General features: G+C 43.7%; 1 protein-coding gene across 1 annotated transcript; it reads right to left on the reverse strand.

Annotated features, from left to right (window-relative positions):
- Window positions 1–33,317: 33,317 nt before the first annotated feature.
- Window positions 33,318–44,329, reverse strand: LOC120996332 (protein kinase C delta type-like). Its single transcript, XM_040426219.1, has 7 exons — window positions 43,921–44,329; window positions 37,562–37,842; window positions 36,766–36,857; window positions 36,045–36,246; window positions 34,910–35,038; window positions 33,822–33,947; window positions 33,318–33,464 (listed from the first exon to the last, which is right to left on the reverse strand). The coding sequence occupies exons 1-7, from the start codon at window positions 44,327–44,329 to the stop codon at window positions 33,318–33,320; spliced, it is 1,386 nt and encodes a 461-aa protein (XP_040282153.1).
- Window positions 44,330–72,089: the final 27,760 nt, after the last annotated feature.

Here is a 72,089-nt window from a genome sequence, read left to right on the forward strand (position 1 = left end):
TTCTTCAACAGGAGGGTGATGACATCATCGTGGGGGCGTGTGACGGAATGCTAGAACTGAAACAAAGGACTTCCTGCCCAAGCTGTAAGCCTTTCCCCCATCTGCTACAACATAACATCACACACTCCCACGTCATAAACGAACCAGGCTGATCAATATACACTGCTCAAAAAAATAAAGGGAACACTTAAACAACACAATGTAACTCCAAGTCAATCACACTTCTGTGAAATCAAACTGTCCACTTAGTAAGCAACACTGAGCGACAGTCAATTTCACATGCTGTTGTGCAAATGGGATAGACAACAGGTGGAAATTATAGGCAATTAGCAAGACACCCCCAATAAAGGAGTGGTTCTGCAGGTGGTCACCACAGACCACTTCTCAGTTCCTATGCTTCCTGGCTGATGTTTTGGTCCCTTTTGAATGCTGGCGGTGCTTTCACTCTAGTGGTAGCATGAGACGGAGTCTACAACCCACACAAGTGGCTCAGGTAGTGCAGCTTATCCAGGATGGCACATCAATGCGAGCTGTGGCAAGAAGGTTTGCTATGTCTGTCAGCGTAGTGTCCAGAGCATGGAGGCGCTACCAGGAGACAGGCCAGTACATCAGGAGACGTGGAGGAGGCCGTAGGAGGGCAACAACCCAGCAGCAGGACCGCTACCTCCGCCTTTGTGCAAGGAGGAACAGGAGGAGCACTGCCAGAGCTCTGCAAAATGACCTCCAGCAGGCCACAAATGTGCATGTGTCTGCTCAAACGGTCAGAAACAGACTCCATGAGGGTGATATGAGGGCCCGACGTCCACAGGTGGGGGTTGTGCTTACAGCCCAACACCGTGCAGGACGTTTGGCATTTTCCAGAGAACACCAATATTGGCAAAATCGCCACTGGCGCCCTGTGCTCTTCACAGATAAAAGCAGGTTCTCACTGAGCACATGTGACAGACGTGACAGAGTCTTGAGACGCCGTGGAGAACGTTCTGCTGCCTGCAACATCCTCCAGCATGACCGGTTTGGCATTGGGTCAGTAATGGTGTGGGGTGGCATTTCTTTGGAGGGCCGCACAGCCCTCCATGTGCTCGCCAGAGGTAGCCTGACTGCCATTAGGTACCGAGATGAGATCCTCAGACCCCTTGTGAGACCATATGCTGGTGTGGTTGGCCCTGGGTTCCTCCTAATGCAAGACAATGCTAGACCTCATGTGGCTGGAGTGTGTCAGCAGTTCCTGCAAGACGAAGGCATTGATGCTATGGACTGGCCCGCCCGTTCCCCAGACCTGAATCCAATTGAGCACATCTGGGACATCATGTCTCGCTCTATCCACCAACGTCACGTTGCACCACAGACTGTCCAGGAGTTGGCAGATGCTTTAGCCCAGGTCTGGGAGGAGATCCCTCAGGAGACCGTCCGCCACCTCATCAGGAGCATGCACAGGCGTTGTAGGGAGGTCATACAGGCACGTGGAGGCCACACACACTACTGAGCCTCATTTTGACTTGTTTTAAGGACATTACATCAAAGTTGGATCAGCCTGTAGTGTGTTTTTGCACTTTAATTTTGAGGGTGACTCCAAATCCAGACCTCCATGGGTTTAAAAATTTGATTTCCATTTTTTTATTTTTGTGTGATTTTGTTGTCAGCACATTCAACTATGTAAAGAACAAAGTATTTCAGAAGAATATTTAATTAATTCAGATCTAGGATGTGTTATTTTTGTGTTCCCTTTATTTTTTTGAGCAGTGTATATATATGTACACATATACACACTACACAACCTGGGGATCATATATATCCACCCAACCTGGTGGCACTTAGGTATATACATCCATATAGATGTTTGGGGCACATCTACATGCATGTACATATACACAATATCATAAATGGGCAGTAATAAGCCCACCTGCATATGGATATATTATACATAGAGATGTATGCCGACAAGGGGGCATACATACATCTCCATGTATACACCCATACCACCTGGACCGGCCCATGCAAAAGGGCCAATATACATGCATATATACATATATATTTAAATCCAACACGTCCCTCAACAGATGGCGTGCTCCGATTTAAGGAAAGACCCCAGCCAGAGCCGGAGCTCCTCATACCAGGCTTACCAGCGACCCCAACACTTCTCCCACAGCAAGCGTGTGTGGCAATAGCGTCGGTAACCATCAATAGAACGGTCATCAATTGCCAGATGCCGAGGAGGAGGGAGACCGCAGCCTGTGGAATCGTGCAAGAATCACCCCCCAGAGAGGAAGACTACTTGCCGAGCCCTTTACAGCCAGAGGTACTGGATCCCTTCGGGATGGCCAGAACATCCGCCGTAAGGAAGTAGAGCCAGTCCGCCCTGGTGCGACATAAATATATGTACATTGGACGTTGGGGTATATAGATATATGTACAGTGTATGTGTGAGTATATATATATATATACAGTGTATGTGTGAGTATATAGATATATGTACAGTGTATGTGTAAGTATATAGATATATGTACAGTGGACCTGTGAGTATATAGATATATGTACAGTGTGTGTGTGTGTATATATAGATATATATACAGTATATGTGTGAGTATCAGGGGCGTTGCTAGGTTAAAACATTCGGGGCCTGGGCCCCTAGATGTTTTGTCCCAGGCCCCGAATGTACTGCCTGCCTGCTAGATACAACTGTATTGCCATCTTCAGGACAGCAATACAATTCTAATGCCCTGCAAGAGCTGAAGGACCTGTGATGACATCACAGGTCATGTGATCAGTGCTAAATGCAGTAGCTGAAAAGGACCTGCGATAATGTCACCGTCATGTGACCAGTGCAGGAGAGGACGACTCAGCAGTGAAGAGAAGTCCTGGGAAGAAGCTGTGGTGAGGTCAGCTACATGAGGAGAGGTAAGTAAAGGGGTAGATTACTCAGTGTGAGAGGCAGAGCAATGTTGGGAGTTGTAGTTATTTAACTGGGACTGTATGTTAGGGCTGAAGGGAGGGAAGTTATTTACATGAGACAGTGGGGTGGAGTGATGTTATTTTCATGGGACTGAAAGTTGAGGGAGTGATGCTATTTACATGGCAATGCATGTTGGAGGTGGCTGGGGCAGGGTGATGTTATTTACATGGGACTATATGTTGAATACGGCTGTGGGAGGAAGTGATATTATTTACATGGGACTGAATGTTGAAGGGTGTTGTGATTTACATGGGACTTCATGTTGGAGGTGGCTGGGGAGGGGGTGATTTTATTTACATGGGACTGTATGTTGAAAGTGACTGGGGGAAAAAGTGATGTTATTTACATGGGACTGAATATTGAGGGGTGGTTATTTACATGGGACTGTATGTTGAAAGCGGCTGGGGAGGGGGTTATGTTCTTTAAATGAGACTGTATGTTGAAGACGGCTGAGGCGGGGGTAATGGTATTTACGTGGGACTGTATATTGAGGGGGCAGGAGAGATGGTGTGATGTTATTTACATGGGACTGTATTTTAGAGGGGGCTGTAGATAGAAAGGGATGTTATTGACATGGGACTGTATATTAGAGGGGGCTGGAGAGATGGTGTGATGGTATTTACATGGCACTCTATGGCGGAGAAGGGAAATAATGTTATTTACATGGGACTGTATGGTGGAGGGGCTGAGGAATTATAATTTTTGAGGACAGTAAACAGAGGCATATAACTACAGGGGGCACTGCAGGGGGCATTATAAATACTGGGAGGGCTTCAGGGCGAGCGATATAACAGTAGGGGGTGATATAAATACTGGGGCACTTCAGGGTGAGCATTATAACAGTCAGGCTCGGACTGGCCGACAGGGTTACAGGTGAATCCCCCGGTGGGCCCCTGACCAAGGTGGCCCCTAGTTTCCCATTCCCTGCACAAGTGGCACATAACACAGTAGACTTACTGCACTACATACATATATTCAATGTACAGCACCTCAACCAGCCGATGTACATATAAAACACTTGATTGATTATTAAAGAAACTCCCCAGTTTATTATTATCGACACGATCAGAGATGAGATGACTTCTAGGTATAGGGGAAAGCTGCCAGTGTCCTCTTCTCCCCAGGACCTACCTTCTCAAAGTTGCTGCAGGGACCCCCATATTCAATAATCTGGTAGCATCTTGCTGCTGTACGCTCCTGTGTGAGCAGGTAATATTTGAATGTATCCATACAGTGGGCCCCCAAAATACATTTTATTGGTGGGCCCTAGGCACTCTAGTCCAACACTGTATAGTTCTGTATATTACACTGCCTCCCATGTATAGTCCTGTATATTACACTGCACCCCATGTATAGTACTGTATATTACACTGCACCCCATGTATAGTACTGTATATTACACTGCACCCCATGTATAGTCCTGTATATTACACTGCACCCCATGTATACTCCTGTATATTACACTGCATCCCATGTATAGTCCTGTATATTACACTGCACCCCATGTATAGTACTGTATATTATACTGCACCCCATGTATAGTCCTGTATATTATACTGCACCCCATGTATAGTACTGTATATTACACTGCACCCCATGTATAGTACTGTATATTACACTGCACCCCATGTATAGTCCTGTATATTACACTGCACCCCATGTATAGTCCTGTATATTATACTGCACCCCATGTATAGTCCTGTATATTACACTGCACCCCATGTATAGTCCTGTATATTATACTGCACCCCGTGTATAGTCCTGTATATTACACTGCACCCTATTTATAGTCCTGTATATTATACTGCACCCCGTGTATAGTCCTGTATATTACACTGCACCCTATTTATAGTCCTGTATATTACACTACATACCATGTATAGTCCTGTATATTACACTGCACCCCATGTATAGTCCTGTATATTACACTGCACCCCATGTATAGTCCTGTATATTACACTGCACCCCATGTGTAGTCCTGTATATTACACTGCACCCCATGTATAGTCCTGTATATTACACTGCATCCCATGTATAGTCCTGTATATTATACTGCACCCCATGTATAGTCCTGTATATTACACTACATACCATGAATAGTCCTATATATTACACTATAACCCATGTATGGTCCTGTATATAGCACAATAATCCACTGTAAACTATCGGAAATATCTTTAAAATGTTTTATTGTGAAAATGTAACATTATAGATAACTATCTGTAAGCACTCCAATCATCTCACAGTTTATTACTCCCATCATGTCACACACAATGCATCTCTTCCATCTTATACATAATTTGTCACTCCCACCATCTCCATCTCATACACAATATATTAGAAACCATCATTACACAATGTATTTCTCCTATCATCTCGCACATTGGGTCAGATCAACAGTAAAACTGTCCTTGTTGCCCCTAGCAACCAATCACAGAACTGCTTTCATTTTTCCAAAGCAATTTTAAAAATGAAAACTGAGAGGTTGAGAGATTTAGATACAGTCCTGATCAAAAGTTTAAGACCACTTGAAAAATGGCAAAAAATCATATTTAGCATGGCTGGATCTTAACAAGGTTCCAAGTAGAGCTTCAACATGCAACAAGAAGAAATGGGAGTGAGACAAAAAAAAATTTGAGCATTCAATTTAATGAAAACAACGATTAAACGAAAACAGGCTGTTTTTCAGCTAATCAAAAGTTTAGGACCACACCTCCAAAAAAAAAACTAAACCCCCCCAAAACAGAAATCCAACTTCCAAACATGAACTCAGTAAAGAGTAGCTCCGCCGTTATTGTTTATCACTTCAAAAATTCGTTTCGGCATGCTTGATGCAAGCGTTTCCATGAGGTCAGTGGGAACATTTCTCCAAGTGGTGAAGACGGCCGCACGAAGGCCATCTACTGTCTGGAACTGTTGTCCATTTTTGTAAACTTCCCTTGCCATCCATCCCCAAAGGTTCTCACTTGGATTTAGATCAGGGGAACACACAGGATGGGCCAAAAGAGTGATGTTATTCTCCTGGAAGAAGTCCCTTGTCCTGCGGGCATTGTGTACTGTAGCGTTGTCCTGTTGAAAAACCCAGTCGTTACCACACAGACGAGGGCCCTCAGTCATGAGGAATGCTCTCTGCAACATCTGGACATAGCCAGCGGCCGTTTGACACCCCTGCACTTCCTGAAGCTCCATTGTTCCACTGAAGGAAAAAGCACCCTAGACCATTATGGCGCCCCCTCCACTGTGGCACGTAGAAAACATCTCAGGTGGGATCTGCTTGTCATGCCAGTAACGTTGGAAACGATCAGGACCATCACGGTTAAATTTTTTCTCAGAGAATAAAACTTTCTTCCACCTTTGAATGTCCCATGTTTGGTGCTCTCTTGCAAAGTCCAAACGAGCAGTTCTGTGGCGTTCAAGGAGACGAGGTCTTTGAAGATGTTTTTTGTTTTGAAGCCCTTCAGTCTCAGATGCCGTTTGATGGCTATGGGGCTGCAGTCAGCACCAGTAAGGGCCTTAATTTGGGTCGAGGATCGTCCAGTGTCTTAATGGACAGCCAATTGGATCCTCCAGCTCAGTGCTGATGAAATTTTTTTGGGTCTTCCACTTGACTTTTTTGTTCCATAGCCCTCAGGATCATTTAAGAAATTCCAAATGACTGTCTTACTGCGTCCCACCTCAGTAGCGATGGCGCGCTGTGAGAGACCCTGCTTATGCAGTTCAACAACCCGACCACGTCCAAAAAGGGAGAGTTTTTTTGCCTTTGCCATGACAACGTGTGACTACCTGACAGAAAATGACAATGAATCCACATCTTTGCACAGATTTTGCCTTTTAAAGGCATGTGGTCCTAAAATTTTGATCAGCTGAAAAACAGCCTTCAGTTTAATCGTTATTTTCAATTAATTGAATGCTCAAAAAATGTTTTGTCTCACTCATTTCTTCTTGTTGCATGTTGAAGCTCTACTTGGAACCTTGTTAAGATCCAACAATGTAAAATAAGATTTTTTGCCATTTTTCAAGTGGTCTTAAACTTTTGATCAGGACTGTAGCAATGGGGCAGATGTGGTGAAGTGGGCAAAAATAAAAAAAGTTTTTTGTTGCAACAAATGGCAGCGCAGATTTTATCTTTCAAGAGCAGAATATGAAATGAAACCTGCGCTGTTATTGGCTGCTACAAGGACCAAAGTTCTACTTTTAGACATGTATATAGATGCTGTGTTATTAAAAAATTATCCCAAGAACACCCCTCAGTGCAAAGTGTGACCCCATTACATTCAATAGGGCCACTCTCATGCTAAGGCACTTTTTGTGATGTCATCATTAGAATGGCATGGGCGTGCTTAATCCCAACCCCCACTTGCTATGACCCCTTTACTTGTGATGTCATAATAGGGGCATGACTCACCTACTTATGACATAATAATCAGGGGGTGTGGTCTAATCCTATAAATCGGGGTCACACCCTGACAGCAGTGTCAGTTTCTCTAGCTGTCTGTCACCATGGGGAAATCTAGGAAGAGGAGGAGGTTGGTTCCAAAGACCGTTCCTGTGGTGAATGCTGTAGAGAGCATGGATGTCGGCCCTCGCCAGTATCCAGATGATGAAGAAATGAAATCTGTTCCCAGCGATGACGACAAGATGGATATTGGCCCTCGCCAGTATCCTGATGATGTCGAGATGGAGGATCTTCAGGGGGTCACCACCAACATCAGGGCCTCTTACCCCCGGAAGAGAAAGCGGCCATCTTGTTCCTTATGCCGCCGGCTATAACATCTGCCGATAGGCCCTCCAAATAACATCTGCCCCAGGGCCATCAAAATAACATCTGCTGCTTGGTTCCCATTTACTATCTGCCGCCTAGGGCCATTTACCATCTGCGGCTTGGGGCCATTTACCATCTGCGGCTTGGGGCCATTTACCATCTGCAGCTTGTGGCCCATTTACCATCTACCCCTTGGGGCCCACTTACCATCTACAGATGGTTTTTACCATCCAAACCATCTGAAATTCCCATGAAGATGAGAAGAGCACCACCAGGCCTGGTAAGTTTGGCCCCTTCCCTCCGTCTTCTCCTTGTTTTTTTGCAAACTGTTTTTCTTATTTGGATATTTTCTCTTCTAAGATCTGACTACAAAACAACATGAGGAACCTCTCGTGACACTATTTCGTCCCTGAAAATCTGCCAGAAGTTCGACCCCCAACCTCCTCTCTACAAGTTAGCGGACCTGAATCCAGCCAATCCTGGTGACGGAGCTACTGCCTCCCTTAAAGAGCGCCTCAGAAAATGCGCTAAAAACCTAAACTGTTTTATAATAAACATAGTTTCTTTTAAAAGATAAAAATTTTTTTTATTTATCTTAATTATCAAATTGCACAAATTGTACTCAGCCCTATTTTCTATGGGTATCCTAAGGGCATTGGTTCAGAGCTGGAGCCTGAAGGGATGAGTTAAGAATTTTCAAAAGTGCATTATGTAAGCTCGCAAATTCCCCCCAGGTAATACTTTATGCACTAGTGATATCTCCCTTAACGGTATGTTCACAAAGTGTGAGCCCAGTACATTCAATATGGCCGCTCTCATGCTAAGGCACCATTTGTGATGTCATCATTAGAATCCTAACATGGTTACACTTCTTGTGGTGTCATCATTAGAATTCTGGCACGGTGGCTTTTGTTTCCTTAGAAACACTATTTGTGATGTCATCTGCTAGAGAATATGAGGCTACATGCACATGACAGTGAAAGAAAAAAAAAACCGCCATTAAAACACACTCCATTTTTCATGGCCATTTTTCAACCATTTTTGCATCCTGGTCATCAGTCTTTTTTTAATGGCTGTTTTGCATCCGTTTTTCATAGTCTTTCAAAATGTCCATTAAAAACAGATGAATGTGATTGGCTTTTATTTTATAAAAACATCAACTCCTGCAGTGCCCTGAGTATACATAATTAACCGCCTCCGGACCGCCTAACGCAGGATCGCGTTCCGGAGGCGGCAGCCCTGCGCACAGTCACGCATATATGCGTCATCTCGCGAGGCGCGAGATTTCGCTCAAAGCCGGCCCGCGCATGCGCATCGCGGGCCGGCAAAAGTTAGAAGAGTGTTTCGTCACCAGCCTGCAAGCCAATGATCGTGGCTGGCAGGCTGGCGATTTTCAAAAAATCAAATCACAAGCCAGATGACACATTATATTAGTAAATATGATGTGTTAAATGGCTTGTCTGCTCCTCTGCTGGTCCTTTTCGTCGGTTGGTTCCAGCAGAGGAGCAGAGATCACTGTGAGTACCCACCAACACTACACTTAGCCCCAGATCACCCCCCATCACCCGAATTAACCCCTTGATCGCCCCTGTCAATCACCTAGTGAAAGGAAAAAAGTGATCAGTGTAAACTGTCACTTTTTTTTTCCACTGGTATTGACTGATAGGTTTTAGGATAGTTTAGGCCCCTTGGTTAGGTAGTTTAGCGTCAGTTAGCGCCCAGCCCACCGCACCGCAGTCACTGATTCGCTGATTAGCGTATCGCTAATCAGCATTTGTATTTTTATAGTATCTGTAAGTTATCAAAACTGATCACAGTCAGATCTATAATAGTATTAGTGTCACCTTAGTTCGCCCTCAACCCAAAACGCAGTGTTTGCCCGATCAGGCCTGATCGGTCGCCCACACGTGCGTTCACCCACGCCCGCCCCGCCGCAGTGACAAAAAATATATATTTTTTTGATCACTGCACAATCACTTTCCAAGCGCTGCGGCGATAAAAAAAAAATCAGTTTTGATATTTTTTATCAACCGCAGCGGCCTCCGGTACTTCGCTAGCCTCCCCTTTGTAAGACAGGCTTGCTTTTTTTCTTGGGTAGTCTCAGGGAATACCCCTAAATTTAGTAGTCCAAATGTCAAACAGGGGGTATTCTTCTGAAGAGGCCTACAGGATTCTGACCCAGTCGAATGAGGAATGGGAACCATCATCTGACGAATCTAGTGGGTCAGAATATGAACCTGTAGAAAGCAGTGGCACTCTGACCCAAAGTTCGGACGAGGAGGTTGAGGTCCCTGATAGAACCAGGCGTACCCGGCCCCGTGTCGCTAGACCACAGGTTGCGCAGGATCCGCTTCAAGAGCAGCAGAGTGGGGCTGGCGCTGTCGGATCACGTGGTGAGGCATACACCAGCAGCGCAGCCCTCCCTGGACCTAGTAACAGCACTGCCGTACAACATGGTGACGTGGCGAGCACCAGAAGGGCAGTTGAAGCTGGTACGGTGGCACGTGCAGTAGTTACCCCGTCGCAGCCACCGCACCGACAGGCCCGTAGAGTCCCTGAGGTGCTGGCAAATCCTAATTGGCAGTCCCCAACTTCAGCCGCACCTGTAGTTCCCCCTTTCACCGCCCAGTCTGGAGTTCGGGTTGAGACAGCTCAGATCGGTTCGGCCCTGGGATTTTTTGAGCTGTTCTTGACTGCGGAGCTCTTGGACTTAGTCGTGGCAGAAACAAATCGGTATGCCACTCAATTTATATCCGCCAACCCGGGAAGCTTTTATGCCCAGCCTTTCCGGTGGAAACCAGTCCAAGTTTCCGAAATTAAAATTTTTCTGGGCCTTCTCCTCAACATGGGTCTAACCAAAAAGCATTAATTGCGGTCATATTGGTCCACGAACCCGATTCATCACATGCCCATGTTCTCTGCTGCTATGTCCAGGGCACGATTTGAGGCCATCATGCGTTTCCTGCACTTTAGCGACAACACCACCTCCCGTCCCAGAGGCCACCCAGCTTTTGACCGGCTCCACAAAATTCGGCCCCTCAGACCACTTCAACCAGAAATTTGCAGATTTGTATACCCCAGAGCAAAACATCTGCTTAGACGAGTCCCTAATACATTTTACCAGGCGCCTTGGCTTCAAACAATACATCCCAAGCAAGCGCGCCCGGTATGGGGTCAAATTGTATAAGCTCTGTGAAAGGGCCACAGGCTATACCCACAAATTTCGGATCTATGAGGGAAAAGATCAGACCCTGGAGCCGGTCGGTTGCCCTGACTACCTGGGGAGCAGTGGGAAGACAGTCTGGGACTTGGTGTCACCCTTATTTGGCAAGGGGTACCATCTTTATGTGGACAATTTCTACACAAGTGTGGCCCTCTTCAGGCATTTGTTCCTAGAACAGATTGGCTGCTGTGGCACCGCGCGAACTAGTCGCGTGGGCTTCCCCCAATGGCTCGTTACCACCCGTCTTGCAAGGGGGGAGAGGGCTGCCTTGTGTAACGAAGAACTGCTCGCGGTGAAATGGAGAGACAAGCGTGACGTGTACATGCTCTCCTCCATTCACGCAGACACGACAATACAAATTGAGCGAGCAACCCGTGTCATTGAAAAGCCCCTCTGTGTCCACGACTATAATTTGCTCATGGGAGGGGTGGACTTCAATGACCAGATGTTGTCTCCGTATTTAGTTTCCCGACGCACCAGACGCTGGTATAAGAAGGTGTCTGTATATTTAATTCAATTGGCTGCATATAATAGTTTTGTTCTCTACAGTAAGGCTGGGAGAACACGATCCTTCCTCAAATTTCAGGAAGAGATCATCGAGAACCTCCTGTATCCAGGAGGTTCCGTGGCCCCAACCACCAGTGTAGTTAGCCGTCTACACAAGCGACATTTCCCCAGTGTCATTCCTGGTACCTCAACCCAACCGTCACCCCGAAAAAGATGTCGTGTCTGTAGCAGGAGTGGAATAAGGCGTGACACCCGCTATTTCTGTCCTGACCACCCTGCCCTATGCTTTGGTGAGTGTTTTCGGAAGTACCACACACAGGTACACTTAGCATAGGGATTGCATCTCACAGGACAGGCACACAGGGCTATTAGGGCCCTTTTACTCACAGCTGCTGCAAACCTCTCCTTTCACCTGGGATAAAGTGCATAGTGTACTTCGCCACATCTTTGGGCGATTTGCGCTTTGCACATTGTCCCATGGGGAAGGAGAGGTTTGTCCTATAAAAGGTAAAAAAAAAAAAAAACACCAGTAAGCAAAAAAGTTAACTTTCAGTTAAAAAAGTTAAAAAAAAGTTTAAATGTTCTGTTCAAAAGTTATTATAAAGTTAATAAAATTGATTGCGTTGCGGCCTGGTTTTTTTTTTTTTTTTTTTACCTTCCAGGTGGACCCAACCGATCGACTAGCTGCAGCACTGATGTGCATTCTGACAGAAGCATTGCGCTGCTGTCAGATTACACACAAGTCGGTGTATGCGGCGCTGCAAGACGAGATTTCTCCTCTGCAGTAAAAGATACGTTTGCCGAGGCATATGAGCTGAGGAGGTGGCGGTGTTCATATGCTTTGGCAAACACTTTGTATATATATAAAAAAAAAAAAAAATCCCGGCAATGATTTATTCATCCACATCGATTGATGTGAATGGATAAATCTGGTTTGCCAGGGCATACGGCTAAGTGGGTATGGATGTTGGGCGGAGCTCCTATGTCCTGGCAGACGCCTTTCCCCTCCTTTTTTTTTTTTTGGCAGAGATTTTTTCATCCACATTGATCGATGCGAATGAAGAAATCTGTGCCGTTCATTTTTTCTTTCAGCCCAGAGGCTGAACGGAAAAAAAAAATCTCATTACCCGTATGCTCAATATAAGGAGAATAGCAGAAACTCCTAATGCTGGCCATACATGTAATGATTGCGGAGACCCTCAAATGCCAGGGCAGTACAAACACCCCACAAATAACACCATTTTGGAAAGAAGACACCCCAAGGTATTCGCTGTGGGGCATATTGAGTCCATGAAAGATTGAAATTTTTGTCTCAAGTTAGCGGAAAGGGAGACTTTGTGAGAAAAAACCCCAAAAAATCAATTTCCGCTAACTTGTGGCAAAATTTTTTTTTTCTATGAACTCGCCATGCCCCTCATTGAATACTTTGGGGTGTCTTCTTTCCAAAATGGGGTCACATGTGGGGTATTTATACTGCCCTGGCTTTTTAGGGGCCCTAAAGCGTGAGAAGAAGTCTGGGATCCAAATGTCTAAAAATGCCCTCCTAAAAGGAATTTGGGCACCTTTGCGCATCTAGGCTGCAAAAAAGTGTCACACATGTGGTATCGCCGTACTCAGGAGAAGTTGGGGAATGGGTTTTGGGGTGTCATTTTACATATACCCATGCTGGGTGAGAGAAATATCTTGGTCAAATGCCAACTTTGTATAAAAAAAATGGGAAAAGTTGTCTTTTGCCGAGATATTTCTCTCACCCAGCATGGGTATATGTAAAATGACACCCCAAAACACATTCCCCAACTTCTCCTGAATACGGAGATACCAGATGTGTGACACTTTTTTGCAGCCTAGGTGGGCAAAGGGGCCCATATTCCAAAGAGCACCTTTCGGATTTCACTGGTCATTTTTTACAGAATTTGATTTCAAACTCCTTACCACACATTTGGGCCCCTAGAATGCCAGGGCAGTATAACTACCCCACAAGTGACCCCATTTTGGAAAGAAGACACCCCAAGGTATTCCGTGAGGGGCATGGCGAGTTCCTAGAATTTTTAATTTTTTTGTCACAAGTTAGCGGAAAATGATGATTTTTTTTTTTTTCTTACAAAGTCTCATATTTCACTAACTTGTGACAAAAAATAAAAACTTCCATGAACTCACTATGCCCATAAGCGAATACCTTGGGGTGTCTTCTATACAAAATGGGGTCACTTGTGGGGTAGTTATACTGCCCTGGCATTCTAGGGGCCCAAATGTGTGGTAAGTAGTTTGAAATCAAAATCTGTAAAAAATGGCCGGTGAAATCCGAAAGGTGCTCTTTGGAATGTGGGCCCCTTTGCCCACCTAGGCTGCAAAAAAGTGTCACACATGTGGTATCTCCGTACTCAGGAGAAGTTGGGCAATGTGTTTTGGGGTGTCATTTTACATATACCCATGCTGGGTGAGAGAAATATCTTGGCAAAAGACAACTTTTCCCATTTTTTTATACAAAGTTGGCATTTGACCAAGATATTTATCTCACCTAGCATGGGTATATGTAAAATGACACCCCAAAACACATTGCCCAACTTCTCTTGAGTACGGAGATACCACATGTGTGACACTTTTTTGCAGCCTAGGTGGGCAAAGGGGCCCACATTCCAAAGAGCACCTTTCGGATTTCACCGGCCATTTTTTACAGATTTTGATTTCAAACTACTTACCACACATTTGGGCCCCTAGAATGCCAGGGCAGTATAACTACCCCACAAGTGACCCCATTTTGGAAAGAAGACACCCCAAGGTATTCGCTGATGGGCATAGTGAGTTCATAGAAGTTTTTATTTTTTGTCACAAGTTAGTGGAATATGAGACTTTGTAAGAAAAAAAGAAAAAGAAAAAAAAATCATAATTTTCCGCTAACTTGTGACAAAAAATAAAAAGTTCTATGAACTCACTATGCCCATCAGCGAATACCTTAGGGTGTCTACTTTCCAAAATTGGGTCATTTGTGGGGTGTTTGTACTGTCTGGCCATTGTAGAACCTCAGGAAACATGACAGGTGCTCAGAAAGTCAGAGCTGCTTCAAAAAGCGGAAATTTACATTTTTGTACCATAGTTTGTAAACGCTATAACTTTTACCCAAACCATTTTTTTTTTACCCAAACATTTTTTTTTTATCAAAGACATGTAGAACAATAAATTTAGAGAAAAATTTATATATGGATGTCGTTTTTTTTGCAAAATTTTACAACTGAAAGTGAAAAATGTCATTTTTTTGCAAAAAAATCGTTAAATTTCGATTAATAACAAAAAAAGTAAAAATGTCAGCAGCAATGAAATACCACCAAATGAAAGCTCTATTAGTGAGAAGAAAAGGAGGTACAATTAATTTGGGTGGTAAGGTAATGACCGAGCAATAAATGATGAAAGTAGTGTAGGTCAGAAGTGTAAAAAGTGGCCTGGTCATTAAGGGTGTTTAAGCTAGGGGGGCTGAGGTGGTTAAATTAACTAATGCCACCAAGGCAATGAGACCTATCTTGACCCAGGTGTTACTTAAAACTTCACTTTTATTTTTAGTATACTAAAACCTACATCACAATAGGTAAATGAAAAAGGATGGGGTATCTTTATTAATTTTCTACAATTCAAAGATCCTAAAGTTAAAATTACAGTCTCAACTTCACAGGACTGGACTTTATAATTGAGAGGGACCAGGAGAGTGCACTATCTCCCACCCTCTCACTGATAGGTAACAGTGTCGCCGTCTGCAGGACTGATATAGGCTCAATACTGCTATCCGTGGCAGTGTAAAGCAGAGGGGACTAAAGCGACATCAGCCCTCTATAACGGGAGAAAAGAGTCTCCCATACACACAGCTAATCAGCTAAGAGTTGAACTATTAGCCAAAGCTCCACAGTTCCGGCAAACACTGTAAACGGTGTATCAAACTTGATTGATAGATAACTGTGCTAGTATGCTGGTCCTTTCGGACAGCCACAGTTCAAACACTATGAGGAAGGAGACCGCACATTAAAACAGGAAAAAGTGCCCCCCGACATGTTTCGCCAGTTAAACTGGCTTCTTCAGGGGAAATGGGCAGCAATGGGTGTGGCCAAAAAGACGGCAGGTTAAATGCCCTAGGGGCTGATTGACAGAGCGCTCGTCCACTCATCAATGAAGTAAGCCTAGTTATTGACCTGTCACCTTAAAGCAGGAAGCAGGGTTCAAAGCAGGTCATCCCCCGGTATCAGGCGCCTGCCGATTACGTCATCAGATCGCGCCGTACACTTAAGAGATGCGCCGGCACTTAGACTAAATCCAGATCGCATGTGTGCAGTGCGCATGCGCTGCGCCAGCACAAAGATACGCATACACTCCGTCCAGGTACAAAGGCATTGGAGCTAGATTAGACCCAGACATTGGGCTTGCGCTGCGCAGAAAAGAGGCGCAGACCACTTCACATATATTAGTGAAGACTACTTGAGCAATCTAAATACAGGGGGAAGTGACTACTATAATGCAGATTGCATTTGGTCTAAACTAATATAACAAATGCAATCTAGATGGAAAGATGGCAAAGAGTGCCTATTAAGTTTGTATATCATACTTGCCTATTATTATTAAAGGTGGTACGAGCCTGTTACTAGATAGTGTATATGTCCAGAAAACCATAAGGGCAAAAGGATATATATAAGCCATAAACACCAGAAAGTGTATACAGGTGTGCAAAATTATTTCTTTATAAGTGCTGACAGTGAAATGTCAGAAAACTATGGGTGAATGGGACACAGAAATAAGACAGCAGGGCTCACAACCCTGAGCAGTAGAGCTATATCATGATGAGAATGAGTGCCATATTTGTGAATTTAAAACCTTTATTACAGAACCCTGGATCCTACTAGCAAAAAGGGGGGTGACCACAGTAGATGTAACTATTTGAATAGGTCAAATATCTCCCTAAGAGATCTACAGAAGCCCTCAAAGGTGGTTATAAAAAACCAATACCGTCCTTATGGCAACCCAAAAGTTTCAAAGAAAAGTAGAGTATAATCCGAAAAGTTGAAACATATGTCAAAAAATACAATTACTGCAGTACTAAGCGAAATTAGTAGGACTGCAATAGTTGAGAAAACCAACAAGTGGTAGTACCTCTCCCTATGGCTTTTAAAGAAAGGCTGTGAAGGCAAAACCTTCATTGAGACCATTGGGGCTAAGGCTATCAAGCCTATATATCCACCTGGTCTCTTCCTGTAAAAGGATGGCATCCAGGTCTCTTCTCCTGGCACCTAAAGTTTTCTTGCAAATGCCCCAAAATTTTAAGGCCTTATGGTCACCAGAATGGTGGGACCTAACGTGTCTGGAAATTGAAGTGTCAGCTCCTGTGTTAATGCTACTAAGATGTTGTGAAGTTCTCCTCCTAAACTCCTGGGACGTCTTGCCAACATAGATTTTGGGGCACGAGCATTGAATGGCATAAACAATGCCTCTTGTTTTACAATTAATATATTGTCTTATATTGTATTCTTTCTCATCCACAGGGTTGACAAATGATTGGCATTTCTTCACGAGGGGACAAAAAACACAGTCCCCGCAAGGGTAAGTATCCACCACTTTTGATGTTAGCCAGGTTGTATTAGGCGGTGTGGGCTGATAAAAACTGTGGACCAAGGTGTCCTTGAGGTTTTTTCCTCTACGGTAGGTGACACTTGGTTTCTTGGTAATTACTGTCCTCAAGCCATTATCAGCCCACAAGACATGCCAATGTTTGTTCAGGATTTGATAAATTTGGTTATTTTGGGCGTCAAAAGTGCCAATACATCTGACAACCTGTTCAGTAGGATTTTTGGGCTTAGTTTGTAGTAATTCCGTCCGGTTGGTATTACTTGCCCTAGCATATGCTTGATGTAGGACTTTTTTGGGGTAACCCCTAGCCCTAAAACGTTCATATAGTGTTTTGCACTCCTTGGTAAATCCTGCATCATCAGAGCAATTCCTACGGGCTCTGATATATTGTCCCACAGGTATTCCCTTTTTGAGTGGTTTTGGGTGGTAGCTCTTCCACTGCAAAAGGTTGTTGGTAGCTGTGGGTTTTCGATAGATCTCAGACTGGATGTGGCCACCAGAGTCCATTGTGAGCCTTAAATCAAGAAAAGTGATGGTTTATGCACCTTGGGGATAGCATAAATAGTGGCCGTCGTGGGGTGCTTCTTGAAAAGGAACTTGAACTCATCTTTAGAGATGAGTCCAGAGTCCTTAGCTGCGGACAAAATCAGTTTTAATTCAGCCAGGAACTTTTCGGTTGGATTGTGGTCTAACTGCTGGTAAGTGTCAGTCTGTTTCACTAGATCTTCAACCATTTTTTTATAGTCGGATCTGTCCATAAGGACAACATTTCCACCCTTGTCCGAGGGTTTTATTACTAGCTCGTCATTTTTCCTTAATTCTGTGAGTGCCTGTTGTTCATCGGCCTCCAGATTAAGCTGTGAAGTTGGTACCCTAGTATTAAGGGTTTTTAGATCTCTCGTCACAAGTTGCACGAAAGTGTCTATGTTCCCATATTGGGAAAAAGACGGCGTATATTTTGATTGCGGCTTTAAAGAGCCCCAAACAGTAATAATGCCCCCCCCCATAGTGGCTCCAGAAGTAATAATGTCCCCTATGGAGGCCCATAATGTCCCCCATAGTGGCTCCAGCAGTAATAATGTCCCATATGAAGGCCCAAAATGTCCCCCATAGTGTCCCCATCAGTAATAATGTCCCCCATAGTGGCCTATAATGACCCCCATAGTGTCCCCAGCAGTAATAATGTCCGCCATAGTGTCCCCCAGCTGTAATGTTTCTTTTTAGCAAATAAAAAAAATCACTCACCTCACTCCATTTGCATACGCAGAGGTAGTTGCTCCTCTCTGGATTGTGAAGGACCTGCACTAAGTGTGGTCACATCAATGCACCCTCGCAGAATGATCACGTTGTGACGTCTAGCGCTGAGCACATGATCCTTCGGCAGGTCCTTTTCAATCAAGAGAAGAGCGACTGCCTCTGTGAGTGCAAATGGGTGAGGTGAGTGATTATTATTTTTTTACTCCATAACCATATTGCACTAGAGTACCCATTTCTAACGGCCATTAGACAGGTGCACTCTTGTCTAAGCAACCATTGAAAACGGTCCCATTGAGAAGCGTTAAGTGTAAAATTACAAATTTTCGCATAAAACCTGCTTGCGTCAAAGTTTGTGACTCTTAGTATGCCAGAAAACTAGTACAAAATAAATCCTCCAATTAGGTAGTTATCCATCCACTAGTGATATCTCCCAACCCTATTATCTCCGTCCTGAAAAGGCAAAAAGAATGAACTGAAGACATCCTGATGCATCCTGAACGGATTGCTCTTCATTCAAAATGCATGGGGATAAAACTGATCAGTTCTTTTCCGGTATTGAGCCCCTAGGACGGAACTCTATGCCGGAAAAGAAAAACGCTAGTGTGAAAGTACCCTAAGTCTACTGACAAAAGGGCTTGTTGTACTGAGAGAGATATATTGTAACTCCACATACCTGCGTCAGTAGCTAACCAAAGAGCTTTAATCTCTTTACAATCCCACCATACATGAATCATGTCTGCCTCCAACATTTATTAGACGTACCAGGATATAAGTTATTTAGCCTGGACGGAGAAAGATACCATCTGTATAGAATCTTTCTTGAGTTTTCTAGGTGGTTCATACACTTAGATAAGCTGGGTGCAACTGAGAAAGACGCTTGCCATTGATCTGGAGTGATAGAGCTGTTCATGTCTTTTTCCCATTTACGACGATATGAAGCTAAGGGGTCATCCATGGCTTCTAACATATAGTTATATGATAGGGACAATGTCCTGAGATGATGGGAAGAGCTATATAGTAAATGAGAAAGTTTTGAAGAATCAGGCAGTGGAGACATTTTCTTCGATAACAGGTGTCTTATCTGCAGGTACTTGTAAAATTCCTTATTGGGTATATCATAGTTATCTCGAAGTATACTAAAGGGTAATAAATCAGCATTTTCAAATAAGTCCTCTATATATTTAATGCCGGCGTGAACCCATAGTTTAAGATTTAAATCTGGAATACACCTCTCCAATACTTTTAGGTGGACCTTATAGAAATCCACATCGATGACTTTCAGTTTGGTGGTTAATAAGTTCCATAGTTCTAAATCTGCATCAGTTGTAGGGGAGAGGTGTGTTTTAGGCTTGAGTTCTGTCACTGAATGGAAGTAAAAGAATGATGATGGATTACATGTTCCCATTAGATGTTTCTCAATGAAGATCCACGGTCTGTCCTCCTCACCTTTCCATAGAAATCTAAGCGGTTCAAATATGCAGGCTCTATAATATCTCACAATAGACGGGCACCCTAACCCCCCTCTGGAGAGCGGTAAGTATAGCACTTCAGCTTGGACTTTCGGATTCTTGTCTAGCCATATATATTTAGATATAATAGATTGCAGTTCCTTTAGTATTTTCATAAGAAAGGATATTGGTAAAATACGGAACTGTTGTGGAAAACCACTCAGAAAATGCATTCTTCAGGAAGAATAAGGTTTATTGCGGCTAGCCGGGAGCATTAACAGCTTCAATCGCACAAAGGAAAATGCTCAAAGGGGGAGAGGCCCACACTCACCTTATACACATAACCTAAACTTTACATACTTGTCTTATCCTCATTGGATAGGTTAAACTCTCTCTACAACCCCATTGGACATCTCCATATATGGATAATGCGTGCTTGCTTCAGGTTCTTCTTGGCCAACATCTGTTATTCATTACCAATGCTTGCTTCATCTAATCTATAGCCCCTCACCCAAGTGAGCCTACCCCCCATCTTAGGAATGTGTACACACACATAAGATTTGGGAATGTAGTGTCTGGTATAATCAGGCGCATTATACTATATATTTTTCCTTTTCTCCTTCATTCCCCCCTGTTGTTGGTTTTCCCAACACATACACACACACACACAGATACTGACATTTATACTACGCACAATGTCTCTGGCTTTCTGCAATTCAATATATGATGTTCTCCTCATCCAATTAACAAACTTCACAATCCTGATCCTTGACTTCCTCTGTAGCAACAGGTGCGTAGGTGAGCATCATGGTGGCTTTCAAGAACAGATTTTTGCAACACAAAAACAACAATAGGCCTACAAGACACAATAACAGTACTGGAGCACATACAAGCATGACAGTCTTCAGTAATGGAAAGAACCAAGATGATGGAAGATTCAAAGATCACCCTGAGAACCAGTCACCTGTAGCTCCAGCTTCATCAATCATTTGTTTATTCAAGGAATGGAGGTGCTCGATGGCCCTAACAAGAGTCCCAATTTGCTCATCATTCGCTAGGATGAAAGTACAGCAAGAGTCTCCAATAACTGCAAAAACTCCTCCTTGAGAAGCGAGAATCATGTCGAGAGCATATCGGTTCTGTACCGTTGTCAATCTCAGACCTCTGAGCTCCTCCTTCATGGCATTCAAGGCCTCATCTGTAATATTTATAAACTCTAATAGCTCATACCTGTTTTTCTGGATCCATTTCGCATTTGCTGCTGCTTGTACTCCAGGAGTCAGCTAACTTGCAAAAAAACATTTTGGCTTTTGAAAAGATTTTAAAATCATCTGGAACCTCCTCTGGAGCGAAATATGGATTTCTCTTGATTCGCACACGCTCACCTGGAACTCATGCATGCTTAGGGATTACCAACAAGGGGTGGATTAATTTAACCATTGAGCACACACCTGACCAGTCTCCAGGGAGTCTGGTATACGCCAGACTACCACATTGCCAATATACATCCATTAGTACAGCAGTCCCTTGACTCAAATATCTCTCATATTTGACCAACTTACATTGTGTGTTTGTTCCCAACCTTTGCCCATTCCCATCATTAGAATAACATATTAAATTCCCTCTTTTCTGTGACTTTGAGACCTTTCTCTTCTGGATCTTCACTCCATGTTAATGAGGTTACAAAATCTCTCCATACTTTTTTTTACACAGATCAGTATTGTTTACCAAACTGGAATCGGAAGTGAAGTTCCAAAGAGTCTGGCCTGCACAACCACAATACTTCTACGAAACCTACTAATATTCCTAATCTATATGCAGCTAAACCTGAAAATACATATGTTATATAGACATCATTATAAATCAGTAACACTAATAAGCCTAACACCCACTTATTCACATTGTACAGTATAAAATTCCAGCAATATGGTGTCATCAGCTCCTCCTCAGTAACAGGAATAGAAAACATAATATTGGAATCATTGAACAATTTGTACATATCAAACAATCAAATTGATAATTTTTACAGTAGCCATGTGAAGAGTAATAAATGTATTGTCCTAAATGTCCTTTAACCCCTTAAGGACACAGGGCGTACAGGTACGCCCTGATGTCCTGGTACTTAAGGGCACAGGGCGTACCTGTACGTCTGTCACGCTGGACAGGATACAAGATACAACAGAAATCCACAAACGTGTCTATGCCAGAAGCTGGGGATAAAGGTCACCTCCTTACAAATCCCTACCAGCTCTCCCTAGACTTCTGTGCCCACGTTCAGAGCCTAGAGGTGGGAATAAACGTGCCCCCGTGCCTAAGGCTGAAGATCCCCTAAAATCCCTAAGATGGGGACAGGGGGAAACAGACAGCTTGCTTCCTCAGCCATGGAGGAGGCAGGCATCTCTCTAACAGCCTAGACAGGACACACACAAGAAAACAAAACCAACTTATCTTGTCACAGAGCAGATACAGCAAATCTTTCTTTCTTTCTTTCTTTCTTTCTTTCTTTCCCCAGTGCACCTGAAGGGAGGCGATACAGCTCAACTCCAAAACAAAAAAAACTACACACGTATAACCTGAGCAGGGCATGACAACGTCCTGTGTAGTTCCGATCACCGCGGTGGGCGGTGATCGGAACCCGGTGCCTGCTCAAATCATTGAGCAGGCACCTTGGCTAAATGCGTGACCCCCTCGTGTCGGCGATCGCTGCAAACCGCAGGTCAATTCAGACCTGCGGTTTGCAGCGCTTTCGGGAGGTTTCTGATCCTCGCGGTCACAGACCGCGGGCTTCAGAAACTTCAAAATGCCTTTATTTTATGTTTAACCCCCCCCCTGCATCCCTCTGTGTTATGTGCCGGCGGGTGCAGCGGGGGGTGGGTGCGATCATTAGGGCGGTTCTGGGGGGGCGGGCAGGCACGCGATCATCCGCCCGCCCCCTCTCTCAGGATGGCCGAGCGGTTTGCAGAGTGTCAGCACATTGCTTACACTCTGCTTGAAACGCCTGACATCTGTGTTGGCACAGATGTCAGGCGTTTAACCCCTTACATGCCGCGGTCCGTAGGGACCGCTGTTGCAAGAGGTTAACAGGGAGGGAGCTCCCTCTCTCTCACATCGGGGGCTGCTGTGCCTTTTCAGCCCCCAATGGGAGAGGGAGTGGGCCCCCCTCCCTTCCCATCACCCACTGCTCTGCTGTGGCAGCGAGTGATGGTTACAATGGCAACCGAACGCCTTCACAGGCGTCGATCTGTCCATGGTGCTGATCAGACTTCTGCTAAAGGCAGAAGTCTAATCAGACTTTGTAAAGTGAAAATACAGTACAGTACACTATATAGTGTACTGTACTGTATTATACAGACATCAGACCCACTGGATCTTCAAGAACCAAGTGGGTCTGGGTCAAATAAAAGTTAAAAAAAATGTAAAAATAAAAAAACACATTTATCACTGATTAAAAATGAAAAAAATATAATTCCCTACACATGTTTGATACCACCGCGTCCGTAACGACCTGATCTATAAAACAGTCATGTTACTTTCCCCATATGGTGAACGCCATAAAAAATAAAAACTATGATGAAATTTAAATTTTGCCCACCTTACTTCCCAAAAAAGGTAATAAAAGTGATCAAAAAAGTCGTATGTACGCCAAAATAGTACCAATCAAACCATCACCTCATCCCGCAAAAAATGAGCCCCTACATGAGACAATGGCCCAAAAAAATAAATAAAAACCATGGCTCTCAGACTATGGAGACACTAAAACATGATTTTTTGTTTTTTTCAAAAATGATATTATTGTGTATAACTTACATAAATAAAAAAAGTATACATATTAGGTATCGCCGCGTCCGTAATAACTTGCTCTATAAATTTTCACATGACCTAACCCCTCAGGTGAATACCGTAAAAAAATAAAAAAAACAGTGTAAAAAAATTTTTTTTTTGTCACCTTACATCACAAAAAGTGTAATAGCAAGCGATCAAAAAGTCACACACACCCCAAAATAGTGCCAATCAAACCGTCATCTCATCCCGCAAAATATGAGACCCTACCTAAGATAATCGCCTAAAAACTGAAAAAACTATGGCTCTCAGACTATGGAGACACTAAAGCATGATATTTTTTATTTCAAAAATGAAATCATTGTGTAAAACTTACATAAATAAAAAAAATAGCATACATATTAGGTATCGCCGTGTCCGTGGCAACCTACTCTATAAAAATACCACATGATCTAACCTGTCGGATGAATGTTGTAGATAACAACAACAAAAAACTGTGCCAAAACAGCTATTTCTTGTTACCTTGCCTCACAAAAAGTGTAATATAGAGCAACCAAAAATCATATGTACCCTAAACTAGTACCAACAAAACTGCCACCCTATCCTGTAGTTTCTAAAATGGGGTCACTTTTATGGAGTTTCTACTCTAGGGGTTCATCAGGGGGGGGCTTCAAATGGATCATGGTATCAAAAAACCAGTCCAGCAAAATCTGCCTTCCAAAAACCGTATGGCATTCCTTTCCTTCTGCGCCCTGCCGTGTGCCCGTACAGCGGTTTACGACCACATATGGGGTGTTTCTGTAAACTACAGAATCAGAGCCATAAATATTGAGTTTTGTTTGGCTGTTAACCCTTGCTTTGTAACTGGAAAAAAAATTATTAAAATAGAAAATCTGCCAAAAAAGTGAAATTTTGAAATTGTATCTCTATTTTCCATTAATTCTTGTGGAACACCTAAAGAGTTAACAAAGTTTGTAAAACCAGTTTTGAATACCTTGAGGGGTGTAGTTTCTAAAATGGGGTCACTTTTTTGGAGTTTCTACTCTAGGGGTGCGACAGGGGGGCTTCAAATGGGACATGGTGTCAAAAATCCAGTCCAGCAAAATCTGCCTTCCAAAAACCGTATGGCATTCCTTTCCTTCTGCGCCCTGCCGTGTGCCCATACGGCGGTTTACGACCACATATGGGGTGTTTCTGTAAACTACAGAATCAGAGCCATAAATATTGAGTTTTGTTTGGCTGTTAACCCTTGCTTTGTAACTGGAAAAAAAATTATTAAAATAGAAAATCTGCCAAAAAAGTGAAATTTTGAAATTGTATCTCTATTTTCCATTAATTCTTGTGGAACACCTAAAGGGTTTACAAAGTTTGTAAAACCAGTTTTGAATACCTTGAGGGGTGTAGTTTCTAGAATGGGGTCATTTTTGGGTGGTTTCTATTATGTAAGCCTCACAAAGTGACTTCAGACCTGAAGTGGTCCTTAAAAAGTTGGTTTTTGAAAATTTCGGAGAAATTTCAAGATTTACTTCTAAGCCTTGTAAAGTCCCCCAAAAATAAAAAAAATCATTCCCAAAATGATCCTAACATGAAGTAGACATATGGGGAATGTAAATTAATAACTATTTTTGTAGGTATTACTATGTATTATAGAAGTAGAGAAATTGAAACTTGGAAATGTGCAAATTTTTGGCAAATTTGGTATTTTTTTTATAAATAAAAAACATTTTTCTTTTACTCCATTTTACATGAAGTACAATATGTGACGAAAAAACTATCTCAGAATGGCCTGGATAAGTCAAAGCGTTTTAAAGTTATCACCACTTAAATTGACACTGGTCAGATTTGCAAAAAATGGCCTGGTCCTTAAGTTGAAATATGGCCGTGTCCTTAAGGGGTTAACCCTCAGAAGTCCAATAAGCAGCACAATGCAGAGACTGAAGATTCTCATTGTGTTTCCCTTTAGTTACAGATGTATTCGTATTGGTCGGTGTGCCTTCAGGTGGTTTCTCCTTCAAATGCTTCACTAATTTTGAAATGATCAAATCAGTAATTCAACATTTTCCTTATGTCTCTTAACACCTGCCCAATCATCAATAGTTTGTGGAAAGGTAAAGCCACTGAATTCACATCTGGAAGGGAATCACACACTTAGTTATCTACAGCAATTAGTTGGTTTTATAGGACTCCCATACAGATGTCACACTAGCAGCTTGTCTCCACTGCTCCTCTCTAAATGAACTATAAATTCTAGACTGTATTACAGATCTCCACAAACTTGTCCAAGACCACAACCTCTCTCCTGATTACTAGTACAGCCTGTATCTTGTACGAAGTATAGCCCACTTCCCCACCTTGGTGTCTCTGATCCTCATGGGTCAGAAGCCACATACCATAACAATAGGTAGTAGATATCAGAAATACAGTATCTGGGCCTGTTGGAGATAATACTGTATAGCCCTGTCCTAGATAATATAGCCCAAGAATATCTCATACGGTGACAAGAAGATATTCTTCTGAGGCATGATCCTTTCTGAATACAGAACTATCATTGCCCGCAGACCTGTTGCTTAGCTTTGGGAATGAGGATCTGTGTTTGACCTCATTCCCAGGGCGGCTTTACTAGCTGGGTGGCTCCCTGCTCCTAGTCTGCCTTGATCGCCGAGCTGATCACTCGGTGCTCGACTGGTTGGTCTGTCAGTCATGTGACGCTGGCCACGTCACATGACCCCCACTCCCCACTATAAATACAGGCAGCCTGCTGGTCACAGGTTGCCTGTTAATTGCCTGTTAATTTAGGTTCCACCTGTGATTTGGTCTTTCCTGGCGTACTTACCTCCTGCTGAATTCCTGACGATCCTCTGCCTGCTCCTTGTGTACTTTGCTGCTATCCTGGTATTCTGACCCCTCCTCTGCTGACTCCTTTGGTACTTTACGTCTCTCCTGGTATTTATGACCCCGGCTTCTCCTGACAATTCTCTGCTTGCTCCATTTGTACTTTGTAGCTTTCCTGGTATTGACTCGGTCCGTTCATGTCCTGTTGTTTGTCTGTCTGTCATCCCTGCACTTATTCCAAGTTAGGGATTTCAGTCCAGTTGTCCCCTGTCATTAGGACTCGTGAGGCAAGTAGGCAGGGCCAGGGGTAAGGGTGGAGCGCAGTGGTCACTTCCCTCCCCCCTGTGTGTGTGTACGCGACCGTTACAGAATAACAGGGCCAATAACCACTGTATTATGAATCCTCTGGTGACCCTGACTGACCATGTCTCTAATTTGACGCAGAGGGTGCAGGAGTTAGGGGAAAAACTCAGTTCTTTTGAGTTAGGGCAAGGTTCTTCCACTCCTCAGGCCTCCAGTCCGCATTTTGAGCCCCAGATTAAGCTCCCAGAACCCTTTTCTGGAGACCGGAAGAAGTTTCTCTCTTTTAAGGAGAGTTGCAAACTTTACTTCCGTTTGCGCCCCGTGTCCTCTGGCCCCGAGAGTTAACGCGTGGGCATTATCATTTCCCGATTACAGGGTGAACCCCAGGACTGGGCGTTCTCTTTACCTGCTGGCGCCAGTTGTTTATATTCTGTGGAGGGGTTCTTTCAGGCCCTGGGTACCCTCCATGATGAACCAGACAGGGCTCTAGTAGCCGAGACGGCTCTAAAGGCACTGGTTCAGGGCAATTTACCAGCGGACTTTTTAAGTAAATTTTTGCCCAGGGTCCAATCAATATTAAAGACGGCCCTGGAAGCATGGCACCCTATAATGGGGCAGAACCATTGCTGAATCTCCCATTGAAATGAATAGGAAGCTGAATAAAACCGCTCCATGTAAATGCATTGTTTGTGCATTTTTATGCACAGATCATCTTTGTATTGAAGCGAACACTCATTTGTTAAAAAGAAAGATGCATCAAAAACCACACAAAAACCTTGTGTTTTTTGTGCTAAAAAAACCTTGTGTTTTTTGTACTAAAAAAAACACGCAGATTCTGCGCTGATTTTTTAACTTGTTCTTTAAAATCAGTTGTGTGAACTGGCCTAACACATTTGAATATTTTACCCACATAAAAGCAGCAACAGTCCCGCTGCAATGAACCTAGATGTGGGATTTTCACGTGTCAGATCAGAGCTCATGTTGATTTTGGCGCAGATTCTGCACCCACATCTGCGTGAAATTCATATACCAGACGTGTAAAGGGAGTTTGACACAATTCTGGAAATCCATGTTGTGTTGGGTGGAAACGCAGACGATTAGCCCTATTGAATGACAAGGGTTGCGTTCCTGCAGAAAATCCAAGGGTTCGATCCCAGAAATACATGTCTCATCTGTTATATTTCCAGAGCAACCAAAAAGTGGTTATTTGGTTTGATTTAAGATGTTATTTACATGAATTATCTATCTCTAACCGACCCCCTGATGAACACTAGTGGGGAAATGCGTCGGGGTTAGAAAATACCATTGACATCATATTTAACATATAGGGTTCTACAGGGCTAGACAGGGCAGGTACGGGGACAGGGAGATCCCACCATAAGGGATTATCCCTGGGCAAAGGTGTATCTAGGGCTGGCACAGGGAGAGAGCTACCCCCAGCACCTATTCAAGTACCCCAGCCTTCCCCTAACCTATATCTATTACCACTCTCATAAGTGCCCGTGTAGAATCTGTTCTATCTATACGGCATCAAACTCACCTATTCACGGTGGTAGCTGGGCGGCATCTTGTCCTCACTTTCCTAAGGTCACCCAGATATCACAGGGTGATTTATTATCTTTTTAGATAGAATTAATAAAAGCTATATTTTAAAAAGGGGCCAATACTCTAAGATAATACTAAATCAGATACACTCCTCAGCACTAAAATTGACATGTAGGGGAAGGGCATAAAAGTCAGATTTAGAGCAAAGTTTTTTTAGCCCCATGTAACCTCAAAAGTCATGTGAGATGATTGTGCGTTGTCTCCTGTTCGTTTTCATGCCAGTTAGGGACAAAATCTTTTGAACTAAGAGACTTTGGTTTATCACTCTGGCAGATCACTACACGCCTAGACTGTTCAACGTTGTGTGTCCTGTGGTTGGGCGAATAACTATGAACTGGAATGACAGCAAGAGGTGCACAGAGGTGAACCGCTGCACGGACTGATTGTCTTAAAAAAAAGGCATGTAGTGATCCATTCTGCAATGCCAGTGCAATTGGACATCACATCCCAAGCCTAGGGTGGCAAACAGTGTCTGCACAAACCATCAGAAGACATTTGCACGACATTGGGCTTGGAGCCAGACGTCCAGCTACAGGTGTTCCATCTTGCTACGCTCTCAAATGCTAGCATGGTGCACAAGAAGATGACAATGGAGCCTGGAATGGAGGTCTATCCTCTTCATTAATGAGTCCCACTTTTGCCTTGGAGGCAACAACAGCCTCTGGAAACCATGTGGACAATGCCATGAAGAGGCCTTCACAAGGGAACATCACACCAGTCCCACTGGTGATAATGATGTGGGGTGGCATAATGTATGGTAGCGGAACCCTCTAGTCTTCATTTCGGATACACCAACAGCTCAGCGTCACATAGATTTGGGTGTAGAACCAGTGGTGCGGCCATTTCTCCAAAGTGCCCCATGGGCTGTTTTTTGACAGGACAACACCAGGCCAAATGTTGCTCGTGTAGCAAATTTTCAGAGAGGATCCCAGCAAATTCTGGGTGGGATTTATGTAATCCACACCCAGAAGTAGCCATTCTGGACCTTGTTTGTGGTGTGTCTGTGCATAATGCCCCAAATCAAAACAAATGTTGGTAAGAATGCTTTACTCAGCAATTTTTATCAAAGTGTTACTATAAAAAGTTCCTGCATCACTACAGTGTGTTCTATATACCGGCTCTGATATTTACTCTCCATGTTTTGTAGAAGAATTGATGGTTTTATCTTCTCTTCCACTGTGTTCTTGTATCTCCATTATGAAGAGAGACAATTCTGTATAAATGTGACCTGGTTACTAACATCCTAGGTACATTATAAGGTGAATGTGAATGTGGCCCCTGCTGTGATCTGTAATAGTGATTATATTGATTCTTTACAGAAATCCTCAAATCCTACAGGTATTAAGTTTTTATCTTCTATACTGATGTCCTCAGTTAAAAAATTGCTGAATACAGATGAATATTGGATATTAACCACCTAACAGTTTTGCCTGAGCTCACATCGGGCTTTGGAAAATGCACTTGAAGGGGTTGTCCAGCCATTATTATTGATGACTTATCATCAGGATAGGTCATCAATATCTGATCGACACCCGGCACCCCCGCCCATCAGCTGTTAGAAGAGCAGGCGGCGCTCCATGTGAGTGCTGCTTCCTCTTCATTACACTGCACTTTGTCCAGTGTAATACAAGTACCCACTTCATTCAAGTGCGCTGTGAGCTGTGCGCTGCGATTGGCCAGCGCTGCAGCCTAGGAGAAGGAGACGCCCACAGGACAAGGGAAGACCCGCCTACTATAACTTAAGGAGCAAAGGTACCGGAGCCTATAACCGGAGAACGGAGCGGTGCCCGGGGATAATAGTAAGTGCAGTGAGATCCCCGGGCGCCGCTCTATATGGCAGCATACTCAGTTCACATAGTTTATACAAGTGAAAGGTCCTCTTTAACTCATTGGTGGCCAGTGCGGCCGGCCCCCCCTCCCTCCCTTGTATTTAACTCATTGGTTTCGGCCAGTGCGGCCGGCCCCCACTCCCTCCCCCCCCCTGTATTTAACTCATTGGTTGCCAGATCTGAAAAAAACAGTTATGCAGACGGATCCGTTCTGAACGGATGCAAGCGTTTGCATTATAGGAGCGGATCCGTCTGTACAGACACCAGACGGATCCGCTCCGAACACAAGTGTGAAAGTAGCCTTAGTGACCAGCCTGTTTTGGGACTTACTGACCAAGCGTTTTTCTTCCTTTTTTTATTGTCGCGTTCCAAGAGCTATAACTTTTTTTATATTTTCGTCTATATAGCTTTATGAGGGCTTGTTTTTTGCAGGACAAGTTGCAGTTTTTAATGGCGCCACTTTTGGGTACACATAACTTTCTGATTAACTTTTATTAACTCTTTCTGGGAGGGAGAAAAACAGCAATACTGCCACTGGGTTTTTACATTATAAATTTTACGGCATTAATTTTTTGGTATAAATAACATAATATCTTTATTCTCTGGGTCAGTACAATTACAGTGATACCAAATACATATAGTTTCTTTTTACATTTTACTACTTTTCCGCAAAAAAAAACATTTAAAAAAAAGATATATATGTTTTTGTATTGCCGCTTCACAAGACCCATAACTCTTTTATTTATTTTTCTTTCTATGGAGTTGTGTGAGGACTTGATTTTTGCGGACGACTTGTATTTTTCACTGATATAATTTTGGAGTAAATGGCGCTTTTTGATTGCTTGTTATTACGTTTTTTCGGTGGCAACTAAGAATAAAAAAGCATTTCTGTCATTTTTTTTTCTTTTACGGCGTTTACCGTAGGGGATAATTTACATGATATTTATGTAGTCCGGGTAGTTACGGACGCGGCAATACCAAACATATGGGGAATTTTTTTGTTGTTGCTATTTTCTTCATTGAAAAGCGTTTTTTCAATAGAAAAAAAAAGCGTAATTTTTTTTATGGGATTTTTTAAATTGAATAAATGAGTTTTTTTTTGTTTTTTTTTACCACTTATGACTATAACAGACAGCTTCTTGATTGCTTTTAAAATGCAATGCACTATCCCTATAGTGCATTGCATTTTAATGGCAATGCTATTCTAACATTGACCAGCAGGCTGCGCCTCTCTGGCGCAGCCTTCTGGAAATTACTAAAGGCTGGTCTGGGGTCTACATCAGACCCCAGGCAGCCTTCACACACATCGGCACCCCGCGATCGTATTTGCGGGGTGCCAATAGGAGACAGAGGGAGTTTGCTCCCTCTTACAGCACTTTACATGCGGCGGGGGCCATTACCCGCAGCATGTAAAGTGTTAAACAGCCCGGATCGGCACTCCTGCCGGTCCGGGCTGTTAGAGCAGGGCTGCAGCTTTCATGTGCAGCGTTCACCCGTGCAGCGCTTAGACTGTGCCCCCGTAAAAAAAAAAGCGGCGGCCCAGCCTAAGGCCCCTTAGTTACCGCCGTAAAAACATGTATGGGTGGTCACTAAGGGGTTAAAAGTTATGACTTCTGGAACACAAAGGGGAAAATGTTACTGGTCCTTAAGATTAAATGAATTATGTCACTAAGGGACGAAAAATGCAATTGTGTCCCATGAGTTGTGCGCCAACAGGATTTACTTCAGACACATAATAAAAATCTAAAATAAAAAAGTTACATTTTTGGGAGGGTTTTTCCAATTTTAATGTGACTGTTAGGAGGTTAATCTTCTTTACCTTGAACTCGTATGTTCTCTTTTTACTTACAGAAAGTAGAGCAGAAACTTAATATGTAATCATATGAGGAGACCAGTGAAATACAGCCCTGAGCAGCACATGGCTCGTCAGTGGAAATAAAACCAGGCACACAACGATATAGGGGGGAATAGAGAATTTTATTTTATTTATAATTTTATTAATGATGGGACAGATGATTTGGTGTAAATACCAAATCAAAGTCAAGGATATGTTAGATCCATTGATTTTTATTGATTCAGGGGAAGGCGAAAAAACCTCCTGTAGGGGGAAAAATTCCTTCCCGACTCCGCTTAGGGCAGTCAGACTATTTCCCTGGATCAGATATTATTAATCCAGAGGAAGGCGAAAAAACCTCACTGAGCCTCGGCCATCAGCTTCACATGAGGAAAAATTCCTTCCCGACTCCACGCATGGCAGTCAGATTAGTCCCTGAATCAATTACTAAATAATCTGTCCACAAAAGGTGGTCCGAATTGTACTTTTGATTAGGGGAATGGCTGAATTGGGGGAAGGGCAACTGTGTTGATCCACAGGAAGGTGAGAAAAAAACCCTTTATGACATTTGCCAATCTGTCCTGATCTAAGGGGAAAAACACTCCTTCCTGACTGCAAATATGGCAGTGGGGATATAGTCCCTGGATCAAATGCCCGTATACTTACTCACAGTCATCCAGCGTTGATCTGTGAGATCCAGGACCAGTGTCCTTTCTCATCAAGTGTCTTCTAGATGTTATTTTTCTTCAGCCCAGTGCCAATCGCAGGTCCTGTTGTCATAGTTCTTCATGGTCTCACACTGTAGGATATATGACAGGATGAATCAATACAGATACCACAAGATGTGGTATAATATATAAAGACTGAGTGCTCATGTGAAGATGAGGGATTTTACACAACCATTTAAGGCACCAGGCACATGATTATATTTTTGGTCCACATCTGAATGTATTTTTTGCAGATCACAGGCGGATCCAATGCTTATGGGGCCACAAAAAATGCAGCCAGCACATGGATGTCATCCGTCTGTCCGCATCCATGCAGCCGTATGTAACCCTGCAAAAAATACAATAGAACATATCCTGTTCTTCTCCGATTTGTGGATAAGAATAGTAATTTTTACAATATGGCGGGACATACGGAACGGGAAAATGCCTGATGCACATGGCTGGTATCCATGTTTTGTGGACCGCAAAACACATTCGATCGTGTACATGAAGCCTAATGGTCAGAAAACTGAAGCTACACATTTGGAGCACCTTAAATCTTGAATCATTAGGAAATTCATACAGCTGTATAGGAACACCACTTATTTCCAGCTATATACCTGGGTCTGTTCTTCTGTCCGTCTCCAGGAGCTCAGGAGGACATATTGCTCTGATGACATTAGAGCGGGTGGAGGGTTTCCTGGGTGACAAATGGAAACCCTCTGAAAATGGCCTGATGTTTAGATGGTAAAGGTCCATTCTTGGCCGCTGCTGCCTCCATTCTGTCCAGGTAGAATTGCCTGGCACAGTGTTGAGGTGTAGATGGCTAAAAGCAAATAAATAGATGAAAATGAGGATATGATCATCACAAGCGGTCACAGACCTGATATGAAGCTTCTGGTGGTAGTATTTTCACATATAATATGATCACCTTATGTACTCATCCTCCACCATAATAAGATATAGTCTTTCTGGAGGAGTATAAAGCATCTTACATGCCATCTTACTCATTCAACAACTATCGATGTGGGCGTGGTTAATCGGTTTGGGGGCGTGGTGAGTGAGGTCCGGCTTTCTGAGGTGAAGCCAGTAGCCACCCTATATCAGGCCCCTGACATTGAGAATCCTATACAGTATGTAACGTGTATGTAGAGCAGGGAAGAGCTTCTCTTCATTTACTTACTACAGGGATGTGTGGTGGGGCCATCCGAAGGGCTTCCACAGAGACCCAGTCAATATGCTGGAAGAAATGATGGCCTCGGATGTTCCCGTGGACTCCTAAGCGCTTGGCAGGATCTCTCCGGAGGAGCTGAAAATGAGGAATGTAATTATAACTTAGTGACTATAACGACTAATGAACACAATGACCAATCAGACTCCAGATCTTACATTTGCAGAGGCTAGCTGGGAAATGAAATCTGCAATCTGATTGGCTTCTTACATTTGCAGAGGCTAGCTGGGAAATGAAATCTGCAATCTGATTGGCTTCTTACATTTGCAGAGGCTAGCTGGGAAACGAAATCTGCAATCTGATTGGCTTCTTACATTTTCAGAGGCTAGCTGGGAAATGAAATCTGCAATCTGATTGGCTTCTTACATTTGCAGAGGCTAGCTGGGAAATGAAATCTGCAATCTGATTGGCTTCCCTGGGCGACTTCTCACTTGTCTTCTCTTGTAGTAGTTTTGATAAATTTTGCCTAATGTTTATTCTGTCTGAATGCTGGACTCAGGCTGTAGTGTCAGCAATGGGAGATTTTAGAAATCTGTGGCTTCTTGTTACATAAACTCAGAGGGGTGGACTAAGTGTGTAGACATGTCCTCAGTACATTAACTACACGTACCAGGCTCTTACTTTAAAGGGAAACTCTCATTCCAATTATCCATTAAGTCAGTAATTCCCAAAAATGTTACCATGGGAGAATAGAAATGATATTTTCCTGCTGCTCCTATGTAACCTGGCTCCAGGGCAGTCCTTGGAGCTCTTGGCAGACATTTGTGCTATTGCTGAGTCTGTGCTGGAGAAGTTGTGGCTCCAGCATCCTACTCGGCATCCTCTCTGGTGGAGACCAGTGTTGTCACCTTGTATACTACAGAAGTGCTGGTTGTGTATTGCTATCCTGAGGGGCGACCCCTCCTGAACACTACAGTGGTGAGTATTAGTGAAGGAGATCATGGTGCACTATGGGGCATTGTAGGGGGAGATGTCTCCTATCACAGGTTGTCATGTAACATTGTATACAGTACAGTAGTGTCATGTAGGAACATACTGACCTTTTTAATGATGTCTTTAGCGCCGGAGCGTGCAGGATGGTAAGTGCACTCACTGGTGATAATTTCATTTAAGATGACACCAAATGAATACCAGTCCACTCCGACGCCATACTCCTCCTCAGCCAGCATCTGCCAGAAAGGAGAGAAGAGTGACTACACGGCTTATACTATAAACCCGCACTGTAGGTGCTCAGGCTGTGGCCATTGCTGGCATAGCGTAGTATTGGGTCACACAAGGTGTTTAGCTGAATGAGGACAAGATGTTCTGCCTCCATTCAGCTGCAGATAAACTGTAACCACAAAGTCATCTGCTGCTGTAGGGGCACCTCATACACTCTGTAGAAAAAAGCATGAAAATAACTATTTGCAATAATACAGAAGCATTGCTGTTAAGAGAACACCATTAAAAACAAAAAAAACATCTCAACGCCAGAATTGCTGTTTTGTTTTAGTCACAGGGGCATGGTCAGCCACCCATGAATAATTTATCTTTATTTATGACAGTTTTCTGGTACATTTGAAGCCAGAAATGTACGGACGCTCGGAGATGTCGTAAATTTTTGGTAAGGCACATGGACTGCAGGAGCAACACCGGAGATATCAAGACCGGCGCAGAAAGTGCGAGTCTTGATAACTCTTCCCCTGTGTCTGTAAAAAGGAATGAGTTAAGATGAGGCATTCATCAATACATAATGATCTGAAAATGAATGATTAATAATAAGAATAATTACCATTATTAAATGGATTTCTGGGTTCAGAATATTCATTATCTTTCTTCAGAATAGGCCATCAGTATCAGATCAGTTGGGGTCTGACTCTCGACATCCCCACCAATCAGCTGTATGAAGGGCCGGGCGCTACCTGCAGGTTATTACAGCCTTGTCCCATTCACGTCAATGAGAAGAAGCTACAGTAGCCGGCATCAAGTAGATGGCGTGCAGTAATCAATGAGGTAGAGCTCAGACCATCAATGAGGACCCTTCAAACAGGTAATAGGTGGAGGTGCCAAGAGTCGGACCTCCACCAATGTGATATTAATGGCTGAAGCTGAGAATATGCGACCGATATTCCAAACCTGGAAAACCCCTTTAATACAAATGGAATGGTGGAAATGAGGAAACCCCTTTTTTCTCACCTCAGGAGCCACATAGCCCTTTGTCCCAGCATATTCGGTGGCTGTGCGGTCTCCAAGCATGTTGTCAAGTGCGAGACCGAAATCCGTGATCTTAATATGGCCCGTCTCAGCCACCAGGATGTTCTCGGGCTTGAGGTCTCTGTGGATGATTCCCTTCGAATGGAGAAATTGGATGCCACACACGAGCTCAGCGGCATAGAATCTGTCAGAAAAGTAACGAAATGAATATAATGCGAGGATAACACAGAAGACTGTTAGACATTCTTACCAATCAGTAAAATAAGAGGCAAAATATATATCTTATCACTGTCAACTGAGGAGGCAATTTCTTATTGCCAGGGCTGCATGGTGGCTTCACATCCCTCACCCCATTAATCAGCTCAGCTATTGGAGGAAACCAGTTCTAGTCACATTCTAGGACAGGTTGCTTGTGACCATTGACCATTCCCAGTAGAACCCCTTTAATACCTGGGAATGTGACTAAGGCTTCTTCACATCACACGGGGGAGATCTGTTCTCCTGTATGTCTTTTAATATCAGATGGAGGATCAGAGCCCAAGGAAGAGGGGAAACATTCCCTAACATTTCTTCAATCCTTCTTTGGTAGAGAAGAAACGGGGGAGCAGATCTCATCAGTGTGATGTACATGAGGCAGGACGCTGTATCTAATATTTCATGGCATCTTCTGACCGTTTAGCTGAGGTTTTGTATCCAGCCTTACCTTGCACTGGGGATGTCAAGCCGCCCCTTCATCCTCAGGAATTGATCAAGGTCCCCGCAGCTCATGTATTCCAGCCCAAGTAGAACAAGCATCTGTGACATAGAAGACGCCATTACTGAACCATCAGATCACATTTACACATTTACTGTACAGAATATAGCAGTGGCTTCTGTAATCCTTGAAGGGATATTCCAGTTTCATTAAGTAATGGTTATTCTTTGTATATAGTGAAAGATTATACAGTTTTATAATCTTTCTGTATCAGATTGTCAGTTATGATCTCTGCTTGCAGTTATTGAATAGGAACCTTCAATGGTTTCCTGTAGCTGCTATAAATCTGTCCTGGTCCTGTGATGGAGACATGGTGGACAACCCTTAGGTCCCATTCGCATGACCACATCCTTTTTTCCAGACCGCAAACTGCGGATTTGCGAAAAACGGACACCGATCCTCAAAAGATAGCACACATCCCCTCTTTAGCCGCATCTTGCAGATCGCGGAGCGTATGAGTACACACCCGGAAGCAGAGAGCACACAGCCATTGTATGTGTTTTAATGGAGTTTTAAATAAAGCATTGGTCATGTATGCAAACTACCTCTTCAGGGACCCCTGTTCTTCTTATAACTGGGGGTCCCTGCAGTTCTACCAGACCCATTCGCTCTGACATGGATAGTCATTCTGTCAGGTCTTACAGTGAAGGGTCTTGGGTTCTCCAGCGACTGCTGCTGGCCCCTTTTATACTGATTGGGTTATGAGTGGAGACATTTGATAAAAGTGAGGTTGTCAGTAGTGTACCTTGGTCTGAAATGCAAAGGCCGCGTGGACAAGGAAGGGGCTCCCAGATGCCAGCTGTAACACTCGGTGCTCCACCAACACATCCGCCTCATCACAGTCGGCAAGCATGGATCTCTTGCTGATGATCTTCACAGCATACTTCTGATGGTTAGAAGTGTCCTCAGCCAAGACGACCTTTCCATAACTTCCCAGCCCGAGCACATGATGGAATAATAATCTCCCCCTGATGTTCTCGGAGATTGTGCTTCTAGAGCAGGTTGGCCGAACACCACTGTCCTCAACTGGGGGGGAAATAATAGAAAAACAGGATAAGACATTTAAAGGGATATTCCTATCTGAGGCATTAAAGGGTTTCTACCACCAGAAATACTGTTATGTAGCTGACTGATATAGCGATGCGCTAATGTCAGCACTACATAACAGTGTGTTTCTAACATTAGTCCCTGCAGCCGTTTTTGTTAAAAAAGCACTTTTATAGATATGCTAATGAGCCTCTAGGTGCTATGTGGGCGTCATTAGCACCTAGAGGGCTCCGTCCACTAACCATTTCAGCCGCCCATCGCGTCCCTCCAGCCCACCCCGCTCCTGTTGATTGACGTGAAACTTCTCAGTATCTCGTACCAATTCCCGCGCCTGCGCCGTGCGCTTCTGTATTCGGCGCAGGCGCAGTGATTGAATGCCGCGCTCCTGGTGCCGGCTTCCTCATTGTAACGTAGTTGGCACAGGCGCAGTGAGGAAGCCGGCGCCGGGAGAATACAGAAGCACAGGCGCGGGAATTGGTAATTGGTAACAAAAACGGCTGCAGGGACTAATGTTAGAAACACACTGTTATGTAGTGCTGACATTAGCGCATCGCTATATCAGTCAGCTACATAACAGTATTTCTGGTGGTAGAAACCCTTTAATACCACATCGATTGTCTTGGCCCTTTCTGTTACTCTCATAGACCATTGTTGACAACTGTAATGAATCAGCATTGCCAAACACAGAGCTGGGCTATCTCCAGCAGTTCCATAGACTTGGAATGGTGATAGGTGGGGGACTATATTATTCTATTTAACCACTTAAGGACCACAGGTTTATACCCCCCTAGTGACCAGGCCCTTTTTTACAAATCGGCACTTCACAACTTTAACGGTTTATTGCTCGGTCATGCAACTTGGCACCCAAATGAATTTTACCTCCTTTTCTTCTCACAAATACAGCTTTCTTTTGGTGGTATTTGATTGCTGCTGAGATTTTTCGTTTTTCTAATATTAATCAAAATAGACCGCAATTTTCTCAAAAAAGTGTATTTTTAACTTTTTCTGGTAAAATTGTTCAAATATAATTGCATTTCTATACAAATTTGTGTCAGAATTTATTGTGCTACATGTCTTTGATAAAAAAAATCCAATAAGTGTTTATTTATTGGTTTGCGCAAAAGTTATAGCGTTTACAAACTATGGTACAAAAATGTGAATTTCCGCATTTTGAAGCAGCTCTGACTTTCTGAGCACCTGTCATGTTTCTTGAGGTGCTAGAATGCCAGGATAGTATAAATACCCCCCAAATGACCCCATTTTAGAAAGAAGACACCCCAAAGTATTCGCGGAGGGGCATGGTGAGTTCATGTAGGATTTAATTTTTTTTCACAAGTTAGCGGAAAATGACACTTTCTGAGGAAAAAATAAATAAAATAAAGTTTCCATTTCTGCTAACTTCTGGCAAAAAAAATAAAATCTCCCACGGACTCACTATGCCCCTCAGTGAATACCTTGGGGGGTCTACATTCCGAAATGGGGTCGGAATACCTTGTAGGGTGTGTTTACTGTTCTGGCATTTTGGGCGGGGCTAAATTGTGAGCAATCCTGTAAAGCCTAAAGGTACTCGTTGGACTTTCGGCCCCTTTATGCACCTAGGCTGCAAAAAAGTGTCACACATGTGGTATCGCCGTACTTAGAAGAAGTAGGGCAATGTGTTTTGGGGTGTATTTTTACATATACCCATGCTGGGTGAGAGAAATATCTCTGTAAATTGACAACTATTTCTCACGCACAGTATGGGTATATGTAAAAATACACCCCAAAACACATTGCCCTACTTCTTTTGAGTACGGCGATACCACATGTGTGACACTTTTTTGCAGCCTAGGTGCTCAAAGGGGCCCAAATTCCAATGAGTACCTTTAGGATTTCACAGGGCATTTTTACGTATTTGGATTCCAAACTACTTCTCACGCTTTAGGGCCCCTAAAATGCCAGCGCAGTATAAATACCCCACAAGTGGCCCCATTTTGGAAAGAAGACACCCCAAGGTATTCCGTGAGGGGCATGGCGAGTTCATAGAAGTTTATTTATTTTTTTCCTTACAAAGTCTCATATTCCACTAACTTGTGACAACAAATAAAATTTTACATGAACTCGCCATGCCCCTCACGGAATACCTTGGGGTGTCTTCTTTCCAAAATGGGGTCACTTGTGGGGTATTTATACTGCCCTGGCATTTTAGGGGCCCTAAAGCGTGAGAAGAAGTCTGGAATCCAAATGTCTAAAAATGCCCTCCTAAAAGGTACTCATTGGAATTCGGGCCCCTTTGCGCACCTAGGCTGCAAAAAAGTGTCACACATGTGGTATCGCCGTACTCAGAAGAAGTAGGGCAATGTGTTTTGGGGTGTCTTTTCACACATACCCATCCTGTGTGTGAGAAATATCTCTGTAAATGACAACTTTTTTTGAATTTTTTTATACAAAGTTGTCAATTTACAGAGATATTTCTCTCACCCAGCATGGGTATATGTAAAAATACACCCCAAAACACATTGCCCTACTTCTCCTGAGTACGGCGATACCACATGTGTGACACTTTTTTGCAGCCAAGATGCGCAAAGGGGCCCAAATTCCAATGAGTACCTTTAGGATTTCACAGGGCAGTTTTACACATTTGGATTCCATGAGGGGGTATGGTGAGTTTATGTAAGATTTTATTTTTTGGCACAAGTTAGTGGAATATGAGACTTTGTAAGAAAAAACAAAAAACAAAAAAAAAAAACAATTTTCGCTAACTTGTGGCAAAAAAAAAATCTATGAACTCGCCATGCCCCTCAAAAGTGATCTTTATAGAGCCGCAGCGATTTTACGGTGTTTTTGCAGTGATCAGAAAAAAATATATTTCTGTCACTGCGGTGGGGCGGACTGAACGCAAGTGTGCGCACAAGATCAGGCCTGATCGGGCGAACACTGCGTTTTTTGTAGAGCCTAAGGTGACCCTAATGTACTGATATAGATCTGATTGCGATCAGTCTTGATCACTTACAGATACTATATAGTACTAGTGCTGATTAGCGACAGTGATGACGCTAATCAGCGACTACGGTGCGGTGGGCTGGGCGCTAACTACCTAACAAGTAGCTAACTAACTGGCGGTGATAATGGACCCTTAGGCCACATTCATACGTCCGCAATTCTGTTCCGCATTTTGCGGAACGGTTTTGCAGACCCATTCATTTCTATGGAGACAGACTTTGTCCCGCTCGGATCCGGAATTGCGGATCTGCACTTCCGGGTCTGCACTTCCGTTCCGCAAAAATATAGAACATGTCCTATTCTTGTCCGCAATTGCGGACAAGAAAAGGTATTTTCTATATAGTTCTGGCAATGTGCGGATCCACAAAATGCGGAAAGCACATTGCCGGTGTCCGTGTTTTGCGGATCCGTGGATCCGCAAAACACATACGGACATCTGAATGGAGCCTTACAGGGGGGTGATCAATGACAGGGGGGTGATCAGGGAGTTTATATGGGGTGATCAGGGGTTAATAAGGGGTTAATAAGTGACAGGGGGGGGGTGTAGTGTGGTGATTGGTGCTACTTACAGAGCTGCCTGTGTCCTCTGGTGGTCGATCCAAGCAAAAGGGACCACCAGAGGACCAGGTAGCAGGTATATAAGACGCTGTTAACAAAACAGCGTCTAATATACCTTTCTGATGCGATTATTTTAACATCTACAGCCTGCCAGCGAATGATCATCGCTGGCAGGCTGTAGTATAACCTCCGAGCAGCGCGCGCGTTCACACGAAATCTCGGGTCTCACGAGATGACGCCAATAGGCGTCATTGAGACCTGAGAGAGCCGCCGCACTGACGCCTTTCGGCATTAGTGTGACGGCAAGAGGTTAATAGCATCTAGCACCCATAGATAAATACAGACTCCGACCAGACTCCAAAATAAATACAGAAAACAGACCCCCCTAAATAAATACAGACCCCAGTCCAAGTACCTTAACCCCCTAAAGGGGTTGTCTCACTTCAGTACAGTAAGTTGCATTTACCATGTAGAGAAAGTTAATACAAGACCCTTACTAATGTATTGTGATTGTCCATATTGCTTCCTTTGCTGGCTTGATTAATTTTTCCATCAAATTATACACTGCTCATATCCAGAGGTTACGACCACCCTGCAATCCAGTATAGGTGGCCATGCTTGCACACTATAGGAAAAAGTGCCGGCCTATGCGCACTCCTGCAGTCCCAGCCACCAGAAAGGCCAGCACTTTTTTTCTATAGTGTACAAGCATGGCCACCTCTGCTGGATTGCGGAGTGGTCATAACCTCTGGATACGAGCAGTTATATTGAATAAACCTCAACCTCAAGATTTTCTGACAGCCACAACTTTTTTATATTTTAGAGCTGTATGAGAGCTTGTATTTTACAAAATTAACTATAGTTTCTATTGCTACATTTTGTGGGTACATACAAATTTTTTGTCACTTTTTGTTAATTTTTTTGGGGGTGGCACAAGATGACCCAAAATGGTGAATTGGCTGTTTTTATTTTTTCTTGTTAAGACAATCACCTCCTTTGAAAAATATCTTGATATTTTAATACCAACCCCTTTAACCCTTCCTGACATGTGACATACATATTTCGCAGTGGAGTGTATAGGGCAGACGCCATACACAGTGTGTGTCAAATGTTTAATAAAAGGTTTCAAAACATTAAAAAAAATATGAACAATGAATTTTTTTTCACATTTATCATATGAAAATGCAAACAATACCATATATTCATAACTGGTATCACCATGTCTGTAAACTTCCAACCTATTAAAATATCCCATACAGTGAACACTTAAAAAAAATACACAATGTAAGATTTGCTGCTTTTTGGTCACTTCACCACCCAAACGATGGAATAAAAAGTGGTCAAAAAGTTGTATGTTTGGTACCAATAAAAATTAAAGGTCTGTTGAATAAATACAAAAGTTCTGGGTTTTAGAATATTTTATTTTGCACATGTAGTAAACACATATATTTAGTATCACCATGACTGTAATGACCGGCCAGATACAGATAACATCATTTTTACAGTGATCCCCATAAAAACAAAAACTTTGTAAACTTGCAGACCAGACCCCTGAATACGAATCCTGGAGTTCATACTCGCCCCATAATATATATAGACCTCAAACCACCTAAATAAATAGAGTTTTCAAAGCTGCTGCAGAACAGCATTACACAGCTCAGATGCTGCAGACCTCCTCCCAGTCCATTACTGGGGGCTCTTTCCCACTTACATATTAAGGTCAGTATTGGGGTCAGTATTTGTGATTCTAAACCCAGAGTGGAACCTACACAGAGAGGAAGGATCATGGAAAACTCTGCATTTCTTATGTATTTTCTGTTCCTGGGTTTGAATTACAAAAATCCTCATGTGAAAGTGGCCTAAAGAAAGAAGTTCTGCAGCAGCTACAGGGTGTATCACAAGGAGTAATGCACTTCCTAGAATACATTATTAAAAATATTAGAAGTCACCTTGGAGGTCAGTGAGGTGTAAACATGGGCTCGGCATGTGGCCTTGTACATTTCTATGGCCTTGGAGCTCCTGACCACTTCTAATCATTTCCATTAGGGGCACATTGCTCCATGTATCAGGATCACTCCTGTGCATGCAGGGTTGTTACAGTGTGTACTGTACACACTATGGGCTGCTGTTTATGACAGCCTGTATTCTGTCCATGCACAGGCTCTGCTGACAACTCATACAGGATACTATTGGGGGGATTAGAAATAATTGCTATAATAACATGAAATGCTTAAGATTGGACTGTGTATGGCCTAATTTACACTTCACTGCCCCAGCCCTGTATCTAAATACCCTGACCAAGACAGAATGGCTTGTTGTCACTTCCATGGAACTGAGCACCCAGTATACATGGCGGCTAGTACCCCTCCCCCACCCCTAATAATCCCCCAGCTGTAAATGTGGAAGCCCCTTCCTTCTGCTTGTCTCAGGTCTCAGCGCTACAGATCAGATTAATGTAAAGTTATAACAAAGTGTCCAGGATGTATAACTTGTGTATTCCTGTATATGTGCATCTACCTGAGACTCTCTGGTCCTCCTGCCGGTCTTCTGTCTTCACGGTGTCGTCCTCCTTGATCAGGGACTTCTTTGCTCCTTTTGAAGAGATAAGGATGAGCTTTCTCTTCTTGGCACATTTGGGCTCTTTAGTCACATCTTCTTTCACTTGAATGAGCTGATCCTTAGGAGACGTCTTCTTGGAGGAGCTGGATGGTCTTCTCTTCTTCCTCTTCTTGCTCCTCTTGGGTGTCTCCTTCTCTTCATCCGCTGAGGTCAGGATGGTCCGTCTCTTCTTCCCTCCTTTCCTCCCGATGCGAGTCTCCTCTTCTTTCTCCATCACCTTCTGCTCATCAGCCGATGAGTCAGAAATTCCTCTTCTTTTCTTCGCTCCTCTCTTCCTCACAACAATCTCCTCTTCCTTCGAATCCATTGTAGCGCTTTCCATCAGGTCAGCAGATACTGGTATGTCCTCCGTCGCCAGTCAACTCTAACTGCCACTTCCAACTGCCACCTACCATTCAGATGCGGGCACCACAGTTGCCCTGGTTACACGGTTGTGATGTGAGCAGGAACTGACCAATAGCGTTCAGCCATTTCTGCCATCTTTTTTTTAATTTTTTATAATACTTATTGAAAATACATTTCTTCTATGAATGTAATGGATTTAAGTTTCCATTTTTCTTTGATTTTTAGGGAACTCATTGGAAACTTATCAAATGAAATGTGCTGCAAAGGTGGAGCAATAATCTGCATTATAAAGATGGCCATAAACTACATGTGCCATATTTATGAAATAATCTGTCTCTAGGATAAATCTCTGTATTGTCCTGTTCTTCTGTTATTCCTCCTGGAAATCTATGAACAAATTAACCCTTTCAAGACCAAGCCATTTTTGACCTAATTTTGCAAATCTGACATATGTCACTTTATGTGTTATTAACTTTGGATTCTTTTCTCGTGATACATTGTACTTCATGATAGTCATAAATTTGAGTCAATATATTTCACCTTTATTTATGAAAAAATCCCAAATTTACCAAAAAATTTGAAAAATTTGCAATTTTCAACATTTCTATTTCTCTGCTTTTAAAACAGGAAGCGATACGTCCTAAAATATTTATTAATTAACATTCCCCATATGTCTACTTTATGTTGGCATCATTTTGGAAATGTCATTTTTAATTTTTTAGGACGTTAGAAGGATTATAATTTTAGAAGCAATTCTTAAAATTTTTAAGAAAATTTCCAAAACCCACTTTTTAACCCCTTCAGGACCGGGCTCATTTTCACCTTAAGGACCAGGCCATTTTTTGGAAATCTGACCAGTGTCACTTTAAGTGCTAATAACTTTAAAACGCTTTGACTTATCCAGGCTATTCTGAGATTGTTTTTTCGTCACATATTGTACTTCATGACACTGGTAAAATAAAGTCAAAAAAATTATTTTTTTTGCACAAAAAAATACCTAATTTACCAAAAATTTGGAAAAATTTGCAAATTTAAAAGTTTCAGTTTCTCTACTTCTGTAATACATAGTAATACCCCAAAAAATTGTGATGACTTTACATTCCCCATATGTCTACTTCATGCTTGAATTATTTTGGGAATGATATTTTATTTTTTGGGGATGTTATAAGGCTTAGAAGTTTAGAAGCAAATCTTGAAATTTTTCCGAAATTTACAAAAACTCAATTTTTAGGGACCAGTTCAGGTCTGAAGTCACTTTGCGAGGCTTACATAATAGAAACCACCCAAAAATGATCCCATCTAAGAAACTACACCCCTCAAGGTATTCAAAACTGATTTGCATACATTGTTAACCCTTTAGGTGTTGCACAAGAGTTATTGGCAAACGGGGAGGAAATTTGAGAATTTCATTTTTTTTGTCTAATTTTTCCTTTTAACCCATTTTTTCCACTAACAAAGCAAGGGTTAACAGCCAAACAAGACTGTATCTTTATTGCCCTGACTCTGCCGTTTACAGAAACACCCAATATGTGGCCGTAAACTACTGTACGGCCACACAGCGGGGCGTAGAGTGAAAGGTGCGCCGTTTGCTTTTTGGAGGGCTAATTTTGCTGGACTGTTCTTTTTTACACCATGTCCCATTTGAAGCCCCCCTGATGCACCTCTAGAGTAGAAACTCCATAAAAGTGACCCCATCTAAGAAACTACACCCCTCAAGGTATTCAAAACTGATTTTACAAAAGTTGTTAACCCTTTAGGTGTTCCACAAGAGTTAATGGAAAATAGAGATCCAATTTCAATATTTCACTTTTTCGGCAGATTTTCGATTTTAATATTTTTTTTCCAGTAACAAAGCAAGGGTTAACAGCCAAACAAAACTCTTTATTTATGGCCCTGATTCTGTAGTTTACAGAAACACCCCATATGTGGTCGTAAACTTCTGTACGGGCACACGGCAGGGCGCAGAAGGAAAGGAACACCATATGGTTTCTGGAAGGCAGATTTTGCTGGATTGTTTTTAGACGCCATGTCCGATTTGAAGCCCCCCTGATGCACCCCTAGGTTAGAAACTCCAAAAAAGTGACCCCATTTTGGAAACTACGGGATAAGGTGGCAGTTTTGTTGGTACTATTTTAGGGTACATATGATTTTTGGTTGCTCTATATTACACTTTTTGTGAGGCAATGTAACAAAAAATAGAAATTCAGAAATTTCATCTCCATTTGCCATTAACTCTTGTGGAACACTTAAAGGGTTAACAAAGTTTGTAAAATCAGTTTTGAATACCTTGATGGGTGTAGTTTCTAAAATGGGGTCATTTTTTGGAGTTTCTACTCTAGGGGTGCAATCGGGGGGCCTCAAATGGGACATGGTGTCAAAAAACCAGTCCAGCAAAAACTGCCTTCCAAAAACCATATGGCATTCCTTTCCTTCTGCGCCCTGCCGTGTGGCCATACAGCAGTTTACGACCACATATGGGGCATTTCTATAAACTAAAGAATCAGGGCAATAAATATTGAGTTTTGTTTGGCTGTTAACCCTTGCTTTGTTATGGAAAAAAAATAATTAAAATGGAAAATTTGCCAAAAAATAGCTGTTTTGGCACTGTTTTTATTTTTTATTATTTACAACGTTCATCTGACAGGTTAGATCATGTGCTATTTTTATAGAGCAGGTTCTTACGGACGTGACGATACCTAATATGTATACTTTTTTATTTATTTAGGTTTTACACAATAATATCATTTTTGACACAAAAAAAAACATGTTTTAGTGTCTCCATTGTCTGAGAGCCATAGTTTTTTCAGTTTTTTGGCGATTGTCTCAGGTTGGGTATCATTTTTGCAGGATGAGATGACGGTTTGATTGGCACTATTTTGGGGTCCATATGACTTTTTGATCGCTTGCTATTACACTTTTTGTGATGTAAGGTAACAAAAAAATAGCTTTTTTGACACCGTTTTTATTTAATTTTTTTTACAGTGTTCACCTGAGGGGTTAGGTCATGTGGTATTTTTATAGATCAGGTTCTTACGGACATGGCAATACCTAATATGTCTACCTTTTTATAATTTATCAGGGTTTTACACAATAATATCATTTTTGAAACAAAAAAAAATCATGTTTTAGTATCTCCATAGTCTGAGACCCATAGTTTTTTTATTTTTTGGGCCATTGTCTCATGTAAGGGCTCATTTTTTGCGGGATGAGGTGACGGTTTGATTGGTACTTTTTTGGCGTACATGCGACTTTTTTGATCACTTTTATTCCCTTTTTTTGGAAGTAAGGTGGGCAAAATTTCAATTTCCTCATAGTTTTTATTTTTTTATTTTTATGGCGTTCACCGTGCGGGGAAAGTAACATGACCGTTTTATAGATCAGGTCGTTACGGACGCGGCGATAACTAATATGTGTAGTGTATTTTATTTTTTTTATTTTTATTCAGTGATAAATGTGTTTTTTTGAAACTTTACTTTTTTAACTTTTTTTAACTTTTTTTTTGACCCAGACCCACTTGGTTCTTGAAGATCCAGTGGGTCTGATGTCTGTATAATACAGTACAGAACAATATATATTGTATTGTACTGTATTTTACACTTGTCTGAACAGATCTATGCCTTTTAGCATAGATCTGTTCAGCACCATGGACAGCAGGATGCCTGAGAGGCGTCCTGTTGCCATGGGAACCTTCCCCGTCTGCTCAGTACTGGTCAGAACTGCGCAGACGGGGAAGGGTAAGCACAGGGCTGAGGGGGGCTCTCTCCCTCTCCCATCGGGGGGCTGCAAAGGCACGGCAGCCCCGCGATGGGAGAGGGAGGGAGCTCCCTGCGCTGTTAACCTTTTCCATACAGCGGTCCGTACGGACCGCTGTATGGAAAGGGTTAAACGGCTGACATCGCAGATGTCAGCCGTTTATACCAGGGTGCCAGCAATGTGCTGGCACCCTGGTATACCCACTAGACACCAACGATCATTGAAAGGGAGGCGGGCGGGGGATCGCGATCCCGCCTGCCGCACCGCCCGCCTCCCGCACCTTACCGCACCTCCGCACCGCCTGCGACACCCCCCCTGCACCACCCGCCCCCATAATATCATTCAGGGGTGCAGGGGGGGTGAAACATCTTTATTTTGGACATACTAAAGTTTCTGATCTCCACGGTCAGGGACCGCGGGGATCAGAAACCGCAGAAAGCGCTACAAACCGCAGGTCTGAATTGACCTGCGGTTTGCAGCGATCGCCAAGGTGCCCGGCTGTGTGTAACAGCCGGGATCTCAGCGCTGTCACCATGTCTGCAGACATGGTGACAGTTTACAGCCATGACGTGTATACTCATCATGGCGCGCTAAGTAGCAGTGCGCCATGACGAGTATACTCGTCATAGGTCGGGAAGATTTTTACACTTTCTCCTTCTCTGATCGCTTCCCTGACAGGAATTGGGGCGATCAGAGAAGGAGAAGCACATAGTCCCTTCCCTAACCCCCCCTTACCTGCCCCGATGCGCTGCGATTGGTCCCTTTGCAGTAATGGACCAATCACAGCGATCGTGGGCGGGTCAGAGCTCCAATACAGCTCCTGCCGGCTTCTCTGGTTGCCTAGCAACCCCAGCACGCCGGCTTCACTGGAGCTTCAGCGCTTCGCTCCCTGCGCTGATAGTGAAAGCCGATCACGTACATGCACGTGGGAATGCGGTGAGGCACCACATTCACCCACGTACATGTACGTGATGTTGCGTGAAGGGGTTAAGGACCAGTTCAGGTCTGAAGTCACTTTGTGGGGCCTACATAGTGGAATCCCCCCATCAATGAGCCTATTGCAGAAACTACTCCACTCAAGTTACTCAAAACTGATTTCACAAACTTTGTTAACCCTTTAGGTGTTCCACAAGAATTAAAGGAAAATTTCGAAATTTCACTTTTTTGGCAGATTTTCCATTTTGATCCATTTTTTTCTTTAACACATCGAGCGTTAACAGCCAAACAAAACTCAATATTTATTACCCTGATTCTGTGGTTTACAGAAACACCCCTGCATACAGCAGAGCGCAGAAGAAAAGGAGTGCCATATGGTTTTTGGAAGGCAGATTTTGCTGGACTGGTTTTTAGATGCCATGTCCCATTTGAAGCCCCCCTGATGCACCCTTACAGTAGAAACTCCCAAAAAGTGACCCCATTTTGGAAACTAGGGCATAAGGTGCCAGTTTTATTGGTACTATTGGTACTATTTTTGGGTACATATGATTTTTAATTGCTCTATATTGCTCTATATTTTGTGAGGCAAGGTAACCAAAAAATGGCTGTTTTGGCACAATTTTTATTTTTTACAACATTCATCTGACAGGGTAGATCATGTGCTATTTTTATAGAGCAGGTTGTTACGGACGCAATTATTTCAAATATGTCTACTTTCTTTGTTTCAGTTTTACATAATAAAGCATTTTTGAAAAAAAATATTTGTTTTTGTGTCTATTTTCTGAACGCTTTATTTTTTTATTTTTCTGCCAATCGTCTTGTGCAGGGGCTCTTTTTTTGCAGAAATAATTGACGTTTTTATTGGTACCATTTTTGGGTATATTTGATTTTTTGATCATTCATTATTACACTTTATGGGGCAAGGTGACCAAAATTTTTTTTGTTTTGGAACAGTTTTTATTTATTTATTTCTCCAACGTTCACCTGCGGGGTTAGGTCATGTGACATTTTTATAGAGCAGATTGTTACGGACGTGGCAATACCTAATATGTAAAATTTTTCTTATTGCCGGCATTACTGGACTGTAAGCTTTTAATCCAAGCGCTTTGCAGCGCTTGGATTAAAGAATTGCCATGACGTTTATATACTTGCTATCTGCATGGGGTATGTGCAAAATATAGCACGTATATAGCCGTATGGCCGCAGTGAAGAGGTTAATAACCGAGTGTTACTATTCCTCTTGTCAAATGGTTGTGTCCCTAAACAGTTTTATAGTATGGACAAGGGGAATAGTAAGAACAGTTGTCAATTGTCAATAGCTGGAGCTACACAGAAACTTTTTGTAGAACTACTGATTGATTTTGTTACATTTTAAATCTTATTACTTAAAGGGGTATATCTACCTGGGACATTGATGACATATCGCTAGGACCCACTTTTGTCTCCAGAACGGGACCTCCAAGTGAACAGAGATGTTGGATCGGGTACGTCTGACAGTCCCAAATATTTCAGCCCACTTGCTCGGCTATTTTCGGAACTTCCATGTCATTAAATCGAGAGCACTTCACAGTCTGCATGGCATGCTGTCCTTCATTTTGGTGGCCAAGTTCTCTAGACAAGATCGGATCCCAGAGGTGGGACCCACACCTATCATTTCGGTTCAAGTCTGGCTGAACCACTCAAGGACATTCACAGAGTTGTGCCTAAGCCAATCCTGTGCTGTCTTGACTGTGTGCTTATGGTCATTGTCTTTATTGGAAGATGAATCCTCAGCCCAGTCTGAGGTACAGAGCACTCTGGATTGAGGTTTTCATTAAATGGGTTGTCTCTCTTCATCAAGTGGCATTTATCACATAGAGAAAGTTAAGGCACTTACTAATGTATTGTGATTGTCCATATTGCTCCATTTGCTGGCTTAATTTTTCATCACATTATGCACTGCTCGTTTCTATGGTTGAGACCACACGGCAATCCATCAGTGGTGGTCGTGCTTGCACACTATAGAAAAAAAGCGCCGGCCTCTCTGGTGGCTGGGACCATGAGTGCTGTATACCACTGAGGCCAGTGATTGGTTACAGCAGTCATGTACGGTATACAGGCGTGTCACTGCAGCAGCTAAAACATTATGAGGCACATTTATTAAGACCCGCATTTTAGACACCGGGTTTTAATAAATCCCATAGCTGGCAGTGGCGAAGAGGCGCCGGTGTCTTCATAACGTCGACAGATCCTCAGTCAGTTGTTAATGTAAGACAGCCTCCCGCCCACACCACGCCCACTTTCTTAGACCTGGCGTGAGCAGGGAGACGTCACAGACTGCGGCGCAATCTGCACCTGAAATACGCCTAATAAAGGCATATATTTAAGCTTAGTAATGACCCACTATGTCCCAGCTGCAGCGTGGTGGACAGGAGAGAGCAGTGGTGCTGGATCAAATAGTGGTCAGGAAAGTGAGTTTAAGTGTTTTTTTTTTTTTTTTTTTCATTTTTATTTTAACAGCCTCCCTGTAGTTTGCCCTTAAAAATTTGAACTTGGGCACCCACTTTCAAGCTCAATACCAAGATACAGTAACAGAACCAACCTGTGTGTATATAGATACCGTAACAGAACCAAGCTGTGTGTATACATATTGTAACAGAACCAAGCTGTGTGTGTATAGATACAGTACCATAACCAAGCTGTGTGTATACATATTGTAACAGAACCAAGCTGTGTGTGTATAGATACAGTACCATAACCAAGCTGTGTGTATAGATACAGTAACAGAACCAAGCTGTGTGTATAGATTTAGTAACAGAACCAGGCTGTGTATGTAACGCCCCGCTACATACACTCTTTTTGCCCACATCACTATGGTTGCTCTGGTGTCATCATGTGTATTTATTCCATATCCTACAAAGATGTGCATCTCTATTTCCTATGAAACTGTTATGTATAATGTAATGTGCCTGGTTCACCAGCAGATGGCGGCAATATATTGGCAGAGCTAGTTTATCTGGAATGGAACCTTTTTGTCCATTCCAGCCCTCTCTAGAGAGAGAGAAGTTTAGTTAGTGGAAAGTCAGTCTAGAGGATCCCCTGCAAGAGGGATGTTGTGCAGGAGGGAGCTCGTCCCTTCTGGGGGAGCCCTGCCTAGGCCAGCAGAGCACCATCAGCTCTGCTGGAACCAGAGAAAAGTCCCAAGAGTCTCAAGAGAAGCCAGGAAGTGTAGTCCCCTGGATAAAGAGAAGAATAAAGAGAAAGAGAGAGACAGAGTCAGACTACAGCAAGTAAAGTTCAGCAGAAAGGAAAGGTTTCTATTTAATCCTGTCAGCACAGAAGAGTCAAAGAGTGACAGATGTAGCAGAGCTGAATGTGCTTGCCTGCCAAGAGTTAAGCCAAAACCTGCTGATGACCAATACAAAGTTTGAAGATTGTTTCTGATGCAAGTTTGTTCAAATAAAGCTATTGTTCAACACTATACCAAGGCTGGACTCAATTCTTTTCATCACTCTCATCATTCAACTACCCTTTTCTGCAGTGGACGACCACACCTGGGGTTCCAGTGAATCCAGGTAGGAGCACCGTGACACATGCTACACCACCAAGGGACATTAGGCCACCCTTACACCACTCTGGCATTCCTATCCTGGGTACCACCATTCCTACTAAAAGGGGGACCCTGTCCCTCGTTGCTGAAATGCAACAGGCGTCATGACAAACACATTCCCTTTAAGGGACCCCTGGCCAATCCCGTACTCCGCTGCATGTATATAGATACAGTAACAGAACCAAGCTGTGTGTATAGATACAGTAACAGAACCAAGCTGTGTGTATATATATAGTAACAGAACCAGGCTGTGTGTATAGATACAGTAACAGAACCAAGCTGTGTGTATAGATATATAATGCCCCAGAGTGGCATTACCACCTTTGACGCCTCTATACTATCTCATGCGGTTAACCTAATGTCATTCTATGCACTTATTTCCAGATTCTGCAAAATGTGTATTTATTTCTATGCAACTGTTATGTTAAAGAGGACCTTTCACTTGTAAAAACTATGTGAACTAAGTATGCTGCCATGTAGAGCGGCGCCCGGGGATCTCACTGCACTTACTATTATCCCCGGGCGCCGCTCCGTTCTCCCATAATGCCCTCCGGTACCTTTGCTCCTTAAGTTACAGTAGGGAGAAAAAAACCTCCCAGGCTGTGAGCTGTGCGCTGTGATTGGCCAGCGCTGCAGCCTAGGAGAAGGAGACGCCCACACGACAAGGGAAGACCCGCCTACTATAACTTAAGGAGCAAAGGTACCGGAGGGCATAACGGGAGAACGGAGCGGCGCCCGGGGATAATAGTAAGTGCAGTGAGATCCCCGGGCGCCGCTCTACATGGCAGCATACTTAGTTCACATAGTTTTTACAAGTGAAAGGTGCTCTTTAAGTGTAATGTACCTGGTCCTTTAGCAGATGGCAGCAATAATGGCAGAGCTAGTTTTGCCTAGAATGGAGCCTTTCTGTCCATTCTAGCCCTCTCTAGAGAGGGAGGAGTTCAGCTAGTTAGAGGCGAGCCCTGCCTTGGCCAGCAGAGCACCATCAGTTCTGTTGGACCTGGAAGCCCAAGCTACAAGCCTCAGAAACCAGGAAGTATAGTTCCTTGGATAAAGCAAGACAGAGACAGACCAGATGATAAAGTTAAGTTACAGCATACAGCAGAAAGGAAAAGTTCCTATTTAAAGAGGACCTTTCACTAGAATAAAACATCTAAACTAACTATACACTCATGTAGAGCGGCGCCCAGGGATCCCCCTGCACTTACTGTTATACCTGGGTGCCGCTCCGTTCGCCCAGTATAGCCTCCGGTATCTTCATAGTTAGGCTCCACCCAGGGGAACCTACCGGCGTCTCATTCTCCCATGCTGTAGCGCTGGCCAATCGCAGTGCTCAGCTCATACCTGAGAGGCTTTTTTTTCTCTCAGGCTATGAGCTGAGCGCTGCGATTGGCCAGCGCTACAGCATGGGAGAATGAGACGCCGGCAGGTTCCCCTGGGTGGAGCCTAACTATGAAGATACCGGAGGCTATAACGGGAGAACGGAGCGGCGCCCAGGTATAACAGTAAGTGCAGGGGGATCCCTGGGCGCCGCTCTCCATGTCTGTATAGTTAGTTTAGATGTTTTATTCTAGTGAAAGGTCCTCTTTAATCCTGACAGCACAGCAGAGCTAAAGAGTAGCAGATGTAGTAGAGCTGAGAGTGTTTGCCTGCCAGAATTTATGCCAAAGCTCGCTGGTGACCAAGATAAAGTTGGAAGATTGTTGCCTGATGAAAGTTTATTCAAGTAAAGCTGTTGTCAAGTTCATTACAAGGTCTGGATTCAATTTATTTCTTCATCCCACCATTCAACTACCCCATTTTCACTGCAGCGGACGGCCACACTTGGGGTTCCAGTGTATCCAGGTAGGAGCACCATGACAAGTGCAACACCTTTAAGGGACATTAGGCCAACCCTACACCACTCTGGAATTCCTATCCTGGGTACCCACCATCAGCACCATCTACTTAGGGGGACTCCGTCCCTCGTTGCTGAAATGCAACTGGCGTCACGACAAACACTTTAACGTTAAGAGACCCCAAGTAGTGAACACCACCACCCGTCTATTGCATAATTTGGCGTCACGAACAGGATCCGAATCCGTTAAATTTGTGTGCCTATGAACTAGCCTATTGGATTTACAAAGATACTTTTAAAAATGACTTTGTGTTTACTGCGGAGCGACAGGCGCAGAAAAGTGCGTGTTGGCATCCGAAGGGTTAGTCAGCCATCTTTGACTGTGATGGTGCAGCTTCTTCATGCTCAGCTAAAGTCTAGCAACGCCCCCAGTTAGAACAGGAGAATCTAGCCCTGCCCACCGGGAGTGATGTTACTGCAAGAAGAGAGGAAGTGGAAGCTCCTCCTCTGAAAACCCTCCTTCATTTCCTGTCTGTACCAGCCCTGAAAAAGACAAGATGGTGCGTCAACTGCAGCCGGACTGGGGCGGCATGTGCTGGAGTTATGAGGACCCCGAAGCCAAGCCGGAACCCGAGGAGATCTCTGTCTTGCAGGTACAGCGATCCTCTCCAAGGGTACTGCGGGCATTCCCTATGCCAGCTGCCGTGGCGGAGGCGGTCGGAGTTTCCACTCCGCTGCCCATAATACATGGGTCGTTCGATGGACTTAATTCTATCGTCCCCAAAGAGGTCACCGCCCACGCCTATAACATGTGGGATTATCATAAGGCCATAGAGAACTGGGCCATTAGAGTGTGGGACCGGCCTCAGCCCAGAGACCCAGTATTTAAAAGGAGAAAGAGGTACGTAGTCTGATTCTCCGTTGAACGTGGGTCTGGATTCGTCAAAGACGCCAAGATCGGACGGGAGCACTATGTAATTAGGCGCTCCGTGAAGCGGCTTTATCTCCCGCAAGAATGCCATAGCTTGAGTTCACTCCCATGGAGTCCCTGCAAGGACCCTTCGCGGTGGCGGTAGTCTGCCTGCCCAAGCCTCTCGTACCTCTCACTGCACCTGAAGAATGGCAGGATGATCCCCAGGCCACAGGCAGAGTGAGATGCCTTCAGGAGTCTAATGATGGTATTAAGGGGGATATTAATTATTGATATTTATGCAAATATCAATAATTAATATTCATAAATAGGCATAAACCGTCTAGTGATGACTCCGCCTATTTATGCCTAAATCATAACATAAATAAACTACCTAACCTATTTAGCTATGTTAACTAGCTAACTACCTCTGTTACCTATACACTCCACTGAACTACACTACGTGCGACTATTGATGCAGCGGCGCCATATACTACAAAAGACTACACACTGTGCTTAAATAAAAGTATTTATTAACACACTATACGTAACAGTCTAATATTTGCCTATAAATATATATATATCTATATCAATGGAATATATATATATATATTTATAGCAGCACACAGCAATATAAGTAAACACACTATAACAACACACTACAATAATACACTTACAATACAGCACTAAATATACAGTACTAAACTACACTACACAATCCCAAGTTCCACCCACAAACTAACTATACAATACACTCACACATTTATATTAGCAGCCCACCCACCTGGTTCTACTTACTGTACCTATGGGGTACGAGAAGGGTTAACGGTGGCACTGCAGGGGTGTATGCAGGCCACAGACACAAATACAGTAATAGGGGTGAGGTACAGTGGGGGGGGTGATCAGGGCTTCAGGGATCGTTGGTGGGACAGGGTAGGTAAGGGTTGACAATGGGGGTGTTCAGGGCTGTGCAGCAATGCAGGGGTTAATACCATACAAGTGTACAGTGAGGAGGTGACCAGGGGTTATTCAGGGGAGTAGGGGTTTGGATTTGCAGGGGTTAACCAGGGGGGATAATCGTACAATGGTGGCACTGCATGAGTTAATACATACAGGCCAAGGTACAATAATACAAGTCTAATTCCACCCCACACTCTAGCTGTACAATACACATACATACATTCCTTAGCAGCCCACCCAAAACACACACTCAGCTGCTACTGGGGTAAGCAGGCAGCAGTGAAGGGCTAAGATTACAGGGCAGCTACAGGGGTATGAGTTGGTGGCAGGGAAGGGGTGAATCAGGGCAGGTGTATTAGGGGTCTGGAGGGAAAGGGTTACTCAGCCATCTTCAGGGCCATGTGGCCTGTCTTCCTTCAGGGAGCAGTCCCCATGTGTCTCTGATTGTAGTCCAGGTTCCAAGAGCCCCACCTCTGTCCGGCTTGGGCTAATATAGCCCAAAAGCAGCCCACTCCTTCTTTAACAGGAGGGTGATGACATCATCGTGGGGGCGTGTGATGGAATGCTAGAACTGAAACAAAGGACTTCCTGCCCAAGCTGTAAGCCTTTCCCCCATCTGCTACAACATAACATCACACACTCCCACGTCATAAACGAACCAGGCTGATCAATATATATATATGTACACATAGTAAATAGCATCACTCCCTGAACTTTCAGTCCCATGAAAATAACATCACTCCACCCCACTGTCTCATGTAAATAACTTCCCTCCCTTCAGCCCTAACATACAGTCCCAGTTAAATAACTACAACTCCCAACATTGCTCTGCCTCTCACACTGAGTAATCTACCCCTTTAATTACATTCAGGTGCCTGTGATTATGTGATATTTAAAAACATATAAGGAAACTCACATACTGGAGGAGAGCAGGAATCACACGGCGTCCGGAAATTGCAAACGCGCATGAGCGGAACTTCATCAGTCCCACGAGACCATCAATGTTACACAGAATTCAGAGGCCCGCAACCAAGATGGTCGCATCTGAACCGAAGCGATCTGCGCATGTCCATTCCCGACCCAGGGCGGAATCAGCATAGCCGGCGTTGCAGTCATGTGTCCTGTCATAAGGTGTAAACAATCCACCACGTCATGGTCTATCCAGCGATCATACGCTGCAAATAATATATTAGGTCATCTCAAAACAGGGGTCCAGCGGTGTATTCCAAAGCAGTGGCATCCACCACCTATATATAATACCGCCTCATCCCAATATTCAACAAGACATTATACTAACGTCCAAGTGGTTCATACAAACAGATGACAATCTCTCATGCCCGCGGTCTGCAACCGAACCTCGATCGGAGACCCCGGGCTTGTGCGGCAGCTGCAGGCATGGATGCCACCTATCAGGGGCCCCAAGCCACAGTTGTCCCAAAGAGAGATGCATCAAAACAATCATTCACTACACATATCTCATATCACCGTCCCTGATCCGTATACCTGTCAGTCGGGAAAGGTCACGCCCAAGATCGTCATCAGACCACGCCCCCTCCCTAGTCCCAGGTCTCAGAAATCTGATCATATAAAATATAACATTGTACAAATATATAAACATAATCACTATACAGTAGCCGATCGATCCTGCCTTCATCCAGTATTTCCAGAGATAATCCAATTGTGAAGCTTAGTTTCATATTGATCTAAAAAATAATAAAGAAACAACGTTATTGTCACTATTATTAAATGCTTGCACTTAAATACAGCCTTACTCCCGAGGTAAGTAGAATTTCCCAGAACCCCAATACATATAGACCACAAGACAAAACAGAAAAGAAAAAAGGGGGGGGGGGAAGGGTCACCCACATTCATGACATACGATACATAAAAGGATAGGGAAATGAAACAATACTAAAAGAATCAAATCACCCTAAAATCCACATTGAGCCCCATTGGTTTGAGAGTCTGCAGCTCAAAAATCCAATAGAGCTCCCTTCTCTTCAGACGTGTAGTCCTGTCTCCACCCCGTCTGGGTAAGAGCACTTGTTCTAAAATCCTAAATTTTAAATCACGTTCCATATGTCCCACGTCATAAACGAACCAGGCTGATCAATATATATATATGTACACATATACACACTACACAACCTGGGGATCATATATATCCACCCAACCTGGGGGCACTTAGGTATATACATCCATATAGATGTTTGGGGCACATCTACATGCATGTACATATACACAATATCATAAATGGGCAGTAATAAGCCCACCTGCATATGGATATATTATACACAGAGATGTATGCCGACAAGGGGGCATACATAAATCTCCATGTATACACCCATACCACCTGGACCGGCCCATGCAAAAGGGCCAATATACATGCATATATGTAAGGGCATATATACATATATATTTAAATCCAACACGTCCCTCAACAGATGGCGTGCTCCGATTTAGGGAAAGACCCCAGCCAGAGCCGGAGCTCCTCATACCAGGCTTACCAGCGACCCCAACACTTCTCCCACAGCAAGCGTGTGTGGCAATAGCGTCGGTAACCATCAATACAACGGTCATCAATTGCCAGATGCCGAGGAGGAGGGAGACCGCGGCCTGTGGAATCGTGCAAGAATCACCCCCCAGAGAGGAAGACTACTTGCCGAGCCCTTTACAGCCAGAGGTACTGGATCCCTTCGGGATGGCCAGAACATCCGCCGTAAGGAAGTAGAGCCAGTCCGCCCTGGTGCGACATAAATATATGTACAGTGGACGTTGGGGTATATAGATATATATGTACAGTGTATGTGTGAGTATATATATATATATATATATACAGTGTATGTGTGAGTATATAGATATATGTACAGTGTATGTGTAAGTATATAGATATATGTACAGTGGACCTGTGAGTATATAGATATATGTACAGTGTGTGTGTGTGTGTATATATAGATATATATACAGTGTATATGTGAGTATCTGGGGCGTTGCTAGGTTAAAACATTCGGGGCCTGGGCCCCTAGATGTTTTGTCCCAGGCCCCGAATGTACTGCCTGCCTGCTAGATACAACTGTATTGCCATCTTCAGGACAGCAATACAATTGACTCTAATGCCCTGCAAGAGCTGAAGGACCTGTGATGACATCACAGGTCATGTGATCAGTGCTAAATGCAGTAGCTGAAAAGGACCTGCGATAATGTCACCGTCATGTGACCAGTGCAGGAGAGGACGACTCATCAGTGAAGAGAAGTCCTGGGAAGAAGCTGTGGTGAGGTCTGCTACATGAGGAGAGGTAAGTAAAGGGGTAGATTACTCAGTGTGAGAGGCAGAGCAATGTTGGGAGTTGTAGTTATTTAACTGGGACTGTATGTTAGGGCTGAAGGGAGGGAAGTTATTTACATGAGACAGTGGGGTGGAGTGATGTTATTTTCATGGGACTGAAAGTTGAGGGAGTGATGCTATTTACATGGGAATGCATGTTGGAGGTGGCTGGGGCAGGGTGATGTTATTTATATGGGACTATATGTTGAAGACGGCTGTGGGAGGAAGTGATATTATTTACATGGGACTGAATGTTGAAGGGTGTTGTGATTTACATGGGACTTCATGTTGGAGGTGGCTGGGGAGGGGGTGATTTTATTTACATGGGACTGTATGTTGAAAGTGACTGGGGGGAAAAGTGATGTTATTTACATGGGACTGAATACTGAGGGGTGGTTATTTACATGGGACTGTATGTTGAAAGCGGCTGGGGAGGGGGTTATGTTCTTTAAATGAGACTGTATGTTGAAGACGGCTGGGGCGGGGGTAATGGTATTTACGTGGGACTGTATATTGAGGGGGCAGGAGAGATGGTGTGATGTTATTTACATGGGACTGTATTTTAGAGGGGGCTGTAGATAGAAAGGGATGTTATTGACATGGGACTGTATATTAGAGGGGGCTGGAGAGATGGTGTGATGGTATTTACATGGCACTCTATGGCGGAGAAGGGAAATATTGTTATTTACATGGAACTGTATGGTGGAGGGGCTGAGGAATTATAATTTTTGAGGACAGTAAACAGGCATATAACTACAGGGGGCACTGCAGGGGGCATTATAAATACTGGGAGGGCTTCAGGGCGAGCGATATAACAGTAGGGGGTGATATAAATACTGGGGCACTTCAGGGTGAGCATTATAACAGTCAGGCTCGGACTGGCCCACAGGGTTACAGGTGAATCCCCCGGTGGGCCCCTGAGCAAGGTGGCCCCTAGTTTCCCATTCCCTGCACAAGTGGCACATAACACAGTAGACTTACTGCACTACATACATATATTCAATGTACAGCATCTCAACCAGCCGATGTACATATAAAACACTTGATTGATTATTAAAGAAACTCCCCAGTTTATTATTATAGACACGATCAGAGATGAGATGACTTCTAGGTATAGGGGAAAGCTGCCAGTGTCCTCTTCTCCCCAGGACCTACCTTCTCAAAGTTGCTGCAGGGACCCCCATATTCAATCATCTGGTAGCATCTTGCTGCTGTACGCTGCTGTGTGAGCAGGCAATATTTGAATGTATCCATACAGTGGGCCCCCAAAATACATTTTATTGGTGGGCCCTAGGCACTCTAGTCCAACACTGTATAGTTCTGTATATTACACTGCCTCCCATGTATAGTCCTGTATATTACACTGCACCCCATGTATAGTACTGTATATTACACTGCACCCCATGTATAGTACTGTATATTACACTGCACCCCATGTATAGTCCTGTATATTACACTGCACCCCATGTATAGTCCTGTATATTACACTGCACCCCATGTATACTCCTGTATATTACACTGCATCCCATGTATAGTCCTGTATATTACATTGCACCCCATGTATAGTACTGTATATTACACTGCACCCCATGTATAGTACTGTATATTACACTGCACCCCATGTATAGTCCTGTATATTATACTGCACCCCATGTATAGTCCTGTATATTATACTGCACCCCATGTATAGTCCTGTATATTATACTGCACCCCATGTATACTCCTGTATATTACACTGCCTCCCATGTATAGTCCTGTATATTACATTGCACCCCATGTATACTCCTGTATATTACACTGCATCCCATGTATAGTCCTGTATATTACACTGCACCCCATGTATAGTACTGTATATTATACTGCACCCCATGTATAGTCCTGTATATTATACTGCACCCCATGTATAGTCCTGTATATTATACTGCCCCCAATGTATAGTCCTGTATATTATACTGCACCCCGTGTATAGTCCTGTATATTACACTGCACCCTATTTATAGTCCTGTATATTACACTACATACCATGAATAGTCCTATATATTACACTATAACCATGTATGGTCCTGTATATAGCACAATAATCCACTGTAAACTATCGGAAATATCTTTAAAATGTTTTATTGTGAAAATGTAACATTATAGATAACTATCTGTAAGCACTCCAATCATCTCACAGTTTATTACTCCCATCATGTCACACACAATGCATCTTTTCCATCTTATACATAATTTGTCACTCCCACCATCTCCATCTCATACACAATATATTAGAAACCATCATTGCACAATGTATTTCTCCCATCATCTCGCACATTGGGTCAGATCAACAGTAAAACTGTCCTTGTTGCCCCTAGCAACCAATCACAGAACTGCTTTCATTTTTCCAAAGCAATTTTAAAAATGAAAACTGAGAGGTTGAGAGATTTAGATACAGTCCTGATCAAAAGTTTAAGACCACTTGAAAAATGGCAAAAAATCATATTTAGCATGGCTGGATCTTAACAAGGTTCCAAGTAGAGCTTCAACATGCAACAAGAAGAAATGGGAGTGAGACAAAAAAAAATTTGAGCATTCAATTTAATGAAAACAACGAATAAACGAAAACAGGCTGTTTTTCAGCTGATCAAAAGCTTAGGACCACACCTCCAAAAAAAAAACTAAACCCCCCCAAAACAGAAATCCAACTTCCAAACATGAACTCAGTAATCAGTAGCTCCGCCGTTATTGTTTATCACTTCAAAAATTCGTTTCGGCATGCTTGATGCAAGCGTTTCCATGAGGTGAGTGGGAACATTTCTCCAAGTGGTGAAGACGGCCGCACGAAGGCCATCTACTGTCTGGAACTGTTGTCCATTTTTGTAAACTTCCCTTGCCATCCATCCCCAAAGGTTCTCACTTGGATTTAGATCAGGGGAACACGCAGGATGGGCCAAAAGAGTGATGTTATTCTCCTGAAAGAAGTCCCTTGTCCTGAGGGCATTGTGTACTGTAGCGTTGTCCTGTTGAAAAACCCAGTCGTTACCACACAGACGAGGGCCCTCAGTCATGAGGAATGCTCTCTGCAACATCTGGACATAGCCAGCGGCCGTTTGACGCCCCTGCACTTCCTGAAGCTCCATTGTTCCACTGAAGGAAAAAGCACCCCAGACCATTATGGCGCCCCCTCCACTGTGGCACGTAGAAAACATCTCAGGTGGGATCTGCTTGTCATGCCAGTAACGTTGGAAACGATCAGGACCATCAAGGTTAAATTTTTTCTCAGAGAATAAAACTTTCTTCCACCTTTGAATGTCCCATGTTTGGTGCTCTCTTGCAAAGTCCAAACGAGCAGTTCTGTGGCGTTCAAGGAGACGAGGTCTTTGAAGATGTTTTTTGTTTTGAAGCCCTTCAGTCTCAGATGCCGTCTGATGGCTATGGGGCTGCAGTCAGCACCAGTAAGGGCCTTAATTTGGGTCGAGGATCGTCCAGTGTCTTAACGGACAGCCAATTGGATCCTCCAGCTCAGTGCTGATGAAATTTTTTTGGGTCTTTCACTTGACTTTTTTGTTCCATAGCCCTCAGGATCATTTAAGAAATTCCAAATGACTGTCTTACTGCGTCCCACCTCAGTAGCGATGGCGCGCTGTGAGAGACCCTGCTTATGCAGTTCAACAACCCGACCACGTCCAAAAAGACGTTTTTTTGCCTTTGCCATGACAACGTGTGACTACCTGACAGAAAATGACAATGAATCCACATCTTTGCACAGATTTTGCCTTTTAAAGGCATGTGGTCCTAAAATTTTGATCAGCTGAAAAACTGCCTTCAGTTTAATCGTTATTTTCAATTAATTGAATGCTCAAAAAATGTTTTGTCTCACTCATTTCTTCTTGTTGCATGTTGAAGCTCTACTTGGAACCTTGTTAAGATCCAACAATGTAAAATAAGATTTTTTGCCATTTTTCAAGTGGTCTTAAACTTTTGATCAGGACTGTAGCAATGGGGCAGATGTGGTGAAGTGGGCAAAAATAAAAAAAGTTTTTTGTTGCAACAAATTGCAGCGCAGATTTTATCTTCCAAGAGCAGAATATGAAATGAAACCTGCGCTGTTATTGGCTGCTACAAGGACCAAAGTTCTACTTTTAGACATGTATAAAGATGCTGTGTTATTAAAAAATTATCCCAAGAACACCCCTCAGTGCAAAGTGTGACCCCATTACATTCAATAGGGCCACTTTCATGCTAAGGCACTTCTTGTGATGTCATCATTAGAATGGCAGGCATGGGCGTGCTTAACCCCCCCCCCCCCCCCACTTGCTATGACCCCTTTACTTGTGATGTCATAATAGGGGCATGACTCACCTACTTATGACATAATAATCAGGGGGTGTGGTCTAATCCTATAAATCGGGGTCACACCCTGACAGCAGTGTCAGTTTCTCTAGCTGTCTGTCACCATGGGGAAATCTAGGAAGAGGAGGAGGTTGGTTCCAAAGACCGTTCCTGTGGTGAATGCTGTAGAGAGCATGGATGTCGGCCCTCGCCAGTATCCAGATGATGAAGAAATGAAATCTGTTCCCAGCGATGACGACAAGATGGATATTGGCCCTCGCCAGTATCCTGATGATGTCGAGATGGAGGATCTTCAGGGGGTCACCACCAACATCAGGGCCTCTTACCCCCGGAAGTGAAAGCGGCCATCTTGTTCCTTATGCCGCCGGCTATAACATCTGCCGATAGGCCCTCCAAATAACATCTGCCCCAGGGCCATCAAAATAACATCTGCTGCTTGGTTCCCATTTACTATCTGCCGCCTAGGGCCATTTACCATCTGCGGATTGGGGCCATTTACCATCTGCGGCTTGGGGCCATTTACCATCTGCGGCTTGGGGCCATTTACCATCTGCAGCTTGTGGCCCATTTACCATCTACCCCTTGGGGCCCACTTACCATCTACGGATGGTTTTTACCATCCAAACCATCTGAAATTCCCATGAAGATGAGAAGAGCACCACTAGGCCTGGTAAGTTTGGCCCCTTCCCTCCGTCTTCTCCTTGTTTTTTTGCAAACTGTTTTTCTTATTTGGATATTTTCTCTTCTAAGATCTGACTACAAAACAACATGAGGAACCTCTCGTGACACTATTTCGTCCCTGAAAATCTGCCAGAAGTTCGACCCCCAACCTCCTCTCTACAAGTTAGCGGACCTGAATCCAGCCAATCCTGGTGACGGAGCTACTGCCTCCCTTAAAGAGCGCCTCAGAAAATGCGCTGAAAACCTAAACTGTTTTATAATAAACATAGTTTCTTTTAAAAGAAAAAATGTTTTTTTATTTATCTTAATGATCAAATTGCACAAATTGTACTCAGCCCTATTTTCTATGGGTATCCTAAGGGCATTGGTTCAGAGCTGGAGCCTGAAGGGATGAGTTAAGAATTTTCAAAAGTGCATTATGTAAGCTCGCAAATTTTTGTTTGTGCCTTATACTATGCCAGAAAACTAACACAAGTTTCAAAATAAATTATCCCCCCAGGTAATACTTTATGCACTAGTGATATCTCCCTTAGGCCTCATGCACACGAACGTTTTTTTTCACGGTCCGCAAAAACAGGGTCCGTAGGTCCGTGATCCGTGACCGTTTTTTCGTCCGTGGGTCTTCCTTGATTTTTGGCGGATCCACGGACATGAAAAAAAAGTCATTTTGGTGTCCGCCTGGCCGTGCGGAGCCAAACGGATCCGTCCTGAATTACAATGCAAGTCAATGGGGACGGATCCGTTTGACGTTGACACAATATGGTGCCATTTCAAACGGATCCGTCCCCATTGACTTTCAATGTAAAGTCCGAAGTCCCTTTTATACCATCAGATTGGAGTTTTCTCCAATCCGATGGTATATTTTAACTTGAAGCGTCCCCATCACCATGGGAACGCCTCTATGTTAGAATATACTGTCGGATATGAGTTAGATCGTGAAACCTCATTTCCGACAGTATATTCTAACACAGAGGCGTTCCCATGGTGATGGGGACGCTTCTAGTTAGAATATACTACAAACTGTGTACATGACTGCCCCCTGCTGCCTAGCAGCATCCGATCTCTTACAGGGGGCCGTGATCAGCACAATTAACCCCTCAGGTGCCGCACCTGAAGGGGTTAATTGTACTATCATATCCCCCTGTAAGAGATCACGGCTGCCAGGCAGCAGGGGGCAGACCCCCCCCCCCTCCCCAGTTTGAATATCATTGGTGGCCAGTGCGCCCCCCCCCCCCTTCCTCCATTGTAATAAATCGTTGGTGGCACAGTGTGCGCCCCCCCCCCCCCCCTTCCTCCCTCTATTGTAATAATTCGTTGGTGGCACAGTATGCCCCCCCCCGCCCCCCCCCCCCCTTCCTCCCTCTATTGTAATAATTCGTTGGTGGCACAGTGTGCGCCCCCCCCCCTTCCTCCCTCTATTGTAATAAATCGTTGGTGGCAATCATTGGCCCCCCTCCCTCTATAGCATTAACAACATTGGTGGCCAGTGTGCGGCCTCCCATCTTGCCCCCCCCCCCCCCCCCCGATCATTGGTGGCAGCGGGTTACTAGCAATAGTACAAGATTCATACTTACCTGGGAGCTGCGATGTTCGTGTCCGGCCGGAAGCTCCTCCTACTGGTAAGTGACGGTTCATTTAGCAATGCGCCGCACAGACCTGTCACTGTCACTTACCAGTAGGTGGAGCTCCCGGCCGGACACGAACATCGCAGCAGCAGGTAAGTATGAATCTTCTACTATTGTACTATTGCTAAGTAACCATGGCAACGAGGACTGTAGTAGCGTCCTGGTTGCCATGGTTACCTATCGGAGCCCCAGCGATTAAACTGGGACTCCGATCGGAACTCCGCTGCCACCAATGATGGGGGGGGGGGGGGGGAGATGGGAGGCCGCACACTGGCCACCAACGTTGTTAATGCTATAGAGGGAGGGGGGGCAATGGGGGGCGCACACTGTGCCACCAACGATTTATTACAATAGAGGGAGGAAGGGGGGGGGGCTCACACTGTGCCACCAACGAATTATTACAATAGAGGGAAGGGGGGGGGGGGCCGCACTGGCCACCAATGATATTCAAACTGGGGAGGGGGGGGGGTCTGCCCCCTGCTGCCTGGCAGCCCTGATCTCTTACAGGGGGATATGATAGTACAATTAACCCTAATATGATAGTACAAGGGGTTAATTGTGCTGATCACGGCCCCCTGTAAGAGATCGGGTGCTGCCAGGCAGCAGGGGGCAGTCTTGTACACAGTTTGTAGTGTATTCTAACTAGAAGCGTCCCCATCACCATGGGAACGCTTCTGTGTTAGAATATACTGTCGGTTCTGAGTTTTCACGAAGTGAAAACTCAGCTTTGAAAAAGCTTTATGCAGACGGATCTTCGGATCCGTCTGTATAAAAACTAACCTACGGCCACGGATCACGGACACGGATGCCAATCTTGTGTGCATCCGTGTTCTTTCACGGACCCATTGACTTGAATGGGTCCGTGAACCGTTGGCCGTGAAAAAAATAGGACAGGTCATATTTTTTTCACGGCCAGGAAACACGGATCACGGATGCGGCTGCAAAACGGTGCATTTTCCGATTTTTCCACGGACCCATTGAAAGTCAATGGGTCCGCGAAAAAAAACGGAAAACGGCACAACGGCCACGGGTGCACACAACGGTCGTGTGCATGAGGCCTTAACGGTATGTTCACAAAGTGTGAGCCCAGTACATTCAATATGGCCGCTCTCATGCTAAGGCACCATTTGTGATGTCATCATTAGAATCCTAACATGGTTACACTTCTTGTGGTGTCATCATTAGAATTCTGGCACGGTGACTTTTGTTTCCTTAGAAACACTATTTGTGATGTCATCTGCTAGAGAATATGAGGCTACATGCACATGACAGTGAAAGAAAAAAAAAAAACGCCATTAAAACACACTCCATTTTTCATGGCCATTTTTCAACCATTTTTGCATCCTGGTCATCAGTCTTTTTTTAATGGCCGTTTTGCATCCGTTTTTCATAGTCTTTCAAAATGTCCATTAAAAACAGATGAATGTGATTGGCTTTTATTTTATAAAAATATAAACTCCTGCAGTGCCCTGAGTATACATAATTAACCGCCTCCGGACCGCCTAACGCAGGATCGCGTTCCGGAGGCGGCAGCCCTGCGCACAGTCACGCATATATGCGTCATCTCGCGCTGTCGGATCACGTGGTGAGGCATACACCAGCAGCGCAGCCCTCCCTGGACCTAGTACCAGCACTGCCGTACAACATGGTGACGTGGCGAGCACCAGAAGGGCAGTTGAAGCTGGTACGGTGGCACGTGCAGTAGTTACCCCGTCGCAGCCACCGCACAGACAGGCCCGTAGAGCCCCTAGAGTCCCTGAGGTGCTGGCAAATCCTAATTGGCAGTCCCCAACTTCAGCCGCACCTGTAGTTCCCCCTTTCACCGCCCAGTCTGGAGTTCGGGTTGAGACAGCTCAGATCGGTTCGGCCCTGGGATTTTTTGACCTGTTCTTGACTGCGGAGCTCTTGGACTTAGTCGTGGCAGAAACAAATCGGTATGCCACTCAATTTATATCCGCCAACCCGGGAAGCTTTTATGCCCAGCCTTTCCGGTGGAAACCAGTCCAAGTTTCCGAAATTAAAATTTTTCTGGGCCTTCTCCTCAACATGGTTCTAACCAAAAAGCATGAATTGCGGTCATATTGGTCCACGAACCCGATTCATCACATGCCCATGTTCTCTGCTGCTATGTCCAGGGCACGATTTGAGGCCATCATGCGTTTCCTGCACTTTAGCGACAACACCACCTCCCGTCCCAGAGGCCACCCAGCTTTTGACCGGCTCCACAAAATTCGGCCCCTCATAGACCACTTTTGGAAGCTGGATTTTTCTTGGTCTTGAATATTAACCGCCAGGATGTTCTCATGGCAGAGAGCCCTACTGTCGCCTTTTTGGAGTAGTTGCTCTACCAGGGATCTAGGGATTTTTGCGCACTGTGCCGCAAGCCACAGTACCTCTGGCTTTTAGGGACATGAATAGGGGTATGCTGGTGTAATAGTTATCCACATAGAGGTGGTAACCCTTATCTAGCAGTGGGTTCCCAGTACACACGATCTTCCTAGTAACTCCTAGGATGGACGGGGGGGGGGGCATTTAGGGGTTGAATCGTTCCCTCAAACATTTCGTGTTTTTTTACCAGGCCCATATGCAGCAATAGCCCCCAAAATGTCATAATGTCGGCTGCATTTACTGGCGTCCAACCTAGGGGTCTAGCATATGAGGATGTCGGGTTTTGAGCTATAAACTGCTGGGCATATAAATTTGTTTGGGTCACAATCAAATTTATGAATTCGGCAGAGAAAAAGATTTTGAAAAAAATCTATTTCTGTGAAGCCCGTGCAGTCAATCTGAATTCCAGAGATTCCCACAAACTCTGGAATTTGGGGCTCATAATCCTCAGGCAGTGTGGTCCATAGGGGATCACTGGAGGGGGAAGGCCTACTTCATCTCTCCTGGGGCGTCTCCTTGAGGGTCCCTCATCACCGGATGACGATGATGATGATGAAGGAGTAGAGGAATGTGGCATCCTCTTCTCCCTCACTTGCAGACTCCTTTTCAGAGGCAAGGATGGCGTATGGGACATTTTTATTTTTATTGATGTGTGTAAAATGAAAAGTGTCAGGGGGTGTAAGTAGTGATTTAACACTTGAGGGGGCTTGTAATGAATTTAAAATAATATTTACCATAAAGAAAAAAAGAGAAAGAAGGAAAAGAGAAAAAGGGGAAGTGATTGACACAACTGACCAGTGCCCAGCAGGTGCAGGACCCACGCACGCAGACGGCACGTGTGTGGGTTTGAAAATCTAACCAAGTACTAACAAAAATTTACATATATATGGATGTATATATATATATATATATATAAAATAGAAAAAAGATTTTTATTATATATACAGTACAGACCAAAAGTTTGGACACACCTTCTCATTCAAAGAGTTTTCTTTATTTTCATGACTATAAAGGCATCAAAACTATGAATTAACACATGTGGAATTATATACATAACAAACAAGTGTGAAACAACTGAAAATATGTCATATTCTAGGTTCTTCAAAGTAGCCACCTTTTGCTTTGATTACTGCTTTGCACACTCTTGGCATTCTCTTGATGAGCTTCAAGAGGTAGTCCCCTGAAATGGTTTTCACTTCACAGGTGTGCCCTGTCAGGTTTAATAAGTGGGATTTCTTGCCTTATAAATGGGGTTGGGACCATCAGTTGCGTTGAGGAGAAGTCAGGTGGATACACAGCTGATAGTCCTACTGAATAGACTGTTAGAATATGTATTATGGCAAGAAAAAAGCAGCTAAGTAAAGAAAAACGAGTGGCCATCATTACTTTAAGAAATGAAGGTCAGTCAGTCAGCCGAAAAATTGGGAAAACTTTGAAAGTAAGGGCTATTTGACCATGAAGGAGAGTGATGGGGTGCTGCGCCAGATGACCTGGCCTCCACAGTCACCGGACCTGAACCCAGTCGAGATGGTTTGGGGTGAGCTGGACCGCAGAGTGAAGGCAAAAGGGCCAACAAGTGCTAAGCATCTCTGGGAACTCCTTCAAGACTGTTGGAAGACCATTTCAGGGGACTACCTCTTGAAGCTCATCAAGAGAATGCCAAGATTGTGCAAAGCAGTAATCAAAGCAAAAGGTGGCTACTTTGAAGAACCTAGAATATGACATATTTTCAGTTGTTTCACACTTGTTTGTTATGTATATAATTCCACATGTGTTAATTCATAGTTTTGATGCCTTCATAGTCATGAAAATAAAGAAATCTCTTTGAATGAGAAGGTGTGTCCAAACTTTTGGTCTGTACTGTACATCCGGATCACTCAGCATTAGCAATATTTGGGACTTATAAACGCCACTATCCAAAATGACAACCACTCCCCCCTTCCCAGATAAACCTGGCCTCTGCATAAATGATTGTTTCCGAATTTACCACTCATCCATGGATTTTTAATTTTATCCTTTATGCTCCCTGTAATATTTCCACTTTATATCCCTGATTTAGTCCACCTCGCTTGCATATCCACTTTCCAACAGCCACTACATATTCTTTTCTTTGAGACAACTGTTAGGTCAAAAGTGCCCTTACCACCCCTTAAAATATTCGTACAGGGGTGCTCTTTCCAAAATGGGGTCACTTCTTGGGGTTTTTCATTTATGGGGACCTCAGGAAATTTATTTATTGCCACATGGCACCTAAAATCCATGTCTGCCAATTCAGGCCTGCAAAAACCATATTTTGCACTTTGCCTGTAGAGGCCTGCTGTGCGCCAATACAGCAGGCTACAAGCACATATGGGGTGTTTGCGAAAAGGGGAGAAAATGGGGAACATATACTGGGGTGCATTTTCTCCTTTAACCCCTTGTGAAAGTGAAAAATTGGGGTCTGCTAGTAATTTTTCATTTTTACAAATGAGTGGTTTGAAATGCTTTCTCAAGTATATCTGTCTTTTGTGAGACACCTGTTTGCTGATAAGTACCCTTTCTACCACTTAAAATGTTCGTACGGGGGTGCTTTTTCATAAGTGGGGTCACTTTTTGGGGTTTTTCATTTCTGGGGACCTCAGGAATTTATTTAATGCGACATGGCACTTAAAATCCATGTCTGCCAATTCAGGTCAGCAAAATCCATATTTAGCTGTTTGACTCTAGAGCCCTGCCATGCGCTCATACATCATTTTTTGAGCACATATGGGGTGTTGGCGTATTGGGGGGGAAATGGGGAACAAAATGTGGGGTGCCCTTTGTCCGGTTACCCCTTGTGAAAGTGAAAAATGTGGGTGTAAAGTAACTTTTTGGGGAAAAAATGTAAATTTTTCATTTTCACAGCCAAGCGTTTCCTAATTCTGTGAAACGCCTGATGGGTCAAAGTGCTCACTACACACCTTGAAATATTGAGGGGTGTAGTTTCCGGAATGGGGTCACTTTTTGGGGGTTTCCATTGTAGGGCCACATTAGGGTGTTTTCATATGCATCCTAGCTCCCAATTACCATTCCAGCTAAATCCGCTCTCCAAAAGCCATATGGTGCTCCTTCCACTCTGAATCATGTTGTGCGCCCATACATCAGTTTTTGAGCACACATGGTTTGCTTCTGTAAACTCCAGATTCAGGGTAATATATTTTGAGTTTTGTTAGGCTGTTAACCCTTGATGTGTTGAAGAAAAAATAGATTACAATTTAAAATCTGCTAAAAAAAATTTAAATTTTGAAATTTCATTCCCATTTTACTTTAATTCTCGTGGGGCACCTAAAGGGTTAACATAGTTTGTAAAAATCAGTTTTAAATAGCTTGAGGAGTGTAGTTTCTAAAATGGGGGTAATCGCATAAGA

The sequence above is a fragment of the Bufo bufo genome, chromosome 1, assembly GCF_905171765.1.
Source record: "Bufo bufo chromosome 1, aBufBuf1.1, whole genome shotgun sequence".
NCBI lineage: Eukaryota > Metazoa > Chordata > Amphibia > Anura > Bufonidae > Bufo > Bufo bufo.

Excerpts from the sequence above, each read along its gene's own strand:
- LOC120996332 (XM_040426219.1), bottom strand. The coding sequence starts at position 44,329 with ATGGATTCGAAGGAAGAGGAGATTGTTGTGAGGAAGAGAGGAGCGAAG. Across the intron at positions 35,039-36,044 it reads AGGGCTATGTGGCTCCTGAG|ATGCTGGCTGAGGAGGAGTA; the intron begins GTGAGAAAAAAG and ends CCTTTCTGGCAG. Across the intron at positions 33,948-34,909 it reads CTAAAGACATCATTAAAAAG|CTCCTCCGGAGAGATCCTGC; the intron begins GTCAGTATGTTC and ends CCTCATTTTCAG.